The sequence below is a fragment of the Danio aesculapii genome, chromosome 8, assembly GCF_903798145.1.
Source record: "Danio aesculapii chromosome 8, fDanAes4.1, whole genome shotgun sequence".
Taxonomy (NCBI): domain Eukaryota; kingdom Metazoa; phylum Chordata; class Actinopteri; order Cypriniformes; family Danionidae; genus Danio; species Danio aesculapii.
Genome location: NC_079442.1, coordinates 25,182,846 through 25,254,934, shown reverse-complemented (window position 1 = coordinate 25,254,934; position 72,089 = coordinate 25,182,846). Strand labels below are relative to the sequence as shown.

Sequence of the window (72,089 nt, the reverse complement as noted above, 5' to 3'; positions counted from 1 at the left end):
TTCCAAACTCGCAATTCTGACTTCATAACTCACAATTCTGACTCTATAACTCATAATTCTGACTTTATAACTTGTGATTCTGACTTCATAACTCGCTATTCTGACTTTATAACTCGCAATTCTGACTTTTATATAACTTGTTATTCTAACTTCATAACTCACAATTCTGACTTTATAACTCGCAATTCTGGCTTCCAAACTCGCAATTCTCACTTTATTCTGAATGATATATTTTTTTGTTTTATTAAATAATTTATTTTTTTATTCAGTGGCGTGAACTGGCTTTAATAGATGTTTCTGGAAACGTATAGAAATTAGAATCAAATCAGCAGGTGGCAGTAATGCACTGATAGCGGTGAATGTTCAGAAAAATAGAAGAAGAGAACACCTCCCTTCTGTCTCAGTTTTCTTTTAAAACTATTGCTAATGTTTCAAACTCTAAACGGTGATTTCCGAAAGTTAATCGTAAATCCACTCCGTATTCATATGCGAAACATGGGCAGTTTAAGCAGCGAAAACCGCTCCATTCATTCAGACAACATCCATGACGTCCATAATATCCCGATGGATGTTATTATACGACCCATTCCGCCTGTTCTGGACGAGCAGAAGGTCCAAAGCCTCATGACGAGCATACAGGTTAGTACAATAATTAGTACATAGTGCGAATAACATTTAACCTTTTCTTAAACTAAATAACCTATATAACCTATTGTGCAATTAAAAGGTTTCTTGCTAACTTTACTAGTCCTCCTTCTTGCATAGAAGAACCATCAGTGTCAATGTATTTAAAGGCACAGTTTGCCCCAAAATGAAAATGTACTCCTATTTACTGACCCACAAGTGCCAATATATTGCAGGGTTTTTGCGAGGTTTTAAAAAGTCTTAAAATGTCTTAAATCTCAAAATTTAAATAGTAGGCCTTAAAAAGTCATCATTTTTTAAACAGGTCTTAATTTTCCTTGGTCATGTATAGCTACCCAATCTAGCCAAAATTCATACAATCACCAACAATCCATCCCAATAAAACTTTAAACTTATTTTATTTAAAGTAATTTTTAACTCTATTTATCATAATGGTTTAATTATTTTCTTTACAATAACATTTGTTTAAAAGTGCTCCATGTATATACTGCTGAGGACACCGACCTGGGCAGATTGTTGTGCATAGATTTAGATTATTATAGTTTTTAAAACTTTTAAAACATTTGTTCATTTTTTTTTTATTTTAAAGAAAGTTTATGTTGGGAAAAAGTGTATGGATACAAGTAGAGCTTGCTTGTTTTTACACAATATTTAAAATATTTAGCTAAGAAATATAATCTAACATCTATATAACTAAAAATATAAAATCGTCTATTATTAATATATTATTCTAATATTGCAATAATAAATTTATTAAATTATATTACATTTTTTGATGGGTCAATTAAAGATCTTTATCATCTGAGCCATTTGAAAAATTCCTTAGTCTTTTAGTCTAAAAATTCATTCATAACGGTCCTACAAATGTCTTTAAAAGTCTTAAACTACCTCGTTGAAGCCTGCAGAAACCCTGTATTGGTTCCAATCTCAAACCAAATTATTTTGATGAAAGCTGAAAACCTGTAACCATTGACTTCCACATTAGAAAAAAACAAATAAGTTAGTGATAAGTTACAGGTTTACAACTTTCTTTAGATTAGCTCTTTTTGTGTTTAACAGAATAGAGAAATTAAAACCCAATTTGCAGGTCCAATTAAATGCTCACATTCATTTTTCTGTGTTTCCCCCCCAGGAATGCTCAGATATCTCTGTTGTTCCTCCGATAGACGTGCTTTGGATCACTGGAGAAAAAGGGGGCAATTATTATTATTCTTTCGGAGGTTGCCATCGATTTGCTGCCTATCAGAGGTTAAAGATGAAATCCATACCTGCCAAGATCATCAAATCTAACATTTCAGACCTGCGCACTTACCTGGGAGCATCAACGCCAAATCTACAGTGACATTACTGTGACTTTTCTTTTTTGAACCCATTATTTGAATCATCCAAAACTGTAAATGACATTTTTGACACTATTTATATTCCTTTGTCAACTTTTGCTTGGTTACTGTGGGATTTTCCCAAGTCACAATGACTAAACAATCTCATTTTGTGTCCGTTTTTATCATGACCAGTAGATGGCAGCATTAAATAGCACTTTTTCCCCTTTTTTTTCTGAACCAGTCATTAAACTTTATTCTGGAGGGTTTATGTCCTGCAGAGTTTAGTTCCAACCCCAAATAAACACACATGAACCATCAAATAAAGCTCTTACTTGGCATACTAGAAATGTCCTGGCAGATGTGTCGAGGCAAGTTGGAGCTGAACTCTTTTGCACATCATCCCCCCAGGACGATTTTAAGCACCCCTGGTCTAAACACTTTAGATTGAACTAATAGGCCAATTAATTTGAAATGTATTCATCAACACAATAGTTTGTTTTCACAATGTTTTCAGTTCTTTGGTTTCTGTTAATATCATCGAATTAAATAATATTTTCAATGTTTTTAATTCTAATTTTTATATATATATATATATATATATATATATATATATATATATATATATATATATATATATTTTTTTTTTTATATATATATATATATATAAGTATAGAATTATATTTTTTTATTATAAAAAAATAGAAGTATATTATATAATTATTTAAATAATTAAATTTTGCTTGTCTGAAAGTAATTATTCGCTTGAAATTTTGCCAAATGTTTTGTTTGATGCAGATGTTAAATGTTTTGTTTGGATGTAGTCATTTTTCAATACAGATTTTAATTTTAATAGAAAAGTGTATATATATATATATATATGTGTATATATATTTATGTGTATATATATATATATATATATATATATATATATATATATATATATATATATATATATATATATATATATATATATATATATAACACACACAGTTGAAGACAGAATTATTAGCCCCCCTTTTTTCTTGTTTTAAATATTTCCCAAATTATGTTTAACAGAAGGTCAAAATTTGAATGTTTGTATTAATTTCTCAGTGAATATAGCCAAAATATATTGGTGCATTTAAAACAAAATAGTTTTGTTAATTGAAAGAAGAATATCATTAGGAATAGAAATACATTTGAATTGAAACAGCATTTAAATTTTATTGCTAACTCTAAAAATATCTTTAACAATAATTTTATTTAGAGATTCTTCTGATTTATACCTGTTAATGAAAATTGTATTCAATGTTTGTGATTACTCTTTTGGACTGTGAACTTCATTTTCTTTTCTGTAAGTTTCAGTTTTGCCTTTGTAAAGCATCCTATAGAAAGTATTAATTTCCTAAGATATTTATTTTAAAAAGATATATGTGTAGTGTACTCATTTATACTTAGGACTATAATAATTTAATTGTTTTAAAAAAGCATTGGATGTTTTCATTTTGATGCTTGGGCCTATTATTTATTTATTTTTATTTACTTTTTTTGTTTATTTATTTTCCATGCAAACCCTTATGCCAAGCCACAGTATGAGCATCAACAATATGACCACAGACGTGCGCTTGTTTGTTTTCCATTAGATTTGATTACACTTTGTCCTCTTAACCGCAAGTTCAGTCATGCTTTAGATATAAAGCTCTTTTTCACATCCTGAAAAAATCTATACAATTTATAATACTGGCAAACTACTTAGACACACTGCATTTGCTGAAAGGATATTTAACAATTAAATGTGATTATATATGCCAGTGGAAGGGCATGAGAACTGTAGGATGTTTTCTGAAGTTCATCCATAACGGCAGGACATGTTGGAGGTCATGTGTCATGAGAACTGGCCAGTGTCCTTCTCTGCAGGCTGGACTGAAGCAAAAGAATGAATACAGCAGCTCGCTTTTATTACACTGCTATATATAGACAGATTGAAGCTCACAGACTGATCCAGTTAAAATGTAGTGAAAACTGCTCAGACATTTCAACTTTCAGCTGTTGTCTGGAGGAGATCACAGGACGGGCACCTCAGATATTTTCCTTGTAACGGCATTTCACTTCCCTTTGACCCTTGACCTCAGCCTAATATCCATAGCAAAAGGCCTCTTAGACTTTACAACAGTGATGACTGAAGCTTTTGAAAACAAGATTCTCTAGCAGTAAAAATGCAGGTGGCTCAGTCAATAATGATGTAATAAAAATGACATTTTAAGCATTTTTTAAAGGAGAATTTGGTTGCATATTCCTGAGTTTTGCAATTTGTTTAAGTTTTTTAAAGCTTATTTGACAAATATAAATATGCAAATGTTGGCAGGTTTTGGATATGTAGATATCCATAAAGTGCATCCATCAGGTCCTGTAAATCAGATCAAATAAGAAAGAAGGCATTAAAATCCAGAGCTGTTGCAATATTTTTTTGTTTGTGTGTTATAGAGAGCTAAAAAAAGCAACAAAAAAATTATTATAGGCGACCGTTGTAACTTTTGAATGAACTGACAAAGTAAAAAATTACTGGCCTACAAAAAATAGCTTACAAATATCTTATCACCAAATACTGGATTGAATCTTTTGTTGACGTCTTTTCTTTGAATTAGGTCTGGATTTGTATTTATTTTTTAAACTGATTGATCAGTCTTATTGATTTGAACTTATACACATCAGTTTTTAAATAAAAAAAATGCTGTTTTACATAAAGGTAAAAATGTTCAGTGTTTATCACAATAATGCACTATTATTGGTGCTATAGTATATAGCACTTAAATTGGTTCCCATATGACTGCGAACAGAAGAATCAGTTTGCAGTGCTAAACACAACCTCAAGTACCACCAAAAGTCGTATATGTACTAATATATAGCACTGAAAAAAACAACAACAACAACAAAAAAGATTATGTGTGTGTTTGTTAGTATGAGTATGAATGTCACATAGGTCCAAGGTGCAAACACATTTGAACATGAACAAGCTTCCGAATGCTAAAGGTTTCTATTATATTCAGTCTGTCCCATTCATTTAAATAGATGGTCAGTTTTGATCTAATTAATATTAGCTCAGATCAAAGAGGCACGTGATCAGTTAGTTCCTAACCCAGTCCTAATATAAAGAAAATTGTCAAAAAGATTGAATCTGATATTTGGTCAGAATACAAAATATTATATATTATTACACTACCTGACAAAAGTCTTGTCGCCTATACAAGTTTTAGGAACAGCAAATACCTTGACTTCTAGTTGATCATTTGGTATCAAAAATTGATTTTTTGAAAGACAAAGACCTCTAGATTATACTTATTTTACCAAAATAAACAATCCTTCATCTTAGCCCAGACATGCTCAATAATGTTTACATCTAGTGACTGGGCTGGCCAATCCTGGAGCATCTTGACCTTCTTTGCTTTCAGGAACTTTGATGTGGAGGCTGAAGTATGAGGAGCGCTATCCTGCTGAAGAATTTCCCTCTCCTGTGGTTTGTAATGTAATGGGCAGCACAGATATCTTGATGCCTCAGGCTGTCAATAGTATCTGGATGCAGCCTTTATGATGCAAGCTGAGATTGCATCACTCAGCGATGCGATGTCAGACACAATGCACTCAATGGAGTGAGTGACGTTACTGTGACGGGTAGGGTTAGGGGTGAGGTTAGGTGAGCGCATTAAAAAGCATTGAATGCAGCTCAGATTGCACTGCACCAGGTCTGCATCCAGATCCTTCTCCAGGCTTTTGATGTTGCCATCCACTCTGCAGATCTCTCACACTGAATGTTGTCCCAAACCATAATATTTCCTTCACCAAACTTGATGACTGTGAGAATCTTGGGTCCATGCAGGTTCTAGTAGGTCTTCTGCAGTATTTGTGATGATTTGGATGGAGTTCAACAGATTATTCATCAGAAAAATCTGCCTTCTACCACTTTTACAAATGATCAACTAGAAGTCAAGTTATTATTTGTTACTCTTACAGCTGAGATATCACTGGAAAGTCTATTAGACTTAGGAAAAAATGCTAAAAATTAAATCATTATTATTTTTAAATTGGACACAGTTTAATTCTTTTAATTGGAAGCAGTTACAACTCTGCGTGAATAAAGTCAGTTTCACCCTAAAGCGATAATATTTTTAAGGAAAAGGAAATCCGGGTCAAAATGACCTGAAAAGAGCATGAAGGTCAAGAGATGCGGTGTAACCTCAAGATCTGTGGAGCGATTAGTCACAGCTGCTGATTGCAGGAATCATGTCTTTACAGCCGCATCCTTTGATCGTGGAAGAAGGTACAGGCCTGCGAACAGCGATTACTACCTTGTAGATCTCAGCTGGAAGATAACAGAGTTTGTCCATTGCCGATATACGAGTCCCTGGGGTGCCGGCCCTGATCTTGGCCTCCCTTTGGGGCCCCTCAGGAAGTGAAGAGGGGGCCCCGAGCCTATGCGGAACAAACCTGCCCAACTGTAAATTTCTGGCAAAAGAATGGTCGCGTGTGAGAAGACTTCCTGTGGCTTCCTTGCGGCCTGGAAAAAATGTATCCTTAGAAGTCTCCTAACACGCACAAGCCCTGATTGAGGAGACACAAAGAAAGACGGACAGACACACACCCAATTTGGGAAGTGTGGGCTGCACCTGCTGCTTTTTGGGGGAAATAAAGGAAGCTGTAAGATTGTCTCCTACAACCCAAAAATATTTCTTCCTAACAAGAAGGAGAAGGACAAAGAATGACAGGTGGTGGAAGAAAAGAGTTTAATGCACCTTGAAGTATTAGCTTCCATCTAAGGGAGAGACTTTGTGAGAGTACTTGAAAGTCTCATGAATATTTCAGCCTCATAGGCACCTGTCATTGCTGATGAAATTCTTCTGCTTTTGACAGGCATGGGAAATCATAGCTCTCTGACAAATCCAGTCTGTCTGGGGATCAGCAGATATAAGACGCAGGCTTTTGACCTGGAAGAAGATCATCCTTCCACTTGTTCACAAGTGTAAGATGATCGTGATAGTGAGACTTAGAATGATGCAGAGATAGTTATATTTGTGTACAGATGGTTACTGATAATGCCATTCTCTGTATTGGCTTGTAACAAACACACTTTGATAATTCACACTACTACTTTTGGTTTTGAAGTTGCAGTGTAACAAATGTAGCAACAGACCAGAGTTATAAAAAGTTAAAAAAGAAAACTGCATGGAGGCAGTGACTTGGATGGAGGCAGATCTGAATGTGAACTTGATGAACTTTCCTGCGAACAAGATCCCCATTAGGTTTCCAGCACAGGGCCATTGAGAGTTTGCTCAATGCCAAAACGTTGGCCCTCACCTAGCCCACAAGAAGGACTCACTAGGCCCACATAGGGATTCTGCTTGTTAACAGCAGGTGTTTATCCTCAACTGTCAATTGTTTTTGAACTCCTAGAGTTAAGTTTTAAAGTATAAACAGTTACCATTTTTGAATCCATTCAAAACTAGGAACTTTACTCTCATTTTGCCGTAATAATCAAGGAAATTTGCTGCAGTACCATGAATGCTTTACGTGCAATGAAATTCAGCAGCACTTGGAAATTCCCTAGCTATAAGTTCTTACAAAACGACTGGGGCTAATATCATTGCACCTGCTGCTGCCATAAGAGAAAAGTTCCTTGTTTATAATGCTGGAATGGGAGGATAGTTCCTAGCCATATTGGCCTAGAAAAAAGCAACATTCATTTTCCGTCAGTCTAACCCTAACCCTCACCTAGCCCCCAGGAAGCCCTCACTAGGCCCACATAGTGATTCTGCTTGTTTACTTCAAGTGTTTACCCTCAATTATCAACAACACTCAGCTATTGCCTTAATTATCTGATTAACTTCATCAATGCTTCTGTGTTTTTGAACTCCTAGAGTTGAGTTTTACAGTTTAAACAGTTACCATTTTTGAATCCATTCAAAAAGGAACTATACTTTCATTCTGCCGTAATAATCATGGAAATTTGCTGTAGTACCATGGATGCTGTAGGTGCAATGATATTATGCAGCGGCTGGAAATTTTTCCCAGCTAGGTAACTTCTTCCAACACAACTGGCACTAATATCATTGCACCTGCTGCTGCCATGGTGCAGGAGAAAAGTTCCTTGCCTCGAACACTGGAATGGAAGGATAGTTCCTAGACATATTGGCTAGAAAAGAGCAACATTCATTTTCCGTTGGTCTAACCCTAACCCTCACCTAGCCCCCAGGAAACCCTCACTAGGCCCACATAGTGATTCTGCTTGTTAACAGCAGGTGTTTATTCTCAATTCTAAACAGCACTTAGTTAATCCCTTAATTATCTGATTAACTTTATCAATGCTTCTGTGTTTTTGAATCCATTAAAAACTAGGAACTATACTTTCATTCTGCCGTAATAATCAAGAAAATTTGCTGCAGTACCATGGATGCAGTAGGTGCAATGATATTTTGCAGAGCCTGGAAATTTTCCCCAGCTAGGTAACTTCTTTCAACACGACCGGCACTAATATCATTGCACCTGCTGCTGCCATAGTACGGGAGAAAAGATCGTTGATTATAATGTTGAAATGAGAGTATGGTTCCTAGCCATATCAGCTTAGAAAATAGCAACATTTCATTTTCCATCGGTCTTAGTACATGATGTAAGTCTTAAGCTTTAAATAGCAAAATTATCTAAACTCTTTGGTCATTTTTGAAAGAGATGCTAATGGTCTAATCTAATTCAGTTATCTATGCTAAGCTAAGCTAAAAGTTGTCCTACTATCCCAGAGATCAACTGAATGAATTCAGATATGGTAAAACTCATCTCTGGGCCTAAATTGAGCCTATTTTCAAAAACAAAAGTGGGGAAAGCTTTCCCAATAGACTACTTTGTCTGTTTAAATATTGTATCTGCCACCTAAATATTGATATAGACTTGTGTTTTTTTTCCTCTGTTTTGAAGTGTTAAGTGTGTGCGTGTGTGTTGGTGTATGGTCTTGTTTTGTATGTCAGAGTCCAAGAGTTATGGAGCAATAGGACATGAATAGACTTCCTTTTCCTGTACAGCTTTTGGCAGGATCCTACCATTGACCCTTACCTGCAGGGGTCAGTCAACATTTCCCTGAATAGCGTCTGATTTCACACTGTGGGTCTGTGCGCTGTGCAAATCCCCTGCTGACGCTGCATCCAGGAGGGTTATGTGATGTCAAAATAATGTCATATTCCTACACACTCACACCGAGGATATTTACCAAACCTTTTTCAGCATATTTGTGGAGTTACATGCAGTTGAAGAATGGACTTCTCATCCCTGCTGGATGGACATACATTAACCTTGCAAATGCTGTGAAGAATCAGCTGTCCTTAAAACACATTTTTGCTCTTCCGACCCTTTTCTTTTCCCTCTCTTTCTTTCTTACACACACACACACACACATGGCCACAATATGAGTTATTAGACATTGATCTTAGTCATACTTTTCATGTACTACACCACAATACAACATTATACACAATGATAAACTCGTACTCGCTCTCTATATCCTCAGTACTCATGCAATTCATAATAATATGTCCAAATATTTTTTGACATGTTGACTTATGGGTCAAAAATCACCAGGCACCATTTTAACAGCAGACAAAAACAATGTTTTTTTTTTTTTTTTTTTTTTTTTTTATCTTGAGATTTGGTACATTTTTCAAAACGATCCCACCATCAGGAAAAAAATATTCATTAGACTGTACAGATTTAGGGTACAACAATGGTCCTTTGGGTCAATTTTGACCAGCCAGCTTTAAAACCATTTTTACACCACAATAACTAAAAGGTAAAAAACGTTTCACACTTCACACCATTATTTAACACTTTAACACTGGTGAAATACTGCACAATGATGAGGAAAACCTAGACATTTACAGAGTTTGTAATGAAGATGAGGATTCTTGTGTTTCTTCATGCTGCTTCATGCAAAGTGGATTTGAGGATTGAAAATAAATTTAGCTGCTTTATTTTAGAGGTTTACTGAAGGCATGTCATTTTTCACTCAAAGGGAAACGGTGTACAGAATTCCCACGAGAAAACGTGCATATTTTATGTTTTGTCAGTTTAGTGGCTAATTCGTACGTACAAAATTTTGTGCGATTTAAAAAAGGAGGCGTGACACCTAACACCCACCCCCCCCAACCCCAACCGTCATTGGGGGATAAGCAAATCGTACAAAATTGTACGAATTAGATTGTACGAATTAATACAATTTGATAACTCAGTTTTTTTAAGTTTTGCTAAAAATAAAAATTGAATAAAACGTACTGTAAATTGACAATATTTTTAGTTTTGCTCTTCACTATAATCTTGTAGGCATAGTTACTCATGAGATACATGTGTAATTTAAATAAAACACATAAAATCAGCTTTAAATTTTACCTTACTTTTTTGTCTCTGTTTTTTATATTCATATTTATGTATTCATATCATGTTTTACATAGACCATTTGATTGAACAGAGTGCAGAGTGATTTCATCAAAATTGCAGGTCCATTTTAGTAGAAGCGAGAGGCTAAATGTCTGAATGTATACATTCAGTGAGAGAATTTTCAAAAAAATCACTGTACTGTGTAAAGCCATTTACATTTAGTTTAGTCAATTTGATCACAAGTAAACGACACCAAATAAAGGTGTAAACAGGATCAGAAACATTTTGAGTCCCCTTCTTTTTTCACAATGAGCATTTCACAATGAATGTTTTTTTTTTGTCAATGTAAATATTGAATTAGATCTTTAACAAAAGCCTTAGATTGTTGGTTCATCACGAAGGGAGAGTTCTTAGAGTTCTATAGTGTGTCAACCCCCTCTTCCCATAACACACACTCACACCTGCTCTTCTCACTCAAATGTATAAACCCAACAGCCAACACAGCTTGCTTTGCTCCTAAACAAGACTGTCGGCTTTTCTCTGACGTGATGTTATTGGCCATGTATATATGTGTATTCAGCTGCAGTATTAGCTCACTGAATCATTCTGTCCAACTTATATGAGAACATCACGCCTGTCATTACATGACAAATGCATAACTTTCAAATTAGAGACATTTAGCATTCATTAACTTAAGTCAGGGTGTTTATACATCTTATAAATGTTTAAAAATAACAAATAAACATAAAAATAAATATTAATGAAGAAATTAATATTACTTTACATTGTTTTTTTTTTCTCTCCGTGTTCATGTGGGTTTTCTCTGGGTGCTCCGGTTTCCTCCACAGTCCAAAGACATGTGATAGAGGTGAATTTAATCCATTTGTCTGTAGTGTATGTTTGTGAATGAGTGTGTAGGTGTTTCCCAATATTGGATTGCAGCTGGAGGGGCATCCTCTGCATTAAACAAATACTGGAATAGTTGGCGGTTCATTTCTATGTGTCGACCTCTGGAATGGAGACTTCACGAGTTCACACTTGCAATAGTTTCACAATAAAGCGTATTTGGCGTGCTGTCTGGGGAGAGGGCTCTGAGCTCGGGGAAGACACCCAAACTCGAGTTATTCCTCTTATCAGGAAACAGAGAGGAATAGGAATTCGAGCGAAGTATCTAGCCCGGCCCCAGAACGCTCCCCCCGGGATTGTAATGCTTAAGAGGTGAGGTGACGGGGTGGTGGAGGGATGCTAAAGTCGTAAGATGCTGCAGGTAAGACAGCTTTGGTATATATAAGGGTTTGGTCAAGAACTGATTGGATAATAGAATAATTGTCAATGACCTATTTGATACTGAAACTTCTGCGCGTGCTCCTCCCGAAATTTGTTTATAAAACATCACTAAGTCGAAAGGAAATGAATGAATGAATGTAATTTTTAATTAACATTTTCCCATAGTTTTCCCAGTACTGGGTTGCAGCTGGAAGGGCATCCGCTGCATAAAACATATGCCAGAGCAGTTGGTGGTTCAATCCACTGTGGCAACCCCTGATAAATCAGGCAATATGCTGAAGGAAAACGAATAAACAAGTTTCCCATAGTTTGTGATTCAAGATGTTTTATGTATGTTTATGCTGTCAAATTGCATTATAGAATCTTTTCTCTGACAGTTTCTGAATTAATTTGGTTTTAACAAAGGGACTGGTCACACTTTATTTTAAGGTGTTCTTGTATTTATTTAACTACTGAGTAACATTAATTAATTAGATTTACTTACTATACGTTTAGTGTTAGAATGTGGGTTAGGTCTAGGGTTAGTCAAATCTAATTATGCTTAATTAATTGTTCGAAACCATACATTTTCTGTGTTGGTCATGCAAATTGATGAAATAAAAAACAAAGAAAAGAAGGAGCAGCTCCAACAAGCAGAAGCTGTAGCCTGTGAGTTTTTATTTGTTAAAATTGATCATGACATGTACAGTGTCTAGCCCTAACGGTATGTTGTAGCAAAGATGCAAACAACGGGAAATGCTGTTTGGCACCGCTAACGATTTAGCTACAAATTCATATTTATCAGTCAAACTACTGTAAACACACACACACCACATGCAACTTGATGAATTTGATGAAAAAAGGGTGCAACATTTTGACGCTGGAAAGCATGTTTTATGCAGGAATGTAATGATATGATATGCTGCAACGGCCCCTGTAAATACGAGATCAGTGTAGCGAATTTTGACGCTCTTGCCGCCGGAGCTGAAGGCAGCTGAAGGTGTTCACTAATCACCAACGCACTGTTACTGTTACTAATCACTTGGATGATACGACGGCAGCTACAGGACAACGGCACCAGTGAGCTCACCACACACTAGCTAAAGGGGGAGTGGAGAGACAGTGATAGAGCCAATTCGGTGGATGGGGACAATTGGGAGGCCATGATGGGTAAGGGCCAATGGAGGGCATTTGGCCAGGACACCAGGGTTACACCCCTACTCTTTACAAGAACCTCCATGGGATTTTTAATGACCACAGAGAGTCAGGTCCTCGGTTTAACATCTCATCCGAAAGACAGCGCTCACCGACAGTATAGTGTCCCCTTCACTATATTGGGTCATTAGGACTCACACAGACTGTAGGTTGAGCGCCCCCTGCTGGCCTCACTAACAGCATTTCCAACAGCAACCTAGTTTTCCCATGTGGTCACCCATCAAGATACTGACCAGGCTCCGCCCTGTTTAGCTTGACTGAGTAACCAGTCTTGGGCTGCAGGATGATATGGCTGTGGCCAGAAATCATTAACAGTGCAATACATTGATTCAAAAAGTCACTCTGTTCAAATGTGGAGTCAAATTTTTGATATTAAAAGTTGTCGAGGCGAAGAATAAAACCCCATAAAGCGATTCGAAAATGTAAATAAATGGAAAGCTCACGCAAACCCTGAGCTTTTGACAAGACATTTATTTATTATTTTACATTAAATAGCATTTTGCATTCAGACAGCAATGTTGCCAAAACAATCCCAATTACATAACTAAAATGCGGTATAATCCATGCCAGTAGTAGGTCAGTTGACAATATCACTTTGTAAAAAAAACTCTAAAGCCGGTGCACCTACAGGCCTGTATAGTGGCATTCTTGTTTTTGTTGTCAAGAAATGAGCATGTCTACTGAACATGTTTGAAAGTTTGCCCCAAAACTCAATTTTTGTGTATATATTGTGCTGTAAATTCAACCAAAATGTTTTTGTTTTTATTTGTAAACAATGTGAAATGCCCCTGAAACTAAAATAAAGCTTTAACTGCTGATTGTTTGGAACCCTCAATTTAGTGATTGTATGAATCAACATAGCTTCATTGATTATTGCCCTCCCCGGGCTTGTAAAAACAGCATGCAGGTGTTTTGAAAGCGTGGTAGGTGTCGTAGGCTGTGGGAGGGGGTTGTTGGTGCAGCTGAGGGGACAGAAAGCCCAGGGTTTAAGTGACACTGGCATGTTTGTAAAAGCTGCACCAAGTGACATATTACGGGCCGTGGAAGCTCCGAGAAAATAAATGAGACATGGAAAGAGGGTCTGGAAACCATTTGCCACTGTCTCACTCTCTCTTTCTTAGATCATTCTTAACATCTGCCTTGTGTTTATTTACCCAACACCCGCTTCTGGCTATAAACAAACCATCTCTGCATGAGCTCAGTCCCTGCAGAAGCTCACAGACTAAAGCCCAACTTCTGTCCCTTGACCACAAACCAAGCCAGCAAACATTATATAAACGTTATCTGTGATCTTGCTAATGACAGCCTCTGAGATCCATTTATTACACTCTAACAAAATGCTGGGTTGTATTAATACAACATTGGGACAAGCCTAATGTTAGGTTAATTATTCGACCTTAAATTGAAATGATATTTTTGAATTAATTGCATGGATTTACTACATGGTTACTGTGAGAATGTATGTAATCATGCATAAAACCCATACATTTTCTGCGTTGGTCATGCAAATTTATATATAAAAAACAGATAATGAAATGATAGTACTTTTTAAATATAGTGCTCAGCATAAATAATTACACCCCATTTTGAAAATAAATATTTTGATCAATTTCTCTGTGAATATGGGTAAAATATTGGTGTATTTGAACAAAACTGATTTATTAAACAGATATATTTATTAAAATAATATTTTAGTCACTGACCATTTTTAGAAATGGAAAGATAATAATCATGCTAAATATTGCAAAAATTACTACAGTACTGCTACAGTATTTCAACAGCATATTTTTTGTTTCTCTTGATCTTTGCTATTTTTTAAAATGTTATTTAATATTTTTCCTTAAATATAAATATATATTTTAATAATATATTTTATATTTAAATATAAATTTGGGTGTACTAGTTTTTGAACTATAATTGTATGTTATTTTGTTAGATTGGCTCCAGATTTGGCTTCAGTACTGATTAATCTAATGTAATATATATTGTACAAATATAATATTGTAAAGCATCCTATAGAAAATATTCATTTAAATGAGAGATTTGTGATGAATGTACACATTTGTGGGGCTAGTACTTCAATTGCAGAGATGTTTTATGTATAACCTATTGATTCAAACAACTATATATCAATAAAAGCAGTAGAATTTTCTATATTAAAAGTTGTCAAAGCAGAGAACAAGATCCCATGAAGTAATACGAAAATGGAAATAATTTTAATTTGTGACCTTGGACCACAAAACTAATCCTTTTTTTTTTCTAAATTAAGATTTATATTTAATCTGAAAGCTGAATAAATAAATAAATGCATGAAAACGCAACAGCTGGGTTTGTCTATATTTGATCCAGCATTGGGTTAAATAGGGTTGTTCGATTAATCGAAAACCTATAATCGATCAAATTTTTCCAGGTATAATTTTTCAGTTACTTTCCCTAATGTGTGTGGAGTCACGTGACCCCGCTCTGTTAAGCCTCGTTAATACTTTTACTTTGAATGCACAGGTATGGTCCGGCACAGCCTTGCGTGGTCGCATACCCACGCACCTTATTAAAAAATGTAACTACACATTGCACGTTTGCACTACATGGATGATGATTGCAAGCTGACTAGATATGCCTAGAGACGTAATATTTTCTATTACAATAGAATTATTATTTACCTTAAAATATTTGTTTACAGAAGATGCAAGAAATGCACTGTTTAAAATATTATTTACACGATATACAAGAGTTATTTTATTTAGGAGAGATACTGCTTAATTTCTACTTTTGAAAACTTTGAAAATAATTTATTTTGTTTCCAAAAGTGCAAGTTATTTTCATTTTTATAGGAAAACAGTGACTGTTGGTTTTAGGCAATGTGTATTTTAATTTCAGTTGTTCAGCGTTGATGTTCAGTAAATAATCATAGATAGTCAATAGTGTGTTTTTCCTTCAATTAATTTAAAATAATTCAAATATCTCACGTAATATGTGAACATATTTACTGTACAAAACCTGTGAGTGAACTGTGAGGGCAAAAAAACAAATAAAATAATCATTCATTAATTGTAATCTAGTTAAAGTGTTCGGTACCACTTTATTTTGATGGTCCGTTTGAGTATTAGTAGACTGTCTGCTTAATATCTATTTATACTGCTCCTTTAACAGACATTAACTGACTATAAGAAACTTAGCAATTACTTGTCAACTTACTCTAACACTAACAGTCTACTTATAATCTAATAAAAATTAGTTGGCATGTAGATGCAGCGTAACTTAAATTCAACAAACGGACCATCAATATAAAGTGTGACCAAATGTTCAATTAATTGAGATTTTGATTTTAAGCCTAATCGCCCAGCCCTAGGGTTATCTTAATATAAAATGATCTTAATTTGTGACCTTGAACCACAAGACTAATCATAATTTTTTTTTTCTAAATTAAGATTTGTATGTAATGTGAAAGCCGAATAAATAAGTGCATGAACACCCAACTGCTGAGTTTGTCTATATTTGATCCAGCATTGGGTAGATACAACCTAGACTTTTATTTTTGGAGTGTAGTTCAGTCATCATGGTTTATTTAGTCCAGATCAAAATTCACATTAAGCTTTACTTAGCAATCACAGTGTCAATTTTTTGTCTAAACTGTAGGATACAAAGAGAAAAAAAGATTGTTTTAATAATGCCTGATTTATTACTGAATTTACCAAACATCCTAAATAATGCTGTGTGCGTGGCTAATTACACTTGTGGGTACAAGTAGCATTTTTATCATCTCATGAAGAGCTTATGAAATATGTACTTTGTATGAGTCAAAACCGCACAAGAAATTCTCCTGTAATTTGAAAACTAACAAACCAAAAAACTATTTGTTCCTATAGGAGAGCACTTTCAACAACGTGTTGAACTGTAAAGGGCAATATTGTAAGTATAATGAGAAATACTAGTTGAGCTTGAGCGTTCTGTCCTTGCGACATCACTGTTTTTGTGAAATTTAAATGCCTTTGCTCTGTGTTTTGTTCATACATCGAACCACACCAGTGTTGGATGCAGACTAGGACCTATCTTTGTAGGGGTTTTAGACTGCTTGTTTGGCACAAACCAATGGTTTAGATGGACATACACACATACTGTAGCTGCCAGGAAGAACCAGAAAGGGGTTTTCACAGTGATGCCTTAAAAGAACATTTTAGTAAAAAGATCTAGATAAAGGGCGACACGGTGGCTCAGTGGTTAGCACTGTCGCCTCACTGCAAGAAGGTCGCTTGTCCGAGTCCCAGCTGGGTCAGTTGGCATTTCTGTGTGGAGTTTGGGTGATCTATCCTTGTTGGCATGGGTTTCCCCCACAGGATATGTATATTCTGTGTATATGTATATTCCCCACGGTATATGTGAATTGAATAAACTAAATTGGCGTAGTGTATGTGTGTGATTGAGTGTGTATAGGTGTTTCCCCGTACTGGGTTGCAGCAGGAAGGACATCCGCCGTGTAAAACATATGCTGGACAAGTTTGCGGTTCATTCTACTGTGGCGACCCCGGATGAATAAAGGCTCTAAGCCGAAGAAAAATGAATGAATGAATGATCTTGATGAACCTTTGTGTTCTTTTTTTCCCAGTTTTTAGTGTGAAGAACAATTTTATTATCCAAAATAAACTTTTTTTTGACAGTAAATATAGTTTTATGAATTACGTTTCCATAAATGTTCGATTTTCTGATGGAGCCATGCATCAATTCTGTTAAATTTGTTTTGTTTATTTATTCAAGTCTGTTCTAATAAGACCAAACCTGTCAAATATGAACACACTCTTAAAGCTGAAGTGAATCAGTTGTTACTTAATTAAACAATGCTTTACTGGAACAACAAACAAATGTGACCCTGGAGCACAAAGACAGTCTTAAGTTTCACAGGTTTAGAATAGCCAAAAATACATTGTGCGAGTCATAATCATCACTTTTCTAACATCTCTCTTCATAAATCATTTGAGGATTAAGTAAAGATCATGGAAACATTGTAGATATATCACTAGTTCATTTCTTTTTTTATTTTTAATAATTATATTTTATTGAATTTTTCAAGAACAACCACAGAGAAACACATACAGAAACACAATACATGCTACTGTCCCGGACAAATCACATACAATGAGTCAATGAGCAACAATACAACAATGACAACATAGTTTAGCGGGTGACAACAGACAATAAATAAATAAATGAATAAAAATAAATAAATAAATAAATAAATGCGTCACGGTGGTGCAGTGGGTAGCACAGTCACCTAGCAACAAGAAGGCTACTGGTTTGAGCCTTGGCTGAGTCAGTTGGCATTTCTGTGTTGAGTTTGCATGTTTTCTCCGTGATCGCGTGGGTTTCCTCAGGGTACTTCGGTTTCCCCCAAAGTCCAAAGACATGTGGTACAGGTGAATTGGGTAGGCTAAATTGTCTGTAGTGTATGTGTGTGAATGAGCGTGTATGGATATTTCCCAGTTATGGCTTGCAGCTGGAAGGGCATCCGCTGTGTAAATCATATGCTGGATAAGTTGGCGGTTCATTCCGCTGTGCCAGATTAATAAAGGGATTAAGTTGAATAGAAAATGAATGAATGAAAATAAATAAATAAATGAAATAGATAAATTAAGTCTCTGAAGAATCCACAGAGATTGAGTGGCTGGTTTGTTCATCCAAATATTCGAGAAATAAATCCCAGACACTAAAGAATTTTTCAAAAGAATGAGTCCTCAGGAATCTCAGTCTTTCTATCTGTATTACCGAAATTATGTCACCAATCCACATTTGAAATGAAGGTTGTGAAGACGACTTCCAGTGCCAGAGCACAAGCCTTTTACCCACAATACCTAGACACAGACTGCTGGAGTCCATCTGGGAGATGAGAAATGTGTTGTGAATATCCGAAAATAGCAGGTTCTGCATCAGGTGGTATCCCTAATTCATTTCTGAGTAATAATGTGCATTGCTTCTAAATTTGATCAACTTTAAATGCAATTTTCTCAATGTTTTAGATGTTTTTAAACCCTCAGATTTCAGATTTTTATATATCTCAACCAAATATTGTCCTGTCCTAATTAATTCATTTATACATCAATGAAAAGTTTATTCATTCAGCTTTCAGATGATGTTTAAATCTCAATTTAATTTATGAAATACCATTATGATTGGTTTTGTGGTCCAAGGTCACAAATTAAGATTATTTGGGAAGATCAATAGAATTTTTTTTTATTTGTTTGTTGTTCCAACAAAGCATTGCTTAATTAGGTATTTTGCTTCAAGGAGATTATTAGGCCAAATGAGGATGGTCAAATTGCGCATAAGCTGAGGTCACAGATGAGAGGTCACAGGTTAGTGAGTTTGGTCACATAAGCCCATATGGTTGATTTAAACTCTTGCATTCCATCGCACTGAAACACAAACTCAGTCAGAGAAATCCCCATCATTTAACAGCAAGACACATTTTTCTTATATGTCAAGGCCAGTAAAGAATTGTGACAGGAAGGACAGGGAAAACTTATATTTGACAGTGAGTGTGAGGCAGAATCAACAAAATGTTTGAAGCCAGGCACATGACAGAAGACAAATTCCACTGTCTGTATATAATGACTATAAAAATAATAAAAACTGACTAGTACTGGTTGATTTTATAACTGAGGTGAAGAAAAGAGAAAAAGAAAAGAGTTGACAGAGAGAGACCCCTGCTGTTCTTTATCGTGCTCTCATGATCGTTTTGCCACTGAATGAAAACAAACCGCAGCGGGTCAACAACTCACATTTACATGTCATTCCAGCACAGATCAAAATGACTCGTATTTAATGTCAAATTAGATCCCATCGATCGATCTATAATCAACAGATTTTAATTTTTTTTAGTTTTTTTTTATATATTTGTTTAAAAAAAACTAATGCTTGGTAAATAAAGACAGAAAGTGCTTGTGTAAACAAACTTGTTGATTCTGTGTATCATTGAAGTGCGTTTGCCAGCGTGTTTGTTGCACTTTCATTACAGACTTCGTGTTATTTTAAACGCCTCGCTGTCAAAAGGCTGCGCAATAAAAGCTCTGAATTCAGAGATCACCGACCCAGAGTTCGGCTTCTTGCAGGTGCAGCTTCTGTTTTGTTTTGTTTTGTTTTGTTTTGTTTTGTTTTGTTTTGTTTTGTTTTGTTTTGTTTTTCGTTACAGTTCATTACACCAGCTATTTTATTAAAAGTCGATTTTTCTTGATCTCTTTCCACATTGTAAACTAATACAACCACCACTACTATAACGAGAAACGTGCAGCCCAATTAAATCATAAAAACGCAATATTATCATGTTGCCATTTGGCATGTTGAACTAATAAACATTATAGATTAATTTAGAGGAATCGTTCACTAAAAAATGAAAATTTACTCACTATTTGCTCAACCTCAACTTTTAATCTGTTTCTTTTTTTTCTGTTGAACACAAAATAATATATTGGGAAGAATGTGAGAAACTGGTAACCATTGACACCCATAGTAGGAAAAACATATATGGAAGTCAACAGAAAAAAACTAACTCAAAAACGTCTGGGACAAGTGAAGAGTGAGTAAATAATTACATAGTTTTACGTTTTGGGTGAAATATTATAATAACAAAAATTATAATTAAAAATCGAGAGATACATAGTTTTTGTTTTGTCAGTTCAGAAATGAAAGGCAATGATAACAATTTAGCACTTTATTTTACAGTAAAATAATAAAATAGGGTAACTATGGGTTAAGGTTAGGTTTGAGTTAAGGGTCGTGGTTTTAGTTATGCAAATGGATAATAGGCTACATAGTGGAAGTGTAAAATAATTATAATAAATTGTTGGTATCTACTTAGAAAAGTACTTTCAACATTACTATGGCACTACATCTGACACCTGTCCAGAACAAAAAGCTTTTGGCATAAGCTAATTTATAAATAGCCTATTAGTTTGTTCGCAGTTCACAATATTTGACCCCCATATTATTTTAATATTGCTTTAATTTGTTCCCAAAACTATTAAGGATACTACTGCCACTGGACCTGTCCAAAAGACTTTTCATTCGTGGACGATTCTTGCTTTTTGTTTAGCTCAAATTTCTTTATCATATTAGAGCACTTTGTTTTTCACTTATTGAATTTAAATAGTTTTCAGAATATTAGCTATTAAAAACAAATAATCTTCTTAGATCAGATTCAGCAGGTCTGTGAGATTATGGCTGTGTTTATTTGCGTATGACTGACCGCTCCTCCCTGGTCCTATAAGACCGCGCGCGCTGCTTCTGCTTGAGCTGCTTGCGCACGGAATGACTTTACAGACGCGCATCAAGAGGATCGTTAACATGTGAAGAGGCTGATCGACTGCTGAAACCCATCAGAAACACACACCGGGTGTTGGGCGATGCAGTGTTTGCGTGGCTAGTGCTTGACAACAAGCCAGCATTTCAATTTGGATTCAATTTGGATACCTCATCGAGCTCTTTTCAATCGTATCGGAGGCCAAACATTAATTTAGTGATGGCATTTGCCATGTTGCGGCCCATAGCCACTCATCTGGCGTACCCGGATGTTTCCATGATGTCCGAGGATGAGGAAAACCGCAGCGAGAGCGACGGCAGCTCGGAGCAGAGCTACGGCTGCTGTCCCAGCGCGGAAAAGCGGCGGCGGATGTCGTGCAAGACCACCGTGGGCAGTGTGGTTATAGTGAAGCAGCGGAACGCAGCAAACGCGCGGGAACGTGACAGGACACAAAGCGTCAACACGGCTTTCACGGCATTACGGACTCTAATTCCCACTGAGCCGGTGGATAGAAAGCTGTCAAAGATTGAGACTCTGCGCTTGGCATCCAGTTACATCTCACATCTAGCCAATGTGCTCCTGATAGGGGACGGAGGAGAGGACGCGCAGCCTTGCGTGAGCGCGGTTTACAGCGCGCAGGGGGACAGTGGAGGAAAACAGCCGCGCACCATCTGTACTTTCTGTCTCAGCAGCCAGAGAAAAGGGGTAAGATTGAAATAGACGAACATGCAATGAAATCTATTTAGACAGTTTCTGAAAATAGAAATAGCCCAATAAACATTTATCTTTATAGTAAACATGGTTGCACTTTTTTATTTTACATTTCAGTTTTGCATAGGCCTTATATGTAGGCTAATAATTAGGGGTAATTGCTTGGTTCTATTTCTAACCCTACCCTTAAACCTAACCTATGTGGTTAGCCTATGTAACTTAGGTCTTTCTTAGATAAGTACACGGTAAGTACATGTTAAGTACACATACAATAAAATAAAGTGCAACAGTAAACATTTATGGATGGGAGATGGGCAGGACGCGCAAATCTGCGCACCCCAGAAAGTGCGAAGGAACCTTGAAATGCGATACGGCCTGTTAAAAAGAGGAATTGTAAGAATGAAGCACAATATACAAATACATTTGGTTTCGAACACATTTAGCAAACAAACTGGCAGCTCCATGTTTTTTTCTCACTATTTTTAATCATGGTTGTTAAAATGGCCTATCCAATTAAAAAAACTTTTTACATTTGTTTTTCTTTAATAGACTACCTAACTACACTTTCCTGCAATTTACTTCTCAATAGTTTACTTTGTGCATGCCACACACACTATAGTAGATATCTGTAGATATTTAATCGAGGCCTAAATTGCAGAAGACATGATTTTCAATAGTCAGACTTTAAATTTTAAACGTCAACAAAGATATAAGAGCATATGGTTTGCTTTATGCTTGCAGAGTCTAGATACCATGTAATGTGTATATTTTTCTCTTTAGATAAAGGACGCGACTGACTGTGTCCGCATGCGGGGAATCGCTTCACTGCGCATGACTCGCCGGTAGCAGCGGCAGAAGCGGCGGCGGGAGGTTAAGTGACACTCAGGGAGCGCGAGAGGTGAGCGAGACTCCTCGCAACGGAGATTTTCGGACGACTCGCCATTCAGACAAGCGACAATTTCGAGTTTATTTTATTTTTTGTACTTTTTCTGTGTGTGTTTTGTATAGTGATGTGAACATTTAAAATGCAGTGCATAAATATGTCTTCTTTTTGTTTTCTTTTTTAAAAAGAGAATTTATACATTTTATACACAAATTGTGAAGCACCATGGTGAAAATAAAATATATTTTTTCAAATTTCAAATGTCCTCTGTCAGTTATGCGTGCATGACACATGACATTTAAAATGTTTTGGTTGAAAGGACAGTAGTTTTCATAGAAAAGCTGAATGAAGAGCTTTTGTACTGATCCGTAGAATTTTTATAGCATAATATTAAAGACGAGTACTCATGCAATTATTGCTGTTGCATGGTTGTTGTTTGGGCATTTTGTCAAGTGCTTTAAATCTACACAATAGTCATCAGCAGCCTTAAAATATTAAGTTGAACCAAATAAATTTTACAAGTATTTTCGACTTACGTTATATAGACTGACTTAAAACATCAAGTAAATCCTGGATAACTTAATTAAGTTGAAATGTTTTATGGAGTATATTATGTTTTAAAACTTGCTTAATATTTGTGCAAATTGTCGCAAAACATTAACACATAAGACTTTTTGTGCATGGGCAATATAGTTCCAGCTGTCAAGATTTCAATGTTTGTGCCTACAGTATGTTGACAACCCTTTGAACTATCAGGCTGCCGGAAAATAAAAATGTGGCCCTATACTGATAGAATATGGATGCACAATTAAGGATTAATTTACATTTAAGTAATGCTCATGAATTAATAAACAAGTCTTAAAAAAATAACCCGTAATTAGTGATTATTTCATCGGAAACTAATAAACAGTCTGATTAACAGACTCAAAAACATAAAAGCATAGTTAACCAAAAACTCACCATTTAAATACTCACTTTTTACTCTACTGCAAGTGGTTCCAAACCTTTATGAGCTTCTTTTACTCTCTTCAACACTAAAGGAGATTTTTTGAAGAAAACCTATAACAATGAGTTCCATCACAGGAACAACAAATATGGATGTCAACGATTGCATGTTTTCAGCATTCTTCAAAATATGTTCTTTTGTGTTTACGGAAGAAACAAAGTGAAACTGTTTGCAAACAGTCAGTAAATAATGATAGACTTCACTTTTGGGTTAACTATCTCTTTACGTCACATTAAACAAATCATTATTTAAATCTTTCCCAAGAGATAACATTAACATAGTGTAAATTAATACTTTTAAACTACCACAAAGTTAAAAGCCATTTATTTGAACCTAAATTCTGATTTAATTAATGAATTATTAGTGATTTGCAAAGATAATATGTTAATTCTAATTCTCTAGTTTTCAGTTCTTCATGAGCCTTACATTAACCAATCATAAACAATTATAAATCCTAGATAAAAAAATGTTTGATTATTCTATAGATACGTCATCCTATTATTATATTTAATAATATAACATAATATTGCACTCTACACTATAAAAACTTGACTTCGCAAAAATAATGGAAGTAAACCCACTGTAACTTGGAACTGTTAAGTTGACTTCATTATTAGAATTATGCTAATTGAACTCACTTTTTTAAAGTCAGCTAATCTTTTTTACAGTGTCAGACTATTTTAGCACGTCTGTTTTCAAATAATTACTGTAATTATTACAATATTACATATTTGGTGCTTCATTAAGTTTATAAAATCTACAATTATAGCCTGTATTGAATTTAGAAGACACACTGGAGTCTGGAAGAGCTGATTTATTTTACTGTATGTCATTTTGCTACACTGTAAAACCCCTATAGTCCACTTTATCAAATGAAATGAGCGTAGTTAACTCAAAATTTACTGAAAGTTTAGTAAACTCAGTGTTGAAGGTATGCGTTAATTAAATACCTCATTACATCAATTTAAATGGAGTAAGTTCACATATAGATTATTTTTTTTTAACTCAAATGGTTTGTAGCAATCGGTTTCCTCAAACGGTTTGAGTTGCCTTAACTTATTGGGTTTTACAGTACTCTGTTGGTTTACGTTATCTTCATTTATTGGGTTTTACTGTGCTTAAATTGCTTCATTTACTCCAATGGATTAAGTTCACAGTACTCATTAGGGTTAGTTTTTGAACTTAAATGGTTTGTTGCAATCGATTTCCTCAAATGGTTTGAGTTACCTTAACTTTCTGGGTTATACAGTGTAGATACAGAAAAGCTGAAAAAAATGTAATAAAGGTGTATTTGAAAAAAAAGTGATTAGTTTACTTTTATTTAAATAAAAAAGTAAGTACAATTTGCATAATTATAAAAATGAAGTCAACTTAACAGTTCCAAGTTACAATGGGTTTACTTACATTATTTTTGTAAAGTCAACTTGCTTTTAAGACAATTGGTTTACTCACTTTAAGGAACTAGTCACTTTTTACAGCGTTTAGTTACTTTATTTAAAAAGTGAGTAAATCTGCTAATTTGCTCACTATTTATTCTACCGAAAGTTATTCCAAACCTTTATGAGCTTCTTTGCTAATTTAAAAGCTGAAGATTTTTATTTTCTGAATAAAAAATGTGAACCTGTAACCAACGACTTCCATCACAGGAACAACAAATATGGGCGATGGGTTTACTAATTTATTTAAATAACTAATTGCTTTTTAAAGTATGTTTAAAGTGTGTACTTCTACACTGTAAAAATTGATTAGTTACTTAAAGCGAGTAAACCAATTGCCTTAAAAGCAACAAGTTGACTTTACCAAAAAATGCAAGTAAACCCATTGTAACTTGGAACTGTAAAGTTGACTTAATTTTTATAATTATGCAAAATGTACTTACTTTTTAAAATTAAAGTAAGCTAATCACTTTTTTCCAATACACCTTTATTATATTTGTTTTTTCACAGCTTTTCTGTATCTAGCAAAATGACGTACAGTAAAATAAATCAGCTCTTCCAGACTCCAGTGTGTCTTCTAAATTCAATACAGGCTATAGTTGTAGATTTTATAGAATTAATGAAGCACCAAATATGTAATATTGTAATAATTACAGTAATTATTTGAAAACAGATGTGCTAAAACAGTCTGACACTGTAAAAAGGGATTAGTTGACTTAAAAAGTAAGTACAATTAGCATAATTCTAATAATGAAGTCAACTTAACAGTTCCAAGTTACAGTGGGTTTACTTACATTATTTTTTATTGTCAACTTGTTGCTTTTATGGCAGTTGGTTTACTGGCGTTTAACTAATCACTTTTTACAGTGTACATGATTTAATGTGGATTTTCTCAGTATGTCTAGTGAGTTTGCATCTTTTTCCTTCAATATTAAAACCCCCAAACATGAAAAAAAAAAGCAACCGAGAGCTGCAAGTACAGTTCTGTTCCTATGGGGGTTCATTTCAGGGGCTTCAAATCAGTCAGTCATCTGAAAAACAAACATTAATTCACATAAAACTAGTCGATCGTTTCATGCATAACTAAATTTACCGCCTCTCGTTCTCTATATGTGGTCGTTTCATCATAGTTGATTTGTAACTTCTACGAAGGACCGAATCGAAATGTTTTTGGCCTGATTATTTTGATTCTTTTACACATATCTCTTTCCTTGTGTCTCCATGTGTTTTTGGAGATCTGGAGTGTATTAGTCACGGTAAATACTACCCTTCGGTCCTGCCGCAGCTGTGCATCTGTGAGCCGCATAAATCACCAATAGGGTCAACATGGACGGTTGGATGGGGGTAATATAGAGCAAGAGAGGGGGGGCTTGATAAAGAGAAAGCAGGGTCGAAGGTCTGGGTGAAGATTAAGCATCCAAGCTCTTGGATGCTTGAATGAAGGTCATAGGTTACTGTATATACAAGCTGAGTGGCTGTTTTCAAATACAGACCTCTGATAAAGAATAACCCTGAGTGATCTGGTTAAGAAGTGTACAACCTTAAATAATGTAAGAGAGCAAATATGTTTGATTTCTTTTCTGTTCACTGGTTTTAAAGCAGTTGCTCTATCCCACATGCAGAGACCAGAGAGTGAGGCATTCATTCCAAGTGTGATTCTTATATGAATCAATGGTTGTCTGTATAGCTTGCGATTTAGAGGTATTTTCTGTTTGTTTACGCCTTTGAATTGCATTATGGGGCCTTGAGGTTTGTTTTGACAACTTTTGAAATTGATAAGTTGTAGTTACAGTAGTAGTTAACTGTAAATTAAAGAGTTAAATAGTTAACTCTTCAGTTTCAAAGAAATAACATATTCATGTTTGTGAAGTAATATATTATTTAGAAAAATCTTATTTTATTCTACAAATCATTGGTAGCATTTCTTCCTAATTTCTTATTAAATTATGGGTATTAATCTGAATATTTTTATTGATTGACAGAAAATGACAGTTGGTCAGAATAACAAATGTTTTCATTCGTTGTTACCTTAATTCAGGCTTATTTCACCAAATGTTGTTTTTTAAACTGTTAATAACTTTTAATAGTGTAATAGTTAAATTTTTAATAGTTTTTTAAAAAGTTAAATAATTGATATTGTGTTTGTTTACAAGTTAATATAAACATCTTTTTTGTTATTTTGTACAGCTGTCATTTTATTCAAATGTTTTCTAAATCTGTTTTTCATCGGTAGTTTACAGAATAAATGCAATATAAACAGATTAAGCAGGTAAAATATTAATAAAAGTCTACTTTAATAATTCTATATTCAAAATACAGGGGAAATATCTTTCAGCATTCACCTTTACAGATATATACTGCACATCATGAAATATGAAAAGACGTTCTTATTCTAGCCTGTACTTATTAAAAGTGAGCATGATAAATGTTTTATTTGAAAGGGGGTTAATTCTATTGGAGTAAAAGAAAGTGGATATACTGTACAATTACAATTAAAATGTTAAATAAATATGCCTGACAAGATTAACAAAAAAGATGAATAAACAGTTGTTACACTCATTTTAGTGGGTGTCTATTGTAAATAAAAAATGTTTGGTAACCATATGGTGGTTATTAATTTCAAAGCAATTAAACCTGATTCTAATGTTTGTGAAACTTATTACATCACATAATGTAGATCCAATCATCCAAAAGCTTTGTGCATATTTCAGTGCCAGATTTTAGAAGCTGTCAAGTCCATTAAGCCTGATATATTCATTACTTTGTTTACTGTTTTATGTATTGAATGGACATGTCAGTTTCAATACACTGTAAAATGTCAATAAATTTGTGTTGGGACACTGAAAAAAATGATTCAAAGATGATTTCTTGGATTTACTACACTTTTTATGTTAAGTGGTTGTAAACAATGTATTTGGGCTGAATTTAAACAAACAAATTAAGTTGAACAGCACTAAATTTCATTTGTTTAAATTCAACACATATAAATTGTTTGCATCAATTTTGCAGACATTATTTTTTTCAGTGGATAAGATGAAGGAATTAACTCAACTTATTAGTTTTTACAAATTTAAGTTGAGTGAACCTAATACAAGTTGTCCCAAAATTAAACTCAATTAAGGCTTTGTTTTAGCTAATATTAAATAAGTAGTTTGAACAAACAGCAAACATTATTTTTTTGAGTGTACACTGTAAAAATGCTGGGTTGCACACAATCAATTTGTGTTGGGACAAAATAAAATAATTAGGTTAGTTTATTAATTTTTACAAATTTAAGTTGATTCAACATAAAACAATTAAGTTGTCCTAACAAAATCTCTGGAATTGGGTTGTTTCAGCTCATTTTAAATAAGTAATTTGAACAGGCAATGAAAAACATTTAATCTCTAAAAACCTTTAGCATTTGTGCACGTATATGAAAACCGACAACTCTAAGAAGTATTACCTGAAATTAAAATTAAAACCAATTTATAATGAATAAGTTCAAATGAATCTAGAGTCACCTTTGCACGTCCTGTCAGACTTTCAAAGCCTACAGTATATATTTCATGAAAATGAATTGCTTTAACGCTGTGCAGTGATAGTATTGTTTTGGCAGCTGGTTCAGTCTGAATTCCCCTCATCCGATGCAGATCTGCAAGTGTCTAATGTGTGACTGATGTCTCCCAGCCGGACGTCCTGCAGTCAAATCGCACTCTCACTGCTGTGATTTCATCATTTCACAGCTGATTCTATAGGATTAACTCTGATATTTGGAGCTCCATAAATCGGGATTGATTCGGTCTCTTTGGGTTGTTTGCTTGGCTTATTAGACGCATTTCATAACAAAACCCAACAACCTCTTTCCTCCCAGACCTCAAACCTTGACACTGGTTTACTAATGACTGAGTGGTTGCCTAGTGACTCCTGTCCCAGAAGGAAACTCCCTCCTCTGAGTTTTTGGCAGGAACACCGAGTCTACAGCCAGTGGATCTATGCACGCACACACTTAGTGTTTGACAGACCTCAAGCAAACAGGTCAGTTCTCGAGGAAGACTCCATTACCATTTAAAAACAGCCTTTTTTTGTGGCAGGTACATAATTATGTGTTAAACACTTAAAAATTCTTACTGTCAAATGGGTTTACCTAAGAATAATGGCAAAGTATAAAGATTGTAAATGATTAATTATCATGCTCTCATTAATAAAGGTACAAAACAGTCACAGGGACAGAAATTTGTACCTAAAAGGTCCATATTAATACATCAAGGGTACCTATTATTACCTAAAAGTTACAAAAGTGTCCCTCTTAAAATGTGTAGGTACTAATAAATACATTTATAGGTACCAACCCTTCAAGTACAAATGTGTACCTTTTGAAAAGGTACCGTAAATTAGTAAATTTCTGAGAGTGCAGAAACGTATATAATAATAATAATACATTTTATTTAAAGGCGCCTTTCTGGCAACTCAAGTACACCGTACTTCATTGATATTGATTACAATATCAAATAAAAATGTCAAAAGTCTTGTAATAACACCCTCTAAAAGTTTTCAGTGAGTGCAATATAAGGAGTTAATAGAGTTTTTTTATGTAATTTGCAACAACAAAAACAAAACAAAAACACAAAGACAAAACCTCACCACTAATTCACCCTCAAGTGGTTCCAAACCCCAAAAGTAGATATTTTAACATATGAAAGCAGTGGCAATTGACATTCCACGATAGAAAAAAATACTTTGGAAGCTTCCAGTTTCCAACATTCTTCAAAATATCTTCTTTTCTGTTCAACAGAGAAAGTAACTCAAACAGGTTTGAAACAAGTGGAGGATGAGTAAACAAAGACAGAATTAAAAATTTTGGGTGAACTATCCCTTTAATGTGTCATCAGATGACTCTCGTTCTAAAGATGCCTGACAAAACCCAACACACTCACTGTTTTACAGACTTGTGGTGGACAGAGTGGACAGGTCAGTGAGGAAGACTAGAGGAAGACTCCCCAGTGCGCATGTGTTCATGGAAACGCCATTACTATTTAAGAAGTCTTTTTTCCGGTGGGCTCATATTTGGCTCTTGTGTCCGATTGCTCCCTGAGGTTTCTGTTCTGCAGGAAGTTGTCACGGGCACACAGGAAAGCAAAACATGCGTGTCCGACCCCACCATGACTGTCTCACCGCTGTCTCACACACACACACACATGCACACACACACACACACACACCAGATGGATGATTCCCAGACACCATAATTCACTGACAAGGCTGTATCCGGCGTGCAAAGAAAACCCTTACCTCTACAGTAATTATATTAATAGTGAAATGAAATAAAAATGTTTTGTGTTTTAAAATATTTATGCTTTGGGACTTCTAAGTGCAATAAATAAAACACGATTGGTTCTTCACGGTGTTTAACCTTCAGTACCATTTACAAATCCTCTCCTGTGGCCTCATGGATGGTAAAATGTCCAGTAGATTCACAATTTTTAAAATTCTGCCTAAAATAATAGGATGTTTTTATAGGAGGGTTTTGGCCTAGTGTTTTATGGATATTTGAACACATACTGCTTTGCTCAGATTGTTTGTCCATGGATAAACACAAAAAAAAAGTATTTCTGCAAAATTGTTACAAACTATATATATGGGTCGAATTTAAACAAATTAAATTTAGTAACATTCAACCTAATTTGTCTAAATTCAGCCAAAATAAATTGTTTACAACCACTTTACTTAAACACATTTAGTAAATTTGAATAATTTTTTTCAGTGTAAATATATTTGGAAACAAAGATGTTTTTTGCAGATGTTCTTGTTTAGATATGAAGTATTTTTTCAAACAGTTCTCTGGACATACAGAAAAAATAGTGACCTTTAAATAACATTTAAATGTTAAGAATGTTTTAGATGCAAAATAATTACGTTTCTTTCACTGAGAAATTTGTTTTCAATCTGAAGAAATGATTTTGTGTTTTTACTGATTAAAAACATATCAAACATATCAAAATGACTTGTTAATTAACCTTAAAATAACTGTGGGTTTCTTACAGCGTTTTTGGTTACACTTTATTTTCAGGTGTTCTTGTGTAACTATTCATTTAATACTGAATAATAATTGATTACATTAACTTACTCTTAGGGTGTTTTTATATGCATTTTTAAAGGATTTAATATGTGCATGCAAAAAATTGCATTGCATTTTAATTTAAGTTCGGTTGAATCGCACTAGAGTTCGTTTTCTCTCTTGGTGCAGTTCGTTTGGGGAGGTGTGAATGTAGCAATTGCACTCGAGTGCGCACCAAAAAGAGGTGGTCTGGTACGCTTTCAAATGAACCCTGGAGCGGTTCATTTGTGGTGAGAACATGATCCGAACTAAAACAGACCCAACCGCAAAAAGTACCACGCCTTTTTGGACTAATCCACCTGCCGTAGTGCAACACATTTGGGGTGTGGAGGAAAAATATTTGTTGACAGTGCTTTACTAACAATTTTAAAACAGAGAGAGAGAGAGAGAGAGAGGGGGAAAACATTATCTAATTGATCATTAGTAATATTTCAAGATAATGAACATGTTGCAGTTTAGCTAAATTAATTCAAGTCTCCTCCTGAAGTGACTTGCAATGCGCCTTCGCCATTTGCAATGCATTAAAAGATTGTTTTCCAGCTGTGCTTCATTCTCGAAATGTATAGTTTGTCTAAATTGATGGGGGGAGATTAATAATTTTACATTCATAAAATTATTAATCACCTGTTTCTAAATGGCCTGTCTCAAAAAGTGAGGGGGATGTATCCCCCCATTCACCCCCCGGTTGCTACGCCCCTGATGACCAGGGATACAATCAGTCAGCGCAGTCGTCCCTCATAGTAAATAGCAGCATTTTGAGTTCCATTGGCATTTTCCCGCACGTTAATTCTGACTAACCAAGAAGCAGTTTAGAAAATATGTTCAATAACATCTGGCCAATGAGTGATGTGGATTTTGTCACATGACTGCATTTTGATTCTTTTTAACTGGTTTGGACCAAAGCAATCAGTGTGGTGTGAAAAGGACCCAAAAACGGCAGAAAAATGCTCCAATGTATCATTAGTTGTTCTTGGTATGGACCAAATGAACCAAACCACAGATGTGAAAGCACCCTAAAGTATCCTTGTTAAACTGTAATTTCACAATTAAGTACTGAATCATATTAATTAAGAACATGAACTTACTCGTTAGTGATTGAATAAGGGTTAGGTTTAATTATTCATTCATTTAGTCTTTTATTTTTCTTCAGCTTAATCCTTTATTCATCAGGGGTCACCCCAGCCGAATGAACCACTAAATATTCCAGCCCTTCCAGCTGCAACCCAATACTGGGATACACCCATACACTCTCGCATTCACACAAATACACTCTGGTCAATTTTTGTTTACCCAAATCACCTATAGCGCATGTGTTTGATCCGGAGGAAACCCACGCCAACACGGGGAGAACATACACTCTCCACATAGAAATGCCATCTGGTCCAGTCGGGACTCGAACCAGTAATCTTCTTGCTGTGAGGTGACAGTGCTAACCACTGAGCCACTGTGCCGTATACACTGTAAAATAAGGTGCTACCAAAAACTGAATTACACAATTGGCAAAAAGTAAATAAAAAAACACTGCCTTGCTGCCATTCTAATGCTTTACACTTAGTCTTTCTCACTTTCCTTCCATCTATTGCATTTATAATTCAAAACACTCACAACATTTCACCCCTCAAGCTTTGAGATGAAAGGAGGACGCATCACTGATTCACATTCTCAGTCTCTCACTCACTCACACGCTTATTGTTTGTGCTCAGAGTTCAGGAGTCTGGAAGCGGAATTCCCTCAGTTGGGAATTGCTGGACAATGTAAACGCTCCAGATCCATCAGTGCGGAATGCCGTCAGGCAGAAGATGTGACCCTCCCAGACATTAAGCGCTCAGGGGTGGCGAGCTGGGGTGAGAGGTCACTTTCGGTATCGTGCTAGCGATGCTTCCGAAAGAAAACAATCAAACAATAAGACACCCACACAGCAGGACGGGTGCAGAGGGAGACGGGACATTCATCATTATCATAATCAGCATCAAGTATCATCAAGGTATTTTTAATAAGGACAAAACTGGGTCAATGGAGGAAGTTCTCAACAAAGCCAAAACAAAGCACAAACACAGTATGTTTACTTAGCTAATGGACACACTGCATTGACATTCATTGTTTATATGTATATGTAAAAGCCTCCTAGTGCAGTGTTTGTTTCATCCTATGATTATGTTCAGCTAAACAACCAATAGACCCTATTCACAAGTTAGCAACGACATGTTTAACAGTCATTAGCTTCTTAAATACTCTTAAATATTAAGTTTATAATTTTTTTTAGATTTATGTACACTTATAAAGCTATACTTTATATCATAAAAAACTAACACTTATGTGAGATGTTTCTAATGCGTGTATTGATGGGACAGTCATAATAACACTATTGTAGAGTTAATTTTTTGTTATTTGAGAAAATTGGAATGCAATACGTTTATTTATGTTACTCTTCCATTCACTTCTCTCTAGTTTACTAAAATGGGAAAAGAATCTATTCATCACCATAAATTTGAATTGAAATTACTGGACCTACACAATTAAAAAAAATGTTAAACTAATTTTCATCTCTCACAGACATCGCTAATATGCTCTGAGTGATCTTGATCTGTCTCTTGCACAGTTCATTGACTATGTTGGGTTTCTTAGCCATAACTTTGTCACCAAGGATTTTTCAGAGATTTTTCAATAAGGTTTAGATCAGGGCTCTGGGCGGGGCATTTCATTATTTCAATGTTTCAGCCTAAAAGAACTGCTTTACCAGTTTTAATGTGTAAACTGCACGCTGTACTGCATAAAAATCAATGTCTGAAGGGAGCAATGAGATAAGCCAAAGAACTGCATGTTACTCAAAAATACTCCCCAAAAATTACACCTTTTGCTGACTTCGTAACACACTCCGGGACAGTCTTTCCCCAATTTGATTATGAACACAATGCTTCTTTATATCAATTAGGGTCTACGATTCTAAATTCAACAGCAAAGGTCAGTCTTACCTTTTAGTGTTGCTTTTGAAAGGTTTGGTTTGAAAGGGCTTTCAGTCCAAATTCTCTTAAAAGTCGAGATACTGTATGCCAAGATTTAGATCCTTACCCTAGTCAGCACTAAACTGGTGAGCAATTCCAGCTGCAGTGCTGAGCTGCATTATCCAGTACACTTGCACATTTATCTTTTGTGGACTACCAGGCTTGTGAGGAACTTGAATGAATGGTCATGATTTTCTAGAAATCACAAATTTTGAATGACCATCTTCTCTTGCTATGACTAAAAGACTTATTCCTTTGCCCTTCATCGGGATAACCTGCTGTCGCATAGCTAGAGGTTTCTGATGGCTTGTGCCATTCACTTACAGTTGTTTTACCAGTACAAAACATTATTTTCCACTGCATTATACTGTAAGCCTGTATTTGTTTGCATTATTTACTTTTTAGTTTAACTATTTTGTATCATAATCACAAACACAATAGTTTGTAAACTTTTTTTTACTTATTGTTCAAGTCATTTACTCATAGACAAAAGAAAATTGCTCATAATAACTGTAGGAGTTTGTTATTGTCAACACTGTTATTGTTAAACTGTAATATACTGTATTTTCATGATGTTTATTACATCACTGTGTGTGTGTATGTCTGTGTGTATGAGTGCATTTTTGTACTGTGTTCGCATGGGAAAATCTCCCAGCTGTACAGGCTTTGAGAGTCTGCTGTGTATTGATGGAACATTTGGGGCGTTCCTCTATGTGTGTGTGTGTGTGTGTGTGTGTGTGTGTGTGTGTGTGTGTGTGTGTGTGCGTGTGTGTGTGTGTGTGTGTGTGTGTGTGTGTGTGTGCGTGTGTTTGTGTGTGCGTGTGTGTGTGTGTGTGTGTGTGTGTGTGTGTGTGTGTGTGTGTGTGTGTGTGTGTGTGTGTGCGTGGGTGTGTGTGTGTGCGCAGAGGTAACGATCATCTAGAGGAAATCCTCAATCAGATGCCAGAAAGAGCACTCTGAACAAGCTCACTGACAGAAACATGGACCTGCACCCCCTACACACACACACACACACACAGCTGTGGCTGCTAACAACCTCAGGGAACTGTTGCCGACTGTACAACAAAAAAAACACAGAGAGTGAGAGAAAGAGAGAGAGAGAGAGAGAGAGAGAGAGAGAGAGAGAGAGAGAGAGAGAGAGAGAGAGAGAGAGAGGGAGAGAGAGAGAGAGAGAGAGATAATCAAGCCTAGTAATAACAACTAATATCTCCATGACTACAAACACATTTCTTTGGACTCCATCAGAGTCCACTACATTAACAGTTTCACTAAGGTGCCAATTTTGCATCAAATACATTTTGATCTGCATGTTATGCTATTTAAGATATAAACCTGCATTTCTATTTAAATTTTTACATGGAAAATCAATTACAACATTCATTTTATAATCGCTCACTGTTGTTGCTAACACTACCCCAATAAACACTTCCCTCCCTCAACAGCCTATAACTTCCCATTGAAATAACTAAATAAACATAATTAATGAGTAAAAAAATTAAATTAAAAATATAATAAATATATAAATAATTATAAATATTAAATATTAAATAATAACAATAATAATAATAATAATAATAATAATAATAATAATAATAATAATAATAATAATAATAATAATAATAAAGATAGATAAATAAACCTGAATTTCTAGGTAAAAAATCTGGCTAAGTAAACTAAGAGATGTACACTTTGACTAAACTACATGAGTTTAAACTGTATTTTGCAATTGTATGGTGCTATTTTCAAATACAAATGTGCTTTCTTTTTCCAAAATGGGCATTTTACCTGCAGTTTTTTATTTTAATTGAAAAATGTAAAGGAAAACACTTTATATCATACAATTTTTTATGAAAAATGTAGGAATGAAGGTTCAGCTCTAACCCAAATGTCAACAGATTGTATAGAAACATATAAATAAGAGCAGAAAAAGTTCACATCAAATATGCACAACTTGCCAAAAGTGTGTGTTTACATTTACATATTTCCATTACATGCACATTGACAAAGTCTGTAGCTTAACATTGCCATAGCCCACAATATGATTTTTAAAAAATTTGAATTATACGTTTTTGTTTTTAATAATTCAATTAAAAGTCTTGAATTGTAAAAAAAAAATGTTCCCTATATTTTGTGCTTCACAGGTGCTTTCCATTTTTTAATGCTTTCGAAACTGCATTAAAGAACCTTGATCTTTGAGGTGGAAACTGTTTCTACAGTTTAACAAAGTGACATTTGTTGACATTTGAGTAGTCTGAAACCATTCATTCATTCATTTATTCATTCATTTTCTTTTCTGCTTAGTCCCTTTTTTATTAATCTGGGGTTGCCACAGCGGAATGAACTGCCAACTTATCCAGCACATGTTTTACACAGTGGATGCCCTTCCAGCACAGCGCATGCCATGTGGTACTCACTGCACCACCATGCTGCTAGTTTGAAACCACACATTGTAAATAAAATAATATAAAAATAATAGTAATAATAATAAATCTGTTAAAGTGATTGACAAACTATGCAAATCATTTAATTAGCATTTTTCTATTTAGTTATTTATATTTTTTATATCAATGTTAAGATACAGTATGTAAATGTGGAACTCATTCATTCATTTTCCTTCAGCTTAGTCCCTTATTTATCTGGGGTCACCAGAGCGGAATGAACCTCCAACTATTCTGGCATTAGATTTACACAGTGTTTGCCCTTCCAGCTGCAACCCAGTACTGGAAAACACCCATACACTCTCACATTTACACACGCACTCATACACTATGGCCAATTTTGTTTACCCAATTCACCTATAGCGCATGTCTTTGGACCGTGGGGCATAACTCCACATAGAAACGGCAACTGGTCAAGCCAGGACTCAAAGCAGTGACCTTCTTGCTGAGGAGCAACAGTGACCACTGTGCCGCTCTTAAATATGGAATTACTACTCTAAATACCACTGCTAACACTTTATAACTTCATAACTTTATGTATACTGTATATGGCAGCATGTATACAGTAGTTGCCTGCATAAATGCAAGGCTCTCTTTACTTCCCACTTCCCCCTGCTGTCTCCCAATTCATTGTGTCCATCCTGAAGTATATCCCAGGCATTGTTTAATCCAGATGGCGTAATCACAACCCTCTCTCTCTCTGCCTTCCTCTTCCCATTCATAAAGCCTCCTATTAATAACCTGATCCCTCACTATCCTGTCAGCGATAAACAAGGAGACAGAGAGAAGGAGAGAGGAAAAGGAGAAAATCGGGGGATCCCCAACATGAAGAACAACAGGATGGAGGAGAGCATGTTGTATACAGTCAGTTATGGCCAGGAGGATCTTGGTATCCAGAGAGAAGAGGGTTGATTTCTGGACAAAGGAAAAGCAAGTCCGCCATCAACCACTTTCACAGACGCCTTATTTACTGCTAGGGAAAAGCAGCTTTACGGCTCAGTGATTCAGCCATTTGTGACTCCAAATGGGACTCAAAGGAAAACAAAGACTTCAAACCAACCGGACCGAGAGAGAGTAAGAGAGAGAAACAGGAGACGATTGTGGTCAAAATCTTTGGTAAAAATAACTGTAGCTTCCACAAACAGAAGCAAGTGGCTTCTTAAAAGGATGTAGTTCATCCCTTTTTTCAAACCCCTTTCCCCCCAGTTTTTCAAATGAAAATTTACACACCTTCAAACTGTTCTTTTTAAGAATGTTGTGAAATGACAGCCATAGACATTCTTAGAAGGAAAACGTATACCAAAGAGAAACAAGCAGGGGAGTAAATGATGACAGAGATTTTGTTTTTGGTTGAACTATGCCTTTAAGTAACTATCCCTTGTACTGTATAACTGCTTTTTATGAGTAAAAAATAATATTATGATGACTTTAGTGTACACCACAGAACAGACTTTGCAAAACAAGCTTCTTTGAAACAATGAAAATATGCACTATGAAAGACACAAACTTTTCCCCCCAATTTGCTTTTGTGTTTGCAGCAGTTTCTAATCCATCAGTGTTTCCATTCTGAATCAGAATCAGAAATCAGAATCAGAAAGAGCTTTATTGCCAGGTATGTTCACACATATGAGGAATTTGTTTTCGTGACAGAGCTTCTACAGTGCAACAGGATAACAGAGACAGGACAAAAAACAGATAATAAATATATTTAAAAAACACAAGTAAGTAGTGGATGCAATATACAAATTGACAAGTGTATGTACGTGTTTATTACTATATACAACGTTATATGTGCAGCTGTTATGTGCAAATTGGCATGTAAAGTTTGTTGTTAAATAAGTGTATATGTGTATAAAAGTGTATAGCAAGTAATAAAAGTGTATAGCAAGTATTCTGACGTTATATTTGACAAAAATCAAATCTGTCAAGACTTTGGTGTCTTCAGTTTGTTGACATACTTTGAAAAGTCACAAATAAGATTTCTCTTTTTTTTTTTTTTTTTTTTGTTGGTTTGAACAACTTTGGTTGTTCAGTTTCAGTTGAACAGCACCTTTCAGTGGTTGAATATGGATCTGGGTTCAAAACATCAGTATAAAGAAGGTATGTATTTCTATACATAATATCATATCTAGTAATAGCTATAATATCTAGTATTAAATTTAATAAAATGTTAATACAGAAAACTACGGCAACGCAGTGGCTCAGTGTTCAGCACTGTCGCCTCACAGCAAGAAAAACGCTGGTTCGAGTCCTGGCTGGGTCAGTTGGCATTTCTGTGTGGAGTTTGCATGTTCTCCCCGTGTTGGCGTGGGTTTGCTCTGGGTGCTCCTGTTTCGTTAAGAGCAGCTGATTCGAATGTTATCACTCGATTGATTAGGCATTATCAGTGGTTATCAGCTGATACTGGATACAGTATGGGCCAGTAGGGTCCCCATAGTCCAAAGACATGCGCTATAGGTGAATTGAATAAACTAAATTGGCCGTAGTGTATGTATGTGTGTGAATGAATGTGTATGCATGTTTCCCAGTACTGGATTGCAGCTGTAAGGGCATCCGCTGTGCAAAATATATGATGGATAAGCTTCATTCCGCTGTGGCAACCCCTGATGAATAAAGGGATAAGCTGAAGGAAAATTAATGAATGAAAGTGCTGACTGAATAAGTGAATAAGAGTTCTTTTAAATTTCAGACATGTGTTTTGTTATTGTTATTAAAATATTAGAATTTATTGTTGTATAATTAAATTTGAAATTTGAATAAAATCTGAAAGCACATTATTTTTACAAAGATTACTGTAATTTTGCAATTGATGTATCAATAATTAAATAAACTTTGTTTTACATAGTTTAATAAAATATTAAATTACTATTAATATTAAATTGTTTTTTTCGCTAGCTTTATTAAAACAATTTCCAAGAATATTTTTATTTAAAATGTGCAACTCAGAAACTCTAAACTATTCACAACATCATCTTTACAAGCAGTTTTATTTCTTTATTTCTTTCAATATTTCATGTATACCAAAAATGTGAAATGTGAAAAACTGTGATAAGTACATTTAGCATTGCACAAACGTTATTTACAGAGTTTAAAAGTGATAAAAACGTTTTTTTCCAGATATTTTAGACAAGATCTATTCTTTGTGCTGAATAATTCATATTAACACTAGAGGGCGGAATTGAAACATGCATGCAATAGTGTCTGACTTGAACATACTGAACATGACGCCGCGTTACTGTTTGCATGTTCAGAGATAAGAAACAGCTATATTCTCATAACCACTCATGGTCCATGGATGGGTTTTGGTAAAGTAAAGAACTCAGAATGCGCGATACGAAGATTTCAGGTAAGTCAAAATCAAACATAATTTTAGAATATTTAAGCATTTAATTGTGAAACACGTTAATTTAGTGTTATTCACGAAAACAATGCACGAAACAGCTACACAGTTGAGGATTACTTGTTCCTCTTTTAAATAGTGACTTGTTCTGTTTTCGTAGCTTTTCGTTTCTATTAAATAGTTTAGTTTTGAGGTTTTGGAGTTATGTATAAATCGTTGGTCCTGTTATCAAATTGCACGATTATTCAAATTATGAACGTGTTTGAATTATGAAAGTGGTGCAAACAGTGTGAATTTGTCAAATAATACACTTTTATATTTACTGACTGTAACATGGATTCATTTATTTTATTTAATTCAGTAAGTTAATCATGAGACCAAAGTAAAATGTAAAAGAAAGTGTAACAAACGTTCACTGAGTTACCTGAACGCAAAATGTTATTTAGCTACAAAATGTTAGTTAGCTACAAGCTTATTGTTTGAGAAGTTTCATTGTACTGTAGACCTAAATGTTTAACCTTCCTGTTTAAACATTTAAAAATGTGTCAATAATGTCAAAATAGCACGACTTGATAACTAGCCTGTATATATTGTGGTTTTTGCTGGATGGGTTTAGTGGTATAAACAACAGCAATAATAATGTTGGAAAGTCTTTTTAGCTCCACCTATAAAACCAATGAGGTCATATATGTATATATATATATATATATATATATATATATATATATATATATATATATATATATATATATATATATACATATATATAGATAGATAGATAGATAGATAGATAGATAGATAGATAGATAGTTGTAGTATTTGCTTAGTACCAATGTACTAATACTAATACTTCTACAATTGATAACTCATTTGCAACAAGGCAGCAGTTAGATATATTTTAGGTGCCTAAAAGTTATAATTTATTTATTTTTTAGTTAGTTTTCTAGATTATTAATCGTCATGGTCTATATGTAAAACCATTTAAAAATATAAGCACCATAGTTTAAAGCTTCTAACAAATTCTAATAAATTGTTGTCATGCAAATGTACCACTATGTTTGCTCATTGTCATGTATTTGCTATCTCTTTGCAGCCTTGCTGTTGTTCACTATGGCAGCTTTGTATTGGGAAAGAACAATTGGCTTTACTGTTATTAATGGAAACTGTAATGATGTCATCAGACTTCCTTGTAAAGCTACAAACCAAACAAAAAAATTCCGTTACGTTATATGGTACAAGGTTCTGGAAATCGAGGTTAGTTACCATCAGGATATCCTTTGCCTTGTGGTTATTAATATTGGTGTACATGTTATTGTATCAATAGCAGATTCTGCAGAATCTGGCAGGTGCAGCGCTTGACTTGGTCACTCTATTCACTCTATCATCACGCCACGGCAAAATATTCTAATACTGTTGTGCTTATTATTTTGTAGAATTCTCCTATTATCAAGAAAAGAGGCAAAGAGGTTACATACTTCAATTCTACAAGTAATCTAACTTCGGTTTTTCTGGGAGAGAAAGAGACCCTGGAGTTACATAATGTGCAGCCTTCAGACTCTGGGACATATAGATGCTACCTGGCTGCAAACGTTGGAGGTCAAAATTATGATTCTTTCATTGGATTGAATATCTCAGGTAAATCAGACCCCTGGTCAGTAGGGATGGGTAGCACTGTAAATAAAATATGCAGTCTTCCACACAATTCATTCATGTTGTCCAAACACAAGTCAAATAAGCTAACTTCACTAACAAATGTAAGTGAACTGAACATAAAACAATGAAGACCCACAAAAATTGCAAAAATTTAGATATTTTCATTTCATTTTAAATAAGTACTTTGATCAAGAAGCAAAATTATAATTTTTTGAGTGAGACTAGTTTGGTTATTCAATGTAATTAGTTATCAATACTCCCTTTAAATTAATGGTTTTATAAATTCCGGTAACTGAAACCCTCCTACTCCATTAAATTAACAAATTACGATTAAAACAGAGCCCACACAATTGTTTAAATAAAGTCTGCATGAAATCAAAACTTGTAATGTTTATTTTGCTAGCACACATTGTTAATCTTAAAATGAACAATTAATCACTGCAAATTAATCTACTGAATAAAAAAAAGGTTTATTTTGGTCATATTTAATCTAAATATAACTATTTGCTTCCTCTTTGGAATGGCAGTCCTTCTCTTATGATGTCAGTTTTGATGGGGTGAAATATATTCCAACCGTTATTTGCTGCAAGTGAATAGAGATGAGAGAAAGAGTGCAAAAATAAAGCCCTGCCACCTATTTAAATACATCAAAGTGAAATAAAAGTCTGCAGCAACTCTTGGTTCATACAGAATTTAAATGCACACCAGATGCAATCTGGAATCTCTCTACACTGGTTGGTGCAAAGACAATTGAGACTCCATTTGTCCTCCATGCTCGTAGAGTTTGAAGCTGGTCAGATATAGAGCAGGTTATCAGTTTACTGTAGAAGATTTAATGTGTTGCGTCGCTCTGCATTGAGTGCAGAAAGAATCACTGATTATAGCGGGTGCTGTTATTTTTAGCAGCACCACTGACATCCACTGTACACACAGAATCTTGCCGTTGAACTCTTCAACTTTTGCTGCCAAATGACAGTGTTTATAGACCTCATGTTTGCTTTAGTTGCCTTTGAACATAAAATGCTTCCACGCATAAACTAATTAATTGAGTCAGCACAGGCTTTATTTGGCATCTGTGATCTGCTGCTATGATCCTCATGTTTTTTAACATGAAAGTTGCTAAGATTTTCATAACGAGTTAAGAATATAAATACGAGTAAAGATATGAATAATATTGATATTTTCTGAAAGTAATGTAGGCACAATAAGAATTTTTATGTTTCCAATTAAAGTACATTTGCAGTATCAAGTTTTTTGAATGAGCTCAAAATATATTTTTCAGTCTATTTGACATTTCTATAGTGCTGCAGCTCTGACCTCAAAACTGTTTCTTTCAGAATTTTACAATTCAAGAGTTCACACTTAGCTGATGATTGATTGAGCTTGTTTAGCATGCTGTCCCGGAAGAGAGCCCTGAGCTCAAAAGATCCTCGAGCCCTGGGCTCCCTCCAGTTTGCAGGGCGAGAGAGGAGATTGAGCTCAGGTATATCTCGAGAACTCCCCCGCTTATTTGTGGCTAGTGACAAATTGCTTTATGAGGGAAAAATAATGTTGGCTAGGAACTTGACTGTGGTGCCAATTTGGTTTAGCCATATTACTTATGACATATGTCTTTGGACGGTGGGCGGACACCTGGGGAAACACAGCACAGAACACCAAACGTCGACTGGCCTAGTAAGGATTAGAACCAGTGACGTTCTTGCTGTGAGGCAACAGTGCTAACCACTGGGCCGCCATGCCTAAGAAAAAGGCAGAGGAACAGGGGAGGGAGGGGGATTCTTCAAGATGAAGATGACTGTGGTATGAAGACTATGATTATTTATAGTGACTTGGAAATCGTCTGATAGGTGAATCATGTATTAGCTATTGCGGGTCCAGCCGGAGTCCATGATGAGCACGTGATCCTCTTGAAATTAGTTTATAAATAAACTTCACAAAGCTTTTTAGTTAGGGACCTGATGTAATCATAATTTGATGATATCTGTATTGTTGGGAAACATAACCTGCAATCACTGAAACTTTAAACATCATTTTACTTATAGGGCTGCACAAATTTCATTGCAGCATCAGCATCAACATCACAATATTTACATCAGCAATTGACAATTTGCAGCAAGCCAGTGTTGGGGATTAAGATTAACAGTTAAATATAAAAGTCTGTATAAAAGCCAGGCTCTACAGTTCAGAACATGTGATTTGTACTGTAGACTAAACATTTTCCCCCAATATTGTATAGCACTTCATTTCACGAATGTGTTTTTAAAAATAAACGACTATTTCCAAATTTCAACATGTGCAATTATCATCATCAGTCCATATTTACAACATATCTTGTTTTATTTGTGCATTTACATTACATGGGAAAACGCCATGTAAAATTACTCTACTGATTTTCTTAAAGTTGCTGTCTCTAATTTCATTTACTCACTCTTTCCTTGGTTCAATCATTTCAAGGAGTTTCTTAATTCAGTTGAACACAAACAAAGATAGAGAAAGTGTGAATAAATAATAATAAAATATTAATTTTTGGGTAATGAATCAATTTTAAGGACACACATCTTCAAATCTTCTGACTGCATGTTTGATCTCAGAAAGTGTATGATTAATCATATAATGTTTCTTTTCATTTCAAGAATGTGTCCAGATGAGCACAGTATATCCCAGCACCATTATCGCTACAGATTCCTGTTCTGCTGCTACAGATCTGTCTACTTCTTGGACTGCAGTCAGCTTTATACTCATCAGTGTGACCAAAATCATTTTGTGCATTATAGTTGTTGGGGTGAGTATAATATCGTTTTGATCAGTCAATCTAACAATCTTTATTTAAATTTTTCCCACATAGATTTCCAGGAAACACGCAGACAGTGCATCACATGCAAATGTTAAATTCATGCCTTCTCGCCTTTCAATCACCTTAGAGCTACAGCTAGATGTCATAAAGTTTCTTTTCTTTTCTTTGCAAGTATATTTACTAAAAGCAACAGTAAATATGTTTGGGTGACAGGAAAATTCAGCTTTGCCATCATGGGATTTTTTTGTAATCAAATAATTGTTTACTTTCATAAATCTGTTTTAATGTAAGCACAAAAACAGTTCCTCTCACCTCATTGACATTTTAGCATAAAGTTACCAGTCCAAAAATGTAAAAATATAAAATAAATAATAATAAATATTTTTTTTATGTTTGGTTTGGGGAGGAAAAAATACTTGGGGCCCTATCATACACCCGGCACAATAAGGCGTAAGATGAGTTTGGCGCGATTTGTTGCAATTTTCAGACCAGCGCAACCCTAATTTTCACGTTTTGCACCATGTTGTTTAAATAACAAATCCATTCGTGCCACTTCATGGACTCACAGGTGTTCCATTTTTGGTGTGTTCCTATTTTAAGGAACTGAAATAGACCATGCCATTGACCGACTAAAAGATGGTCTAAAGTCCAGCACAGAGCAAGTTAGTTAAGAGCAGGTTGGACACATTACTAAATACACACAGGATGTACAGCAATACACAAATAACTTTACATATGAAGAAAATTAAAGGATTAACAAAATTATTATTTTCTAAATAAAACTAAAAACCACTACCTCCATGCTTTCTTCATGTCAGGGGGCTTTTTCAGTTTATTCATGACAATTTGATTTTGAATAATATTATTAGTAGTAGTAGTATTTATTATATGCATATTTATATTTGCTTTAATAAAAACAAGTTTAGATTTGTCCACCTGTCGGATTTTGGACCATGTGGGGCATAGATCGTGTGTTTGGATATAACTCAATTTTGACCACACTTCATTATTATTGTTCATTTCTTCGTTTACTGGAAAGTAGAACTGAATTTAGAAATAGCTTTGAAACAAATCTTTGCGCTTAACAAACTAAATCAAATATGTAGGCTAATAGATGTCTTTAGTGAAGTGCGTACAACACTGTTTCCTTATCCACGAAAGTAAAGGAGTAAAGTAAAGAGTAAAAGTAAAATTAAGAGAAAGTAAAGAGGCCGAATGGAGGATGCTCATTATTTATTCTCATGCTGCAATTGGTCTGTTTAACTGTTTTCTTGCTAGTAAAGCATTCAGTTTTTCCACTTACAAAGTACACCATGTAAATAGCAAATGCGCCATGGCGTGACGCAACTGACTCTTAAAGGGTAGAGAGATGAGACTCTGACTGGTTTAATGCATGTTATGCTCAAAACACACCCATAACTTATTAAGAGAATAAGCACAACTCTGTTTGACATGCACTGGGCGCAGAGCAGATTTTTTTTGTCCTTAAAATAACAAAAAGTGTAATCGGATGCGCCCCTAATGCTTTTGCACCATGCGCGTTTGCATTTTAGACTTTGCGCCTAGGTTGTTAAAATAGAGCCCTTGCTGTTGTTGTTTTCTACATCTATTGCAAGACAAATTAATTAAATTAATTGTATGTATATAATGAGAAATAGCCTTTGTGTGTGAGTGTGAACCACTTGTTTGTTAACAAAGCTACCGTAGTAGTACATCAACTCAACTAATATAATAATAATAATTATTATATTAATAGATAATAATATAATAAATATATTCCATATATTCTAATATAAAAAATATGCATATGATTCAATAATATTACTTAAATGAATAGAAAAACTGACTATATGTGTGTGTGTGTGGGGGGGTCATAACAGTAATAATGATCCTCAGATTAGGGCAATTTTGCTGCAAACTTTTTCTTCTGTACTGCTTTTAGATAACAGGAAGCAGAGCAAGGGTTTTGTATATGCAATGCAAGTGGGGGGATATGTGTGAAGCAAAGGGGGCCTCACTTATGGCAGGAAGTGGATTTTATTTTTCTGTAGAATTCTGTAAGTGTACTGTAGCAAACAGGTCAGGTTGCAAACATCAGCTAGGTTTTATAAACTGGCTTGTTTCACTGTAACTGACTTATTTTCAGTTTATTTTGTATTTTAGTTACTGGAAGAAAAAACATAGACTGATTGCTAAAAGCATGTGGGAGAATGTTTTTCACTTGCGTGTGTGTGTGATTACAGTGAACTGACTTCAAGTTTCCTTTCACAGGTGTGTGATCAGGTCATATTTAGAACAAGAAGAAAACAACAGGATGGAACAGGAAGCACAAATGGAAAAAGTTCAAGTTGTAAAGACTGAGATTTAATAATAATAATAGTAATAAATAATCAAACAGTCCAACCTGTAAATATTTGGTAAGGTTGTCTGTGTCTTTTGATAGGGTTGATAAGTTTTCAGTGTGTGTGTGTGTGGTTTTGCTATATATTAATTATTTTTACATTTCTTCATTTTATGTAAATGAAGGTTGTTGTTGAGAGAGAGAGTTTAAGTTCATTAGATCTGTACTTTGTGTTTACTGTTTTCAACCCCCAGTAATCCACTGTTATATGTACTGTATGTGCATATGTAATATATATGTATATTTCTTAATGTTGTTTTCTTTATGGATTTCAGAGGTTAATATATTTTATATGAACATATAGACAACAAAAGTGTAAATATTAATTTGTACAGATGTTTATACTGTAAGTACTGTCATATTTAAATTGAAGAAAAAATGTGGTTCAATAGTTTAACAGGCATTGTAACCACCAGGATAAGCTTTTCTGTGTTGTTTATCATTAAAATAAGCAAAAAAGAAACAAAAATGCTTAGTGTGCAGGTGTCAAGAACACAATTTAACACAATTAGATTGAATTCATTAATGTGTATTATTGGGATTATAATAGTAAAGTTGCAGTTATAATTCTGAAAGTTTTTCTAGATATTGTTTTTTCAACTGTGCTGAAAAAACAACAACAATGCAATAATTAACCCATACACAAAATAGTTACTCACTATTTACTCACCCTCAAGTGGTTCCAAACCTTTAGGAGTTTCTTTCTACTTTTGAACACTAAAAAAGATATTTTGAAGAAATCTGAAATCCTGTAACCATTGACTTATAGCAGGGATAAACAAACTACTACCAAAGTCAATATACTGTATGCAGGTTTTCTGATTTCGTATAAAATATATTTAGTGTTCAACAGAAGAAAGAAAGACAAACATGGTTTAAACAGCTAAAGCACATGTGTCAAAGCCCGTTCCTAAAGGGCCGCAGCTCTGCACAGTTTAGTTCCAACCCTAATTAAACACACCTGATCAAACTAATTGAGTGCTTTAGACTTGTTTGATACCTACAGATAGGTGTGTTGAAGCAAGGCTGGAACTAAACTCTGCAGCCTCCGGCCCTCCAGCAATTGACTTTGACACCCCTGAGCTAAAGGGTCAGTAAATAATGACATAATTTTCACTTTTTAAAGATTTCCACTTCATAATATTGCAAACTATTAGTTAATTATTAATTGTTACATTAGGAATTATTGTTTTAACATACAGATAGAAGGCAACAATGTGTGATTAGAGATAATTACAATTTTCATTAAAAATACAACAGAAATAACATTGTTGACAACTATCTGAAACTATGAGACAGAGAAAATACAATTATAAAATTGAAAGAAACTATAAAGTCCTGAGTCGAATAATTGCAGTGTTCTTGTTTGTTGTTGTGTTTAATATTTCTGGGTTATTTTATTTTCGATTTCTCATGTCCACTTGTTTATGTTTTTTTTTATCCTGTTATAATTACTACATATATAACTTTATAATACTAAATGAGTTGATGATTTTGAATAATGGACTAGATATTTATTATATTGGACAAATTATAACTAAAATAAATAATGACACAATGTGAATAAGTAAAAAAGAAAGAATATGTTGTTGAATAAATCATTTTTAAAAATGCTTAAAGTTTTAAAGTTTCACAATTGAAGTCATACCATGCAATGAAGAAATGAAAATGAAAGTTTCTCATGCACATAGAGACTTGCAAAAGCGAGTACAATTAAAAAGACAGTAATTTGTACAACAGTAAAAGAACAGCTAAATAGTAAATTTAATCACAACAATTGGAATAATACAAACAACTATATATATATATATATATAATTCAACATGTCACAATCTTTCTCAGAAAACATATTTTTAAAGCTGCTGTTGACTCGAAGAACCAAAGTAATTCACACATGCATAGAAAACAAAACTAATTTGTTTACAACTCAGGTTATGTGTAGTACTTTAAAATGAAATGAAGTGAAATGACACATGGAGAAAAGTATTGAACACACGAGGAATGGAAGGTGTAGAAAGGTATGGCCCAGACAACAAGCTGAAATCTCTCAGTAGTTAGAAAGCAACCCTCACCCTCGTCAGTGAAAATTAATATTATTTGCTTCAGTCCAACATTTACATTACCAGGAGGGGAAGATGAAACCAGGGGGGACATTTCATCAAGACCATGATCCAAAATACAGACAAGGAAACTCTCAAATGGTTTCAGAGAAAGAAAATCAAGCTGTTTGAATGGCCCAGCCAATCACCTGACTTGAATCTAATAGAAAATACAAAATAAAGATCAGATTTGATAGATGAGACCCACAGAACCCTCAAGAATGGAGAAAAATTCTCCAAAATGTTCCATACAAGATCTTGAAGCTTTCCTTAAATTTTTTTTATATACAAAGTGTGACAGTAAATACATTTCAGTAGTTAAGTAATTTCTCCTTATTCAGTTCAATTCATCTTTATTTCTATAATGCTTTTACAATGTAGATTGGGTCAAAGCAGATTAACATAGAAGTTTGAGTAAATTAAAATTGAACTGTGTCAGTCCAGTGTATGCTATTATATTGTTATTACACATAAGTAATTTTTCAGATGTTTTTGCTTATTTGTTTGATGTATTGGTATGTTTAGATTGTTTGAGTTTTTAACAATATATAGGTCAATTTTATGTCAACAGCTCCTTTAGATATATACTTAGAAATAATCCTCATGTGTTCCACAGGAACAATCCACAGGATTGCTGTAAAATATACACTGTAAAAAGAGTATTTTTGTCTCGTAATCTTGGGGCAACCAATTTAATTTAAGTGCTAGATTATACAAAGATTAAAAATAAAAAAACAGAAAGAAGAAAAAGGCAAATCAAAAACGTGTAAATTCTGAATAATTAAAAACAATTATAATAATCAGATGCTGTTTTAGAACCAGTATAGACCATTTCAATGTGGTCATGCCATTGGCCCATCAACATTTCCTGCTTATCAAATATTTCATTACTGTAACAAAAGGGCAATCCAATCATCACTTAATGTTAAAACAGCTATCATAACAATATTTATTAATATGTGGCTCTTTTTGGATTCTCGGAAGCTATAGAAATGAAAAAATGTAAAACAGAAAATACGTTGGGATCATTCTTTTTGTTCACATCCCTCAAAATGGTCTATAGTATAAAACTGTTGCTTCGCCCTATATTTTAAACATATAGTTTAAACTTTAAAACAGTGGGGTTTCTTGTCTGTCATGCTGCTTTTAAATATTTGAAAAAAAAATATACAAGTTTTGATATGGAGAAAGTTTTGTAAAAGACTTGTAAGTATTTTAGAAACGTGTTAATTGACTGAATGTTGTGTGAAAATTGCAACACAATCTCACGGCAATTCGTAACTTTTGGATTTAGTGGCTAATTCGTATGACTTTGTACAGTGTAATACTGCGTACAATATAGTACGAATGTTATGCTCAAAACGAGTCGATGTTGTGCTAATTGTGCTAAGAGTTTTGAAAATGTGACTACAGATTGGAAAAGGTTGTTAGCGATTGAAAAAAAAAACTTTAAGTAATATTAAAGTGCGACGAAGTTAAAAACAGGAGGAGGAGGAGGAGGAGGAAGAAGAAGAAGTAGAATTGGCTTTTGAACGAATGATCGAGCCTTTCTTTCGGTTTCGTTTTGAAAGCAAGGAAGAAAGGGCAAGTAACAACGTTTTGATCATGCAGAAGATGTACTTTTTAATGTGTAAGTATGAAATGCATTTATTCTTACATGCATCTGCATATTTGTTGCATAATAGCAAAACATTCACATAACTAATATCCTGCTAAAGTGTAACCGGACACTTTGTTTACCTTCCGCTTCCATGCATACATTTCGATTGGTTTCGTTTTCAGTATAGTTTTTTTTATTCGAGATAAAGTGATCTAATATTAAATAATGTTAAATAATTTCCCCCCTAGTTCATGTTCTTGTTCACCTCTCAATTTCGATAGAGGAGAAAGGACGGATTAAAATACCATGTCGAGCTAATATTGAGGAAGGTGTGAAGTATAGAAGAATCAACTGGTACAAGGTTTGTATCAAACTATTTATAGTGCTCCAGCTCTAATTGCATTACGCCTAGAGGAATATGTTTCCTGCTAGATTGGGTAAAAAATTCAACTTATTTTACAGGTTGAAGGAGCTTCTAATATGCTGACTGGACTTGTTTCAAAGAATTTGATGAAAAACACTACTACGCTCTATAAGTTTGCTGCTCATTCCTATGAAGTTGGAGAGGACAACTCCTTGCTTATTCCTGCTGTCACTCAAAATGACTGTGGCACCTATAGATGCACATTATGGCCTCCACTGGGTCATTATATTCAGGAAGGAAATATTGAGTATTCAGAAGGTGACAAACTTAAAATTGACTTGTTATTCGTTTATTTTTTGTTGAAAGTATTCAGTACACATTCATTACAGTTTAATACAATTTATAAAGCCATTAATTTTACTAAGTTGTACATTTAGTTTTTACTGTACTTTATAATGGAGTAACTTACAGTAAAGGAGAAGGAGCTACCAAAGACAAAAAAATCCATAAATGTCTTTTGTTTCATTTTCACAGATTGTGTTTTTATTGTGAATGATAAATGTGACAAATTATTATTATTGTGTGTGTGTGTGTGTGTGTGTGTGTGTGTGTGTGTGTGTGTGTGTGTGTGTGTGTGTGTGTGTGTGTGTGTGTGTGTGTGTGTGTGTGTGTGTGTGTGTGTATGTGTGCGTGTGTGTTTGTGTGTGTCTTTTGTTTAGGTTGCATAAAGCTTCAAGTGCATGCGGTTGGCCAGGTAGATGCTCCGCCTGCCAATAATGTTTTTAAATTCCTCATAGTTCCATGGGCTGTTTTGGCTTGTGCTGTTGTTATCATGTTTCTTACTCTGAAAGCAAAAACAAGGAGAAAAAACTTGTAAAGTTGTATGCATTATTTGATGTCAAAAAGACTTTCTCTAGTCTGTAGTAAGATGTATGTAAGTTCACCTTGCATTTCAATTAAATGTGAAAATGTATTTTTTTAGCTTATATTAAAAAGTTTCAATAATAAATTTAACATGATTCAGTTTGTTTAAAAATAAATTGCAATAAACATTAGTGAACGGGTGCATGATTTCTGACAGCTTCATGGATGACTTCCTTCCAAGTCTTTCTTTTCTTCTTTTTTTATTTTTAGAGACAACAACAGAAAATTAAAAATTCTGACATCCATAATAATAGAATTAAAAAAAATTGATTTCAAGTTCACAGTTTTCATTTCAGATATAAAACAAAAAACTATTTAGCTTTAATATAGATTAGACCTCCACAATGACAGTATATGTAAGACGTATATATACCCCATAGACAGCACTATTTAATTAACCTTATTTTTAATTGTATCTTGACATACATTAAAGACAGTCCAGATATTAATGAAAATCAATTATTAAAAAAAACTTATAAAAAGGTTTAGAGTTTTTCATTCTACATTTATGAACATGAAATTTACCAAACTAAATTTTAAGATTAATTCTAAGTTTCACAGATACTCTTTTTGGATCAAAATAAATGTTTCGGTGTAATTACAACTATAATCAGGTTTTTCTTGAACATACAAAGATAAGGTTCCCCAAAACATTTTTAAATGGTTAAAAAAAAAAAAAAATACCAATGACTCTGGGTGATCTTAACAAAATGAACTGTTTTCATCAATTGCCATAATTGTTGCTAAAATATCATAAACATTATGAAGTACTATTAAATGCAAATCCCTAAATTTATTTGATACCCAGAATTAAAAAGGTAGCAGGCAAGCTTTTTCTCCCCACAAAATATACAAATCAAGCATCCAAACTAGTTTTTAATAATCTTTAAATGTACTAGGGAATGGTCGTTTTTACATAAAGTTTTTTATACAAAATCAAATTGGCTGATTCGTCTAAATTAAATAACAGATAAGGATTAAATTTATTTGTCCATCCAATTTTGCAAATAAGATTTCCATTTAACTCTAAGAATTGTCCACAAGATTGTCGAGAGAAATAGTGTACATAACACAACATCTGACACGACTTCTTAAGATCTTGTTGGTAAACCAGCAGTACGTTTCGATTTATATAGGCAGCGTTTGGCTAAGTATTTCAGCCATGACACGGAAATCAGCCAATCAGAGAGAGAAAAAGAACAGAAGGCGGTCATGATTGCAGCGACCCTCGGTCAAGCCCGATTGGTTCAAACGATGCAAACAGGCACCCTTACATAATGTATATGTATGTTACCGACGGTGTGCTTTAGATTAGAAAGCACTGTTGCTTTAGTTTAGACAGATGAGCAAAACATTAGGATTATATAGTTAAATTAAACGAAAACCACCGCAGATTTACACAATAATAAAGCAACATGTGCAAATGTGTTTATATGAGGAGAAATTGTCGAGTAGTCAACTTCTTTGAAAAATAAATCTGGTGTTCTTTTAATATGCTTACAATAGATCCTAAACTTGAGTTAATAGTCGGCATAAAAACATGCCTATATTCAAACGAGTCAAACCCACGCTTTTTGTAGGTGTTTGTTGCGTAAAAGTGTAGGAAGCAAGCAACAAAGTTTAAGAAGATCTGAGCCAATTCACTAGAACGATGATGATTCGCCTAATAGTGCTAGGTGAGTAAGATTTCTCTGTCACTTTATACAATGAGGTTTCATTAGTCAATGTATTTACTAACATAAATTAAGAATGACCAATACATGTACATAATTTATTAATCACAGTCCAAATATTACTAAAAACTATTACATTATTACAATCCAAAGTTGTGTTTATATTAGTTAATACACTGTGATATAACTTGAACTAACTTTGTTACCATTGACTAATGTTATATAATACATACATGTTGTATAAATTTCTAATAAATACTGTAATAAATGAATTGCTCATTGTCCACATTACATTATAGCATTATTATATATAGCACTAATACAACTCTACTATAAAATGTTACATATATCTCGATTATACACATTCTTTTTGTCAAAAGGGTGTAAGAGTTGCTGATTTCTATAGCCAGTGGAAAGCACAACATATCAAAGTTTAGGTCAATGCATTAAATCCAGCATAAAATTATTATATAAATTATTTACATTTATATAAATGTTACTAAAGTAAATCCATAAATCCAAAAACCCAATAACAAACCATTCAAGCATCAGGTCACTTTTTCAGTGTTTATAAGAGTTATTTTAATGCTTTATTTGTGTTGAATGTTTCTTTTTTAGCGCTGGCCCTTGGTACAGTAGTTGGGAATAAAGAAACAACCGTCACTGCAGACTGCAGTGGGGACATTGTTTTACCCTGTTTTGCCCTACAGAAGTGTCAGAAATACACCTCAGTCACGTGGTACAAGGTGAGTCTATACAGTACATGTACAGTATGTGTGAAATCAAAAATGACCACAAGTAAATGCATCATATTTATATCATACTGACATCCTCGAAGATTGTACACTGATTTGATAAACACCTCACATGCTGTGTTAGATCTTATTGTAATTATCAATGAACCCAAATTATTAAACTGAGTAGGTATGTAATTAATTTTCAGTAACTCAAAGCGCTGCATGAAAGTGTTTATAAATTCACAGTGTGCTTTGCAGCTACTGCTAAGTGTGTGGTGTAGCATTACAGAACAAAGAATCGATGATAGGAGAAGATACTGAAACACCATGCACTCAAAAAAAGCGACGTTTGCTTTTAGTATAAACTACTTATTTAAAATCAATTGAAACAACACAATTCTTGAATTTTTTTTGGGACAGTTTTATACATTTTTGATTTATAAATATTTATAATAATTTATAAATAATTTATGTTCAATACACCTAAATTTGTAAAAACTAATAAGTTACACAATCCATAAATGTGAGTTTATCTCTAGATGTGGAAATTGGGCTGAGGTCATCCGGGACTAAACAGGAGCCCTTCATTAACCTAATTAAAACATCTATGACCAAAAACAGCTTGGAAACCACAAAAACACAAGTGCTAGGTGATAAGATAAAATAAAAACAAAGATAAAATAAATCAGTTATTATATTATATTATATTATATTATATTATAATGTTTAATAATGTGTTGGAAAAACTTCTCTCTGTTCAACAGAAATTGGGGAAAAAATAAACAGAGGGGCTAATAATTCAGGGGGGCTAATAATTCTGACTTCAACTGTATATAGCTACTGTATATAAAGCAACCAGTGAGTATAATGTTACACTGCTGAGGCAAGGTTCACAGCCTCTCAGATAGAAATCAAAATGCGCAACAAAAAGAAACAAAAGGAAGGAAAAATTCTAAATGGAAAGTTCGATTAATACCACACAATGATTTTACCATTGCTGTTGGGTGTAAATATTATTGAAGTTGGGGAATGCACATGAAATTACAATTATTAAACCATAGTTCTATTGTAGTTACCCACTATTTATTTATTTATTTATTTCAAAATTTCACAACCCTTTCCTCTAGTTCACATAAGTACATTAAGTTCTTTCAGTTTTTGCTTTCGCAAGTGAAAAAATAAAGTTAACGGGGAAAAGCCACATAAGAAATCAAAACGCTGTCACTTGTTGCATGTATTCCCTGTCAAGTCTGCTTCTTTGGGTAATTGCTAAGAATTATAAGTAAGTTATTATATTATTATACTGAAATAAAATAAGTATTTTAATATCAACTTACTAGTACTATTCTTAAGTGAATGCATATTTCAGTGCTCCTTGTGGCTAAATTCTAATAATGATAGTTTACTAAACAGTTTAGTTTATGCTTGTAATTGTATATTCTCTTTAAGTGAATTTAATATCATACAGTATATACAGTATTTCTCGTAGCCATTCAAGCCTGAACTTGATTTGTTACTATGTAAACTTGAACATGTAAATTTATAAAGCAGTTAGTAAAAATTAGTTTTTTTTAAAGTAGTTATTACACTGTAAAAAATGCTGGGTTACACAAAATTAATTTGTGTTACGACAACATGAACTAATTAAGTTAACTTTTTTAGGTTGATTGAACATAAAACAATTAAGTTATTCCCAAAAAACCTCAATAATTGTGTTGTTTCAACTCAATTTAAATAAGTAGTCTAAACAAACAGCAAACATATTTTAAGGGACTCTTTTTGAGTAATCTGGTATTCTGTTCTGTAAAAGTGAAGTATACTTGATGGTAGTTTTAATTATATTTCTGTGAATTATATAAAACATATAGTGAAAGTCTAAATATTTGATTTATATTAATAGGGGACTTAAATAAAATAAACTTTATTTTTGTAATTGTGACTCTTATGTGCACTTTAAAAAAAGGTTCCAACATGAAGGAATATAGGTAACTAATTAGTTTTTTCAATTTTTAGTGGATTGAACATAAAACAATTAAGTTGTCCCCAAACACCCTCAATAATACTGCGTTTTCAGCTCATTTTAAATAAGTAGTTTGAAAAAACAGCTAATTTTTTGAGTGTGCTTTGAGGTAAAAGGAAGCATATGTTGCGCACACTGAATGCAGTTCGTGGTTAAAATGGCAAGACGTGCAGAGGTGAGAGGAAAACAAAAAAGAAAAAAAAAAGAAAAAATATAACAACATTTGAGCACAGTATTTTTAACTGCTCATTTTCAGCATGCTTTTCTAGCCCCTGTTAAATGAAAGTACTGACGCACATTAATTTCCTTCACATCCGTTACACTTGACACCTATTTCGCAACTACATTTTTCAGAGATGAAGAAAAATATTTTAAGATTTTACTAAGTATATTTTAAGTCTACTAGTAATTCACGTGTATGCATTGTTAATAAAAGTATACTTTTAAGCATGCAATAAGTTAAACACTGGCTGTGTACGCCAGAGTACACAAATTAAATTTTTTCATTGCAATTTTTCTACAAGTAAATGAATAGGTATGCTGTTAGTTTACTAGTTAAGAGCATTACTAGTTTATGAAAGTATTCTATAAATCAGAGATGCCCAAACTAGGGCTTGTGGGCCAAAGTTGGCCCATGCTAACCTTTGATTTGGCCCGCCATCCCATCTGAGAAGAGGGAGAATAATGAGGATGGTTTAAAGATTGTCAATTTAGATTTAATGTAACCTGTTTGTTTTATTGTTAAAAGCTAACTGAAATTAAATGGTGTAAATTAATCAGATTTTGTTTAAATGTACATACTGTCACCTGACAATGCAAAGACTTTGGTGAGCAAATCAAGTCAAAGGCAGATTCTGCTTGACCTGTGTATTTAGTATTGAACTCCAGTATTATAAATGTGATTGTTTTTGTTTTTATTGCTATAAGTTTTCATTTTAAAGGTTATACTGCATCAGATAATACAATTTAAAGTAATATTTTCTATTTATTTTGAAACATTATTAAAGAATTTAGGAAATTACCCATGGCACCTTCAATGTAAAATAGTTTGGCATATTTATCTTTGGCCCACAGCTCTCAAAGATTTTTGATTTTTGGCCCTTCATAAGAAACAGTTTGGCACCCCTGCTTTAAATCCTACTGTCTGTAAATTACTAGTTTTGTAGCTGTTATTTATGCAAGTATGCTTGTGAATTATGTCACCTCAAAGCTGACTTGTTATATAAACTTGTAAAGTCTAAAAGAAAGTATGTAAAAAGACGTGGAAAAAAGTATTGAATAGGCTACTCAAATTACCATGACTACAAGCCAATTATTCTTTTAAACATATATTTTGAGTGAAAGTATAAGCCAAATATACTGAAACACTTTGTTAGTAGAAGTACAGTGTTCAGCATATATAAGTCTAATCACAAATCAATCTTTTAAATTCATATTTTTAATAGGAAGCTATACAATATTATATTTGTGCATATACATTAGATTAGTTAGTACTGAAGCCAAATCTGGAGCTTAACTAACAAAATAACTTATGATAACTGTCCAAAAACTAGTACACCCAAATTTATATGTTATAGAAAATATCAAATACAAATTTTAAAAAAGAGGAAAAATCAAGAGAATCAAAAATATTGAAAAAATTAGTTGAAATTGTGTAGGTTGTAATTTTTTTTGCAATATTTTTCTTGAATTTAATTGTATCATCTTTCCATTTCTAAATATGTTTGGTGACTAAAATATTATTTTAATAAATATATCTGTTTAATGAATCTGTTTTGTTTACACACCGAAATATATTGCCTATATTCACTGAGAAATGGATAAAAATATTGGTTTTCAAAATGGGGTGTACTTAATTATGCTGAGCACTGTATGTGTATCAGTAATTTCAAATATATTTCTGAGGAGTGCATAGACTATCTGGGAGTAGACTGAAATAGTGTGCTAAATAAACGATAAGTAATTAAACGTAAAATAACTGTTAAAATCTGATATTGTGTCAACTTTATAAAATAAATTACTTTAACTTGGTTTAACTAAGAGTTTTTTCAGCCTTTATCTAAAAAGCATTCATTTATTTTAGATTTTTGTAACAATTTAAGTTTTTCAATATACAGTAGACTTTATAGAGTAAACTTTAAAGGTGAGGGAAGTTTGAATTGCCTTGAATCACAACTCTTTCTTAGCCTTTTTAGTGCTGCAAATGTTATATTCATCACTAGACTCATTATTACCTTTTTCTCTCTCGTTTTCCCCCAAAGTTATACAATAACAGCAGTGACAAATCTACAATGATAATCCTCATAAAGTCGGAAAAAGTCATCCAAAACGAAAACCACAACAATCCAGTGTCACTAGATAAAAATGCATCTTTGGTCTTAAGGAAAGTTGCTCCTGCAGACTCCGGGACCTACAAGTGTTTCATAAGAGCCATAGTTGGAGAAATGAACTGTCAGAAGGACATTCGACTGAGTATCCCAGGTATTACTAATAAAACAATTGTGAAAAATATACAGATTTATATTCTGCCATGAAATAGAACTTTTCCTTTTGATCTATATTTGTAATTCTTTTGTGAAATGTTGCCAACTATAAACACACATATACAAAACAGGTTTCCAGCAAGTTGCTTTTTAGTTTACTTATATCTTTTAATCATTTGTATGTATTGTTAAAAATATTTTCAAGTCAAATAATATTCATCTGCATCCCCAGATTGTGCATCTACACCCGCCACCTTTGATTCCACCACCGAGTTTATTAATGAATCATGGTCAAACATTACCTCTCCGATTTCTCAGGTGGATGAAAAGTCAGAGCACTACTTAATATTTTGCGGTTGTATAGGAGTGGCTGTGAGTAAACTTGTCCTCTCTGCTGTGTTCATATGGGTAGGTATTTCGACTATAAGTAGTTGATTTACTGAATCACACAATCAGAACTTCACATGCCAAAGCTCTTGACAAAATCATTGACATTCTAATGGTACAGTAATGTTGACTTTGAAAGTGTTTAATGTGGAAAGCAATTCGTATGCTGTGAAGGTAATTAGATGTTTCTGTCCTCAGGTTTTTAAGAAGCTCTGTGAACTTAAAAGATGACTTAAGGCCAAACATTATCATCACCTTCCTACATTCTGCCATGCCAAGTAACAAACTGGATTTTTTTTAAAAAATGAATAATTTTATTGATTAATATATGTGTGTCTGTTTCTCTAATTGAGGAACTAATACCGTATGTGCTTTATATTCAGTGCATCAGTGATTTTTAAAAAAAACAATGTCACTATTTACTTTTCTCAACTAAAATCTCAATTAAACAGGGGCCACATCTGTTAAGCCATATTCATAGTTCAAGTGTTGTGTACTACATTTTGAAAAAATATTGTATGATACTTCACTACCTTTATGTCATGAACTGAGATAAATGTTAGATAGTAATTCATTGTTTACACATGGTAAGCAACTTACTTTTTTATTTAATTTCTTATCAGTTATCATGCAAAATATTTCAAATTTATTTATTTTTTATTGCAATTTAAGTGCAGTTTGTCATAGGTGCTGCTGGTAACTAGCATCATAAATTATTTGTATACATATTAATGCAGCAACTGACCAGTATTAGGGTTAATAACTTTGTGTGTTTGATTCTGTGTGATTCTATGTAACGTGAATTAAATTTGTATGTGTGTGACACATTATAAAGCCATTGGGTTTTACGTTTATGCCTATACTCATGATTGATAAAAAAGTTTTACAGTTTTACAGTGTGGCAAAATAAAAAAATAAATCAACTGTGTGGAACTGTGTGAAGACAACCCACAGATCAAAACAAAGTCAGGCAAGGGGAAACAGACCGCACATTTCAGAGTAACTGGCATTATAGCACACAAGTGGTATTTCTTCAGAAAGACACGAGTGTGAACAGCATGTTCCCAATTCTAATACCCTTTATGGGTCATTTGTTGGCCAAAAGATGGCAGCAAACTCAAGATTTTGCCTTGAATTCCCTCCATTATGGACATGCACGAACGGTTCCTTGGTGGGTATATACTCTTTAAGGAATATTTAAGCATGTCTACCCAAACAGGTTTCCCTTTTTTGACATATCATTAGACTACACTTTTTGTGGCGCTTATGGCTAACCAGAAATCATATCTCTTTAGATATTCATTTAGCAAACCAACATTTGTTCTGGCCCCATAGGCCTGTGTAATTTTCACAGTGATTACACATTGATTATCCTGTTTTGCCAGAATGAGAACTGTGGCAACAACTCTGAATCAGAAAATTAATTAGTTCCGCCGAGCTCCACCCGAGAAAGCAACAAAACGTTGAATTTCATGTTTACTTCTTTCAGAAGAGTAAAAAAAAAAAAAGATTTCAGACCTCAAATAATTCAGAAAGTGAACACAGCTGAGAGAGAAAAATGTCAATAGACCTTGTGCTGAAAGAATCCCCATTCGTGTCTGGCATTAAAAGAACAGTTCAGTCAGATTTCATACAGACTGTTCTGCATCTATGACATTTTTACAAAACACTAAAACATTATTCTTTTCCCCCATAGTGTATTTGATTAGTTTTGTCACAACAACAGTGCAAATAAATAAATAATTGAAAGCTGGGCTATTACAAATGATATTAATGCCCAAGATATAAAACACAAAGGAGAAATTTAAAAACAATAGAGGGAGATGTAATGAGAAAATAAACCACAGCATCACCAATATGTCAATATTCTTTACTGTTAACACTAATCATTGTTCTGCTGGTAATTAAAATAATGTTATTTCAACCAACAAACTGTTTGAGATGCTCCGCATAACAATAATAATTTGGATCATGATTTCTATGGTAACAGAATAAATCTTAGCCATTTTCATTTGATAGCTTCATAGCATGACATGCTTAATGATTCTTAACAGGCATTGTAACTACACGGTTAACGTTTTAGGATCATCGGTAAAAGTAAAAAGAAAAAACACCCCAGCAAAATAACCAAGTCAGCTTAACAGAAATCCTTTCAGATGCATAACATCTCTTTACAGAAAATGAGGCTTGTCCTATTTCACATGTATCTGGTTCCGTGACACATTTCCTGTATTTGCTTTTGAACTGGCACATATTCTACACGTCAAAATAAACTCTGAAAATAAAATACTGTACATTTAATTGTGGGATAAAAAGAAGCTACAAATGTTTGACAAAACACATACTCATCTCTGCACCAATATATTGTGCAACATTTTACAATTTACACAAATTGTATGTACTGTATATCTTACACAAACCTTTTTATTGACAACTCGCTTTGGGGCACATGAAATTTACTGTTCATGATGAATTATTTGTATGTAAATGCAGTTATGGTACCACCGAGCAGCATTAAACAAACTGTGTAAAGACATGTATCTGTGTTATCTTCCCAGCACACACAATGTCATAAGACGTTAATATTAGGTTCGATTTAAGTCGGCAGCATCTAAGAACGATGTTATTTTGACGTCCGATAATGACATGAAATGACGTTGATATTTTGTTGATTTTAGTTGTGTTGGAAAGTGACCAAAATCCAACGTCAAGCCAACATCTTAAACCAACTTCATACTGATGTTAAATGATGGCTACTACTGATGGTTACTGACATTTATTCGTCAGGTATGGCAACCAAAATCCAACGTCTGGTAGATGTCATAGTGGTAACATCCACACGACGTAACGCTGTAACATCACTAGACATTGATATTTTGTTGTTTTTAGGTTGCAACGAAAAGTATCCAAAATGCAATGTCTGTCCGATGTTGGACATTGACCGACATCAACCTGATTTTCATTTTCAATCAAAATGCAACGTCCCACGCTGTGGAGGTACAACGTCAATCTGATGTCATGTTTATGTCCTGTGCCTGCTGGGTCGTGGTAAATATGATAGGAGAGTTGTTTTGCTTTCCACTTCATTATGCTCTTTTAATAAGTAATATAAATGTAGCTTAGGACTAAATATTTTTAAAAACTTTATGGTGTAGGGGAGTTCTCAGTTCTCATCAAAGGAAAGTGAAATACAGCAATAGTCTGGATACACTGTGCATTAAGAAAAAAATCTTATTGCCATTTTCAGACCTGGGACCGTTATGCAAACTTACTTCATGTCATACACTATCAAGTGGTCATGACCTCAAGTGTAAGCATCAGGACGAGCACTTACTGTCCTCATATTGTCTTGTGCAAAGCATGCTGGGAACTAGAAATCCACTTTTTTGTGTGTGTATGTAAATGACTGATAAGATTTTCTGCCTAAGACGGGTTCTTTTATTCATCTACAAGGGGCCCGAAAGCACAAAATAATGACTCTTATACTAAATCTCATTCTTTCCAGTTGAGAAGCTCAACATGAAACTGTGCATGGAACCCAGTGACCTTCCCCCTGCCATGTGGCAGTTTAAGGCACAAAATATACAGAACAAAAAGTTCATCAACAATTTTGTGCAATATTGACCCCTGTGGTTGTAAGTAGTACAGTACATTTGTTTTGGGGTTTGCCTTAAAGCATAATGGATGGCAATTACTCATGCTAAACTCCAAGACATCAAATGAATCACTGGAATCAGTAGGATTGCCCTCCAGGTGTGTGGAGCTGAGGTGTAGAAAGTGCGAAGGCAAGATTATTAACGTCATTATTGGCCCTCACTGATTGTTGATGAATCTTACTGTTCTGTATCATGTTTGTTTTCCCCCCTACAGCTATGTTACAGATAGATTATCTCAAGTGGTATGTACTGTAGGTTACTAGCCTTGACTGTCTTTCAACTGAAAGTGCGTCAAATTTAGGTTTTTTTTTGTAGCTCAATTGGTAGCTATAGCAAGCCCTTAAGTTTGACTCCCAGTCTCCTTATTACTGATTTGAATTAATTTGCTGCCAAATGAATTTTCCCAGTTTCCCAGTGATGGGTTTCGGCTGGAAGGGCATCCAATGTGTAAAACATATAGGTAAGTTGGCGGTTCATTCCGCTGTGGCGACCCCAGATTAATAAAGAGACTAAACAGAAAAGAAAATGAATTAATGTGTTAATGTTAATAAAATGTTAATTAATAAAGATAATTAACTTAATTTGTATTATATATTAGTATTGTAATATATAATACAAATATATTAATAAATATAAATATTAATAAATAATGAAATACTTAATATACTAATATATAAATCTAATAATTCTAATTCTAATGTACAATACTAACTATTGATCTAAACAATTAAGTCTCAACCATTTGATGCTGTTGTGAACACTGCAAAAGCAATGTGAATATTCGTAAAAAGCATGATATATTGAATGATTAAATATTGCCATTAGTCTAATAGACATAGACACAAACTGTGAATCATGTCTTTGGGTAATCAACATCAAGGAAAAGAGAACAAACACTGTCATTAAGCAAAAGCCTTTTATTTTATTTATTTTTTTTGTTTTTGCAGATATCAGCAGAAGCTTTTGGCCACTGTTACAAGTCAAGTTCTAAAGCTCATGTGCTAACAGATAACATTGCAGTGAGACTCAATACTGGTCAGAGAAAATAAGCTGAATAGCAAACCTAAACCACTAAGCACACAAAATAAAATAAAACACAGGGTGATTGTGCTTTGGGTGACCTGAGACGGAATTTTGCCTTTCTAACCCTGTCTACCTTTTTTAGACTTCTAAATAAAAGACAAAAACACCCCAAATTAATGTAATTTGCTGCTGTAACTGACATGCTTAGTTGTCTTTTGCCATGTTATGTCTCAGAAAATACATAAATGACAAGTTTTCAGTTACATTCTGCCACTAAAACGCAAAAATACAGAAATGCGAGACTTTGACAACTACATAATCCACATGTTAAATCCAGCAGTTGGGCTGAGATTACTATTGTTGGAAATGAGAGGCAATTTCAGCTGAATATGACTCCTTAAAGAAGAGCCAATGCACTCTTAACATATTTAATGGCCCAAAAGCAACTTTGCCTAAGCACTGTTAAGATTCCACTTTTGCCACTTTGAACACAGGCATTTACGCACAGTTTTCAGACACAATGGCTTAAACACTGTTACACAGAGTAGACAAAAATAGACTATTTACACATTTAAACACTGTACTTTGGGGTCTCAATTTGAGATGCAACTAGTTAAACTGTTATTGTAAATTTTTATTATTAATTGTATTATTTAGTTTGTTCACCTCTGCACTCGAGTTGTTTAAAACTCGATAAGCATTTTATGCTTCAGCAAGTCAGTCTAATGAGATCTTCATCAATTTGTATTAAAAATGCATTTTTAAAAATGAAGCATAAATGTCCCTCCAAACACAACAATCAAAGGGCATTAGCAATTGTACAAAAAGCCAAGAATATATTTTTTTTCCATATGTGTCTCAGTTTCAATTAAAAATGTGCTTTTAACCCCATATTGTAATTACAAGACTTTAATTTGTTAAAAGCTTATATGCCCTTTTAGAACTTGTACTGACATGTATCACATGATGGCTATATCACTGGGATATTCCCAATTAGGCTAAACATTCAGGTGTTGATAGCTTTGCCACTGATACAAATAATGTCCAATGTTTTTGTTCAAAAATGTAGATTTTTCTCATATATTTGGCCGGCCCACACTGAGATGGTGTTTTAAAGCAATAAAAAAACATATCTTTTTAAAAACGCTCTCCAAAGTGCACAAATTTGGGAATTTAGACTTTGTGTTGCAGTGTGGACTGCAAAAATGAAGGCGTTCAAAAAGGACAACTCATTTTTAGTCATGTGACCAATTCAGCTAAAACGGTGGATGACATCATACAGCAGTTGTTTGGATGGTCAACGTTTTGGCATCATTGTTAAAGATTAATGTCAGTTTGTACATGCTCCAGATAGCTTTTTGTCAAAGGACATGGAATGTTTACTCAGAGCTGTTGTTTTCTAGTGTATATTCTTGCTTGCATTTATAAGTTTATATTCCTCTGCTACCTGCATCTCGCTGTTGGTACATTTACAAAATTGTTGTTTGTCCTCAACATATTGCATTGTGGCAATCGTTTCAAAGAGCTGGAATGTAAATAAATGCCATGCGGAACTGACACTGGTCAAAGAGTCTCTTAACGCAGTGGTCCTCAACCACCGGGCCGCGGACCGGTACCGGCCCGTGGATCAATTGGTTCTGGCCTGCACAAGTAATCGTTAATTATTTCTGTTTTGTCGTTTTATTATTATCTGATTCTGAACAATTTTTTATTTAGAAAAAAAATGTAATGTAAGTGTATCCTCTCGCTTACATCTCGGTCACTTGAGCACACAAATTTAACCAACGAGCAGCAAAATAAGTAAGAAACAGATGTCTTTGAAAAGTTTTTTGCTAAGGGGAAAAGGTCCAGTAAAGAACCTGCGAACAGCCAAGAAATGGATCCACAACCCATTTGTGTCAACTAATCAGGTGAATCTACCATGTCTATGCAAGAAGATCAACTGCTGGAGATGGCAAATGTCAATGGCCTTTTAGGGGTCTTTCACATATCCCCTCTTTTCTAGTGTCCGCCCAAGTTCATTGTTTTTAGTAGTGTAGCTTGCGCGCGCTAGCGATGTGACGTGCTTGCGCCTTTCAGACGCACTCAGTTCAAGGAATGCCGCGATCATCTGCAGCTTGTATGGAATATACACATTTGGAATCTACGAACCAACCCCCCCCCCCCCCCCCCCTTAAAATTGTCAAGCGTTGACCGATCTGCGGTGATAAAAAGGTTGTGGACCACTGTCTTAATGCATACACAGTACAGAAATGAAAGTGTTTCAGCCATTTCAGTGTGGATGACCAACTATTGAGAAACTATTTTTTTTATCCAGATCTGAATGTATGAGTTACATGATTAATATTATTAATTCCCTTATTTTATATCACAATTTCTGAATTAAAATAGTTATTTTAAATGTTCGTATTTCTTTTTTTGTTGTTGTTGTTCGATATTGAGTTAGATCCCAAAACTCACCTGTTGCATGCATTTTAGAGTATTTTCAGACCCTTTTTGTTTTAGACCCCTTTATGTATGCACAAATAAGACATTACCAACACATAATTGATCTGCCCTTTTTAACAAGCAAACCAAGACCTAACCCCCCCCCACCCAAGTTTTCTGATTTTCTTACACCACCTGAGATTTCCACAGCGCTCATATTTTTTTCTTAACGCTTCCGAATGTTTTTTTTCTCCGTTTGACCTCGGAATGAGAAAAATCAATACAACCACCAAGCTTTGGCATTCTACAGTAGATCAAGGTAAACAGTTTCTTCCCACATCCATTCTCAGTTCAAATCAGACATTTTTACTAACACCTAAAGTGCAGGCTGGCAGCCAAAACAGCAGAGTATCTCCTTAAAGGTCTTCCTCATTTCCAGGCTGCGGCAGGCATAGATGAGTGGGTCAATCACAGAGTTGCACATAATGAGTACCAGGTATGTGGTGAAGTGAGACATGTAGCAGAGGCAGAGCGGATGGTGAGGACAGGACACCAGCAGAATGAGGTGGAGGAAAAACGGTGCCCAGCAGCACACAAACACCCCGAGGAGGATGGAGATGGTGACGGCTCCCTTCATGCAGCTGCGCTGACGTGGAGCAGGGTTTCCAGCGCCAGGAGCCGCCGGGGGCAAAGCTGCGATTCTCTGGACGTGGAGTCTGGCGAGAAGAAACATGTGTACGTAGAGAGTCGCCATGAGCACTAGCATGGCAAAGAACATGGTGATCAGACACACGATAACAGTCTTGCTCTCAGAGTACACAATGAAGACGATCCCACAAACCACACACACCAGCCAGATCACGGCGATGGCCACCAGAGCTCTGCGTACGGTCACAATGCTGTGATAGCGCAAGGCGTAGAATATGGTGACATATCGGTCGACAGCAATTGCTAAGAGGTTGCAGATGGATGCAACAAGAGAGATGCAGATCATTGAGTCACAAACATTGTCCATCAAGCGAACAAATTGGTCACTGGCCACCAAAAGGCGACTGTTTAGTACTGCAATGACAATAGTTTCCAAAGAGTTGGACACACTCACCAGCATGTCCGCAGCAGCCAGGCTGCAAAGGAAAAAGTACATCGGAGAGTGAAGGTTCTTGTTCTTCACCACGGCTGAGATGACGAGGATGTTCTCCAGGAGACTCACGATGCCCAAGGTGAGAAAAACCTCCGCCTGGATCTGGACCTGCTCACACAGCGCCCCTGCTGGAGAATCAGCCAAACTGCCATTAGGAGGCAAAGACGTGCTGTTTGCAGATTTCTGTCCTTTAAGAAACTGCAGATGTGAGTCGTTCATCAGGATTGGTGAAGGAGAACAGACCAGAGATGGAAATTAGAGAGGAAACAAACAAACAAACAAAACAAAAAATAAAGGAATAAAGGAATAAGCAAATAATGAGTACAAAACTCAGAAAATGGGATCAATTATAATAATAAAAGAAGCTTTGCAGGATCGCTGCAGAGTCAGATGCTGCAGCTCTCCAGATGTTGTCTCTGAAAATCCTGCGCTGCTTGTTTGTTGGTGATAGTCCTGTAGAGATGCTCTGTGATTCAGAGGCTCTGAGCAAACGGACTCTCTCACTGCCACTGGCTGTACGTCAGCAGATGCAGCCTCCGCCTGCTCTTTGTGTGTTTGCTAAAGATTGTAAATGAAAGATGTGGGTTTCTACACACACACACACTCTTAGTGCATGGCAACAAGCAGGTATGTGCTGTCTGTGATCCAAATTAATTGTTATTTTAGGACAATTATCAACAATTTTCTCTAACAATCTTCAAATGCATAAATGCAACAGTGAATAGATGTCTTTATAGCTATCGTTCTGTGTTATGACAATTTGCATTCCATTATAATGAAGCACTCAGTACATATAAGTTTGTTTCAACTGCAGGATAAACAATAAATTAAAGATAAATTACTTTTTTCTTCATTTTAAAAAAGATATAAACCCCAAAATGTGCATTTACAGTACATTTAGCAGTTTTTGCCTTTTTTCCTTACAACAGAATTTATATCCTACGATTGCTGGCTATTAGCATTGTGTTTTTCAAAGTTTTGAGTTTACATTTAGTGATTCTAAACTACTACTACTACTAATAATAATACTAATAATACTAATAAAGGTAATTGCTACATATTTCATGACACAATACTAGCTTTTTTCCCAACTGCAAGTAAACATTTTTCTAATTCTTGCTTCATTTCCTGGATTTGTTTACATTAAACAATTTTTTGTGTGTGATTTGATAACTTATTTATAAAAGGTTTAATGCTTCAAACAACTCATTATTTTGCTAAAGCTCTTTCATGTAAGAGAATTTATAATCACTTGATTTTGCACAGACTGTCATAAAGACATGTCCTTGCAGAACTGTAGAGTCATTTTCTCTACTTATGAAAGATAAAAATCCCCTTTCCCTCCATCCATGAAGTTGTATCCAGGGTAACTTGTATATATATATATATATATATATATATATATATATATATATATATATATATATATATATATATATATATATATATATATATATATATATATATATATATATATATATATATATATATATTACTGACAGAAGCTTTTGAATATTAAACCTTAAGCAGAAAAACAATAGGGTATATGCACAGCTATTGTTTCTTCCCATACTTATATACGTCCGGTGAGCGACTTTTTTCAATTGTATATGGTTTCTTTGACAGCATAGATGTTGTAATGTAATTAAAATACAATCAGTTAAATAGACTTCAGCATTCATTTAGTTGTTCAAGCGTAAAACAAGATGAAAAGTCGGTTACATGCACGTGCCCATCAGGATTAGCAGTTGAGCACAAAAACACCATTGAAAATACTGGAGTAAAATAAATGTTCATATTTTAAAGACATGGCACAGAAACATTTAATTTAATGCAGTGCTTCTTGTACAATCCGAGACCCACTTTATATCTCGTATCAATCAGGCAGTGGAGATCATTGATTTTTAAAGAAAAAAGACCTTAAACATGCTGATTTTGTAACTGCATAATTAAAAGTCTTTCCGCATACTTCTGCATATACCCTATTGCAGTGCAAGAACAACCATTCACAGTAAAAGCTAGATCTAGAAAAACCGATAGTACTTAAAGGGAATAAACTGAGTCTGAGCTAATGTGATTTTAATGTAATTCCATGCAATGAGTCTATTCCCACCGGATATCGATTGGTATTTTTTCCACACCTCATCACCTGCTTCAGTGACTTCATGAAGAGTTCTAGACCAGACTGTTTCACATGGTGCTCGATTCACACTCCAGCAGATAATCATTTATCAATACTGAGTCTGATAGTTGCCTCCTCAGAAAATACAAGAAATTAACCATATTGCTGACAGGAGAGATGTAGCATGTTAAATTGAAGTGAATAAATGAACTCGGCCATCAAACCCATTTGCAGTCAGAATGAATGGAGTTTTGGGTTGAGCAGTGAATTCATTTTGTTGACACTTTTATTATCTGTGCATAAATCAAACTAGTAGCCGCAGCAATATTTGAATATCTACACTGAATTTGTAACTAGCCGAAGGTCCAAGAGTACAACAGGGTCAGGGTTATAGAATAGTGATGGTGTTTAAACTCAGTTCGAGTGCTATGTTTGAGTAAGTTCACTTATATTGCCTGCGGAACACAAACACACATTCACAGATAAAGCTTATCTGAGTGTTAAGAATGCAGCCCAGCAGATATGTGGGCGAATCCAAGTCACATTTTAACCCAAAAATCAAAGGAAATTGAAATAATATTTTGAAATAATGTTGAAATTTTGAAATAATGTCCACGATTGCAACCCATGTTGACACTGTTTTCAGGAAAGTTAAAATAATTTCACCCTGGTGCAGAACCGAAAGAATGCAGCAATTCATTCTTCCCTCAAGATTTTTTGGTGAACTCTATGATACGCTTGACATTTAGTTCTACAACATAAACTCACACCCTAAAATTCTTAAGTAGTTACTTATTAAACATGCATTTTACGAAATACGAGAAAGTTTGAAAAGTCACATTTTTGAAATGTGTCTGTCTAATTTTAATGAACCGAATGAAAAGCATTGTCACCACATGTTTACCACATGTGTCATTTTTACACAAGAATTTATATATAAATTAAAATGTTTTGCTGTCAATACTGTAGCATGAATGCGATTATTGATGAGGTGATGGGAAAGATGCTTTGGAACATTTCTCAAATCCCACCAGTAAGTGAATCTCTAAAACAAGTCATACAAATAGCACCACAAAAAGAATTACATGCAAATGCTCTTAGAACAAAATAAATAAATATAATCTTTTGAAATTATTTGTGTCAATAATCAGTGACATCAAAATGAAAAATGCTTATGTCACTGACCGTGAACTAAGAAAAAAAATGCTTAATCATGTTGCCAGTATAACTGCAATTTTCCAGTTATGTCCTGATAGTTGCAGTTTTGACAGCTCATTAGAAATATGTGTCCCAGCTTACATTTCTGCGAAACATAAAATACTTGCTCACTTTGCTATAAAAATAAAGCTCAGGGTGTGTTTTGTTGCACATTTTAAATGACAAATCCACTAGAGGGCGCTGTTTACATTTTTGCAAATCCGAGATACATTACTTAGGGTATTTTTTGTTGTACATAAAGATATACATCCTACATGTACATGTCTATAAGAGGGCAGGGCTTGTTGTAAAATCACCTAGCAAACCACTGAACTAAAAGAAAGTGCAACGTAGCCATGTAGTTTTACCTTGATTTTACTTTGTTTTTATCTCTTTTGAAGAACCGTGCTTACACAGGACTTGTCCCTGAGTGCTCTGCATCACAATTGGAATAGTGTACAAAGTGAGCCAAGCAAACTGACCACACCAGAAAAGTTATGGAGATGTTTGATTACATACACCAGTTTTATGTTATTTTTGGTGTTGTGCAAAGAACTACATGAAAATAATAATTTCATTCATTTTCCTTCAGCTTAGTCCCTTATTTATCAGGGGTCACCACAGCGGAATGAACCACCAACTAATCTGACATATGTTTTATGCAGCAGATGCCCTTGCAGCCACAACTCTGTACTGGGAAACATTCATACACACTTACACACTCATACACTATGGTCAATTTTGTCCACAATTCACCTATAGCGCATTTCTTTGGACTGTGGGGGAAACCGGAGCACCCAGAGGAAACCCATGTGAACGTGGGGAATGCATGCAAACTCCACACAGAATTGCTAACTGGCCCAGCTTGGACTCGAACCAGCAACCTTCTTATTGTGAGGCAACAGTGCTAACCACTGAGCCACTGTTTCACCAAAGAATAATTTATTACTCAATATTATTTCCCTGTGAATATCATTAAGGAACAAAAGTTGATGGCATCATATTGCCCCAATATTGCTTGGGGGTGGTTCACCCAAGATAATATATAAGAATCAACACTGGCAATGCATTTACTTTTTTCAAATTTTTTTAAGTCAATTACTTACCTTAAAAATTGTAGAAATGTACTGAGTTTGCTTTAAAGATTATCACAACTAGTTTGGCATTTTGCATCTAATAACTAACTAGTGCCTGTATGATTTGGGAGTGGTCCAACTATTAAACAGACAACCAGTATATTTCGATTTACATGGCAGCTATCGGCAGCTAGCTCACTGCAACTTTCACTTGGTCGCCCACTGAATCTAAGCAGGATTGTGCCTGGATGGGGGACCACATTGGAAAGCTGGGTT

General features: G+C 34.4%; 5 protein-coding genes across 5 annotated transcripts; 4 read left to right on the top strand and 1 right to left on the bottom strand.

Moving 5' to 3' along the window:
- Positions 1 to 364: 364 nt before the first annotated feature.
- srxn1 (sulfiredoxin 1 homolog (S. cerevisiae)) lies at positions 365 to 2,501 on the top strand. Its single transcript, XM_056464365.1, has 2 exons — positions 365 to 639; positions 1,778 to 2,501. The coding sequence occupies exons 1-2, from the start codon at positions 427 to 429 to the stop codon at positions 1,985 to 1,987; spliced, it is 423 nt and encodes a 140-aa protein (XP_056320340.1). The 5' UTR covers positions 365 to 426; the 3' UTR covers positions 1,988 to 2,501.
- Positions 2,502 to 21,131: 18,630 nt separating this feature from the next.
- tcf15 (transcription factor 15) lies at positions 21,132 to 22,942 on the top strand. Its single transcript, XM_056464364.1, has 2 exons — positions 21,132 to 21,828; positions 22,615 to 22,942. Exons 1-2 carry the CDS (start codon positions 21,343 to 21,345, stop codon positions 22,678 to 22,680), a joined length of 552 nt encoding a protein of 183 aa, XP_056320339.1. The 5' UTR covers positions 21,132 to 21,342; the 3' UTR covers positions 22,681 to 22,942.
- A 16,976-nt stretch (positions 22,943 to 39,918) lies between these two features.
- On the top strand, positions 39,919 to 47,378 carry LOC130234198 (uncharacterized). Its single transcript, XM_056464479.1, has 5 exons — positions 39,919 to 40,042; positions 41,130 to 41,290; positions 41,470 to 41,671; positions 44,323 to 44,471; positions 46,755 to 47,378. The coding sequence occupies exons 1-5, from the start codon at positions 40,021 to 40,023 to the stop codon at positions 46,842 to 46,844; spliced, it is 624 nt and encodes a 207-aa protein (XP_056320454.1). The 5' UTR covers positions 39,919 to 40,020; the 3' UTR covers positions 46,845 to 47,378.
- Positions 47,379 to 52,982: 5,604 nt separating this feature from the next.
- Positions 52,983 to 61,506, top strand: LOC130234086 (uncharacterized). Its single transcript, XM_056464363.1, has 5 exons — positions 52,983 to 53,547; positions 54,163 to 54,290; positions 58,563 to 58,782; positions 59,017 to 59,192; positions 59,370 to 61,506. The coding sequence occupies exons 1-5, from the start codon at positions 53,523 to 53,525 to the stop codon at positions 59,400 to 59,402; spliced, it is 582 nt and encodes a 193-aa protein (XP_056320338.1). The 5' UTR covers positions 52,983 to 53,522; the 3' UTR covers positions 59,403 to 61,506.
- A 5,001-nt stretch (positions 61,507 to 66,507) lies between these two features.
- On the bottom strand, positions 66,508 to 67,637 carry mc3r (melanocortin 3 receptor). Its single transcript, XM_056464362.1, has one exon. It carries the CDS (start codon positions 67,635 to 67,637, stop codon positions 66,654 to 66,656), a length of 984 nt encoding a protein of 327 aa, XP_056320337.1. The 3' UTR covers positions 66,508 to 66,653.
- Between the last annotated feature and the right edge of the window lie 4,452 nt (positions 67,638 to 72,089).

Excerpts from the sequence above, each read along its gene's own strand:
- tcf15 (XM_056464364.1), top strand. The coding sequence starts at position 21,343 with ATGGCATTTGCCATGTTGCGGCCCATAGCCACTCATCTGGCGTACCCG. Across the intron at positions 21,829-22,614 it reads TCAGCAGCCAGAGAAAAGGG|ATAAAGGACGCGACTGACTG; the intron begins GTAAGATTGAAA and ends TTTTCTCTTTAG.
- LOC130234198 (XM_056464479.1), top strand. The coding sequence starts at position 40,021 with ATGCGCGATACGAAGATTTCAG. Across the intron at positions 40,043-41,129 it reads GCGCGATACGAAGATTTCAG|CCTTGCTGTTGTTCACTATG; the intron begins GTAAGTCAAAAT and ends ATCTCTTTGCAG. Across the intron at positions 44,472-46,754 it reads TGTGCATTATAGTTGTTGGG|GTGTGTGATCAGGTCATATT; the intron begins GTGAGTATAATA and ends TTCCTTTCACAG.
- mc3r (XM_056464362.1), bottom strand. The coding sequence starts at position 67,637 with ATGAACGACTCACATCTGCAGTTTCTTAAAGGACAGAAATCTGCAAAC.
- LOC130234086 (XM_056464363.1), top strand. The coding sequence starts at position 53,523 with ATGATGATTCGCCTAATAGTGCTAG. Across the intron at positions 58,783-59,016 it reads CATTCGACTGAGTATCCCAG|ATTGTGCATCTACACCCGCC; the intron begins GTATTACTAATA and ends CTGCATCCCCAG. Across the intron at positions 59,193-59,369 it reads TCTCTGCTGTGTTCATATGG|GTTTTTAAGAAGCTCTGTGA; the intron begins GTAGGTATTTCG and ends TTCTGTCCTCAG.
- srxn1 (XM_056464365.1), top strand. The coding sequence starts at position 427 with ATGTTTCAAACTCTAAACGGTGATTTCCGAAAGTTAATCGTAAATCCA. Across the intron at positions 640-1,777 it reads GCCTCATGACGAGCATACAG|GAATGCTCAGATATCTCTGT; the intron begins GTTAGTACAATA and ends TTTCCCCCCCAG.